Source organism: Balaenoptera ricei, chromosome 16 (genome assembly GCF_028023285.1).
Source record: "Balaenoptera ricei isolate mBalRic1 chromosome 16, mBalRic1.hap2, whole genome shotgun sequence".
NCBI classification, from domain to species: Eukaryota; Metazoa; Chordata; class Mammalia; order Artiodactyla; family Balaenopteridae; genus Balaenoptera; species Balaenoptera ricei.
The window spans coordinates 110308157-110369993 of record NC_082654.1 but is presented as its reverse complement, the minus strand read 5'-3'; the positions used below and the strand labels follow the sequence as shown (position 1 = coordinate 110369993).

The 61837-nt window shown below is 47.4% G+C and overlaps 1 long non-coding RNA gene across 1 annotated transcript; it reads right to left on the bottom strand.

The window, feature by feature from the left end:
- Positions 1–38057: 38057 nt before the first annotated feature.
- Positions 38058–51513, bottom strand: LOC132350985 (uncharacterized). Its single transcript, XR_009498065.1, has 4 exons — positions 51494–51513; positions 44637–44658; positions 38385–38578; positions 38058–38243 (listed from the first exon to the last, which is right to left on the bottom strand). It is a non-coding gene; the product is annotated as an uncharacterized LOC132350985 (long non-coding RNA).
- Positions 51514–61837: the final 10324 nt, after the last annotated feature.

The window sequence follows — 61837 nt, the reverse complement described above, 5'->3', positions numbered from 1 at the left end:
ACTGAGGATCTGGGAAGTTTGGCCCCTTGACCCAGACGACTGAGCCGGAAAGTGGCTAAGACGGGCCCTGAAGCCAGGTCAGCCGGGTCTCAGGGCCTGTGTCCCTCTGGTGCATCATCTCTGTGTCAGGGTCGCCTGCGAGGAAGTCACGTGCGGAGGTACCACCCACATCAGGCGATGAGGGGCCCTAGTGTACCGCACAGCAAACCCAGCGGGGCATTGCCAAGGCCAAGGTCATGGTAGAGCCCCTGCGGCACCGCTGCCATGACCCTGCCAGAGCCCTCTGCCTCGTTGGGACCCCAGAAGGCGCCTCCCACCCGGGCTTCCTGCCCATGTGTGGGCTGTCCCGAGGACACCTCCACACAGCAGTCACAATGACATCTCACCCTGCGACCCAAACCCTCACTGTCCTTCGTAAAGCCTGCTAACGACTGGGGTCTGAGCCTGTTCCGAGCGTACATACACCGAGAGCCCTTCCGGCTCCTACTAGCTTCCCCCATCCTGGCTCTTTCTCATACACACCAGGCTCACTTCTGCCCTGAGGCCTTTGACCAGCCGCCTTCCCTCTGGATTGCTGCTCCCCAGACCTTGCAGAGCCAGCTCCTTCTCCCCCCAGGCTTAAAGGTCACCTCCTCCGAGAGGCCTTCCTTGACTGCCTGGCACCCTCTCCTACCTGTCTGGTTCTCTTCGGGGCAGTAAGCACCGGGCACTCTTCCCTGCCTGACAGGCGTGATTACTGATTTCTTCTCGGTTCTCTGCCCCCTAGACTGGGAGCCCCCTGGCAGCAGGCACTTCCTGCCCTCCGCCGTCTCTCCAAGCTCGGGGCAGTGGGTGCTCATGAAAGAAGGCCTCCCAACTTGAGGAACTACGGCCCGGGCCCTCTGGGCGCAGGGGGAGAGCCGGGTTCCCAGGGAGGTTGTTTTTGGTGGCCTGGAACTGGGACAGCATTGTCTCCACCGTGTCCTGTGAAGTATCTGAGGGCACAGGCCAAGAAGCTGGATTTCCACAGGGAGGCCTGGAAATGAGAAAGCCTGAGCGATCAGGAACCAGAAAGATGTGGGGAGGAGCCAGCCAGGATGGAGGGGAGAGCAGAGCGGGAGGACCACCCCCAGCGTGGCCCTGGGCTTCGGGCGTCACGTCCGAGTCAGGGTCCCTTCCCGTCCCAGCGCCCCTCAACACACATGTACCTTCCGCTGTGTCGCAGGCATACGGAGAACGTTTTTCCGTTGACAGTTTGAAATGATCATCTACAAAGCTAATCTTCTAACTTGTGATTGTTGATTCTAATTCCCAATCTAGTGCTTAAATACTTCTGTGAGTTCTAACGAATCCCACAGATGCATATAGACACAAACAGACCCGTTCTTGCATGTATTCACAGGTGAGGATGCCAGAAAGAACGATGGTGAGATTTTCATTATTTGTCACCAGTCAAGGCCGCTGGTCCGGGTCACTGTACAAGCATGACTCAGCACCAGGGAAACACCACTAGTCTCTCCTAGCTGCTCTGGTTCTTTCTGTTTTTTCTCCTCCTGCTGGTCTTACTGCATTCCCCTTTGATGGTGAAAGAATTGGATCAATGAGGGCGTCAGAGCATTTGTCTGGCTGGGCCTTTGTCACCGCCGGTGTCACAGCTGATGTGGGTCTGATGTGAAATGCTGGAGGGTGACCAGTGCCTCCTTTGTTTCTGGTGATTCCTTTTGTTTCGTCTTCACATTTTTGGATGTTGGGTTTTGAACATCAGGAACAGTGTACAGCGAGGACGGGTCTTCCCTCGACAGAGATCTTGGCTCTGAGAGTGTTTTGGAAATGGTGAAGCACACGCATTGTAAGGAGTTTTACGGGTGGTGGTCATTCCTCCTGGCAGTTGCCTGGTCCTGCTCGGCCCATTTCTTCTCCGAGTTGCAAAGACCCCAGGCATGGCTGACTACTATCTGCGCCAGGGCCTGCATGTCTCCAGGAGAGGCAGGTCTGCAGCTTCCCCTGCCCTTGCTGGGAAGAAGCCCCTGAGCGCCCGAAGCTGGCACAGGGCTCTCGGGGGCCTGTGGCTTGATGAGCCTGTACCTAAGGAAGGCTGCCCCGGAGGAAGCAGACATGCCTCAGTTTATCCTGAGCGACCAGTCCTCAGCTCAGAAGCCCACGCTCTCTGGTCTGCAGGAGGCCCCAGCTCCCAGCGCTGGATGGGATTCCCTACCTCTAAGGTACATCCAGCTAACCCACAAGTTTCCACACGTGGCCTGAAGTGTGTATGGCTTAAAACATAGCTGTAGCGTGTTCCCTGAGAGTCGGGCCCACTGTTTCTGGCTTCAAGTGTGTCCTGAAGACCCCTCCTCTGTCCTGGGGACAGGCAGGGCACGGTTGTCGTGGACTGTTGTGCAGGGTGTGAAATAAACGTCTCTGGGGGTGCCGTGGACCAGGACCATGGCCCTGCCCTACTGTACGTGGGAGATCTGGGCAGGAATCACCACCAGACACTGTTCTCCTTAATCGCAGGTCATACCTACACATCAGAATTCTCCCAAAGAATCAAGTCTTACTGTCTCCATCACTTTTCTTGAGCCCGACTCAATTGGGACCTCCCTCAGGTCACCTTGCCTTCCACGTGGCTTTGCACAAAGGTGATGTGTAATAGATGCACACAAACTGGGCAAAATCCAGGCAGCCGAAGCCAGCCTGAGACTTCTGCTGGAGCCACTTCGCTTGCCTGATGTAAACTGCGGCTGATTCGACACAGACACAAAGGTGATCTGTGACTTAGGAAACGGCCTGGCCCAGCATGACAAGGTGCAGGGCCGGGAGAGTGTTTCCCAGTCTGTCCACTCTTATCAGCCAAAGGGTGTTTCTAGAACAGGCAGGGGAGGGCATGTCAGGGGTTGAATAGACCGCTTTTATTCTTTTCGCTTGATACTTCCTGCAGTTTTACGTTATCTCACGCAGTTAGAAGGGGATGTAGATAATATACATGTTTGCCTTTTCCTGATTACACACAGTATCGCTTGGCTAAAAATCTACACTGGCCACAAGGATACATTCTCGCTAAAATATTAGAGACTTTTCTCATTATCTTTAAAGACAAAAAACAACTCCCTCGCCCAGCCTTTCCACAGTTATCTCACAGAAAGTGATGTGAGCGTGCCCACTACTGCCATACAAGCCACAGTTCGCAGAATTCAATGCTCCAGATTTGGGCCACAGGTAAACAGCATCTCTGCATGGGTCATTCTCTGGTGTGCTTGCAGGCCTCTTTCTCTCTGGAGTGGTGGATGGCTGGGTGAGCCCATGGGTCGCAGCTGTTCGGTGGGTCCACGTGGCCCTGAGACCACGTGCGTTTTGGGCCATCTGGAAGGCTAAGCTTGATTTTTCTGAGGAGCCGGAACTTGGAGCCCGTTGCAGGGACCTCTCTGAGTCCAGACCGTGCGGCAAAGATCACCTGCCTCTGGGGAGGGGGGGGGGGGTGTCTCATCCCTTCTCTCAATGTTCAATCCATTAAGGAGAGATTTCTGGTGCTTCCAGCCAGGGCTTGTGTCCTGCCAGGTTCTAGGGAGGACCCAGGGGAAAGGTGGAAGGCAGCTTCGGCGCCCAAAGAGCTCACACACTAGGTGGAAAGCAAGGCATATCGCAGCCACACACACATTAGAGAAGCAGCACTTAGATAACCGATCACATGCAATGATGCACTTCTGTAGCCTGGTCCTGTCTCTGCCCATGTCGAACGTAGGGAAACTGAGCCCTTGGTCCAGCAGTGCAGAATTTGAGAGACCAGCCCCGTGACCGGCAGAGTCGGTAAGCACTTTCCCTCCTCAGAACACTGAAGGCATCTTCCATCCCCACTATTTGTTGGACCGTGCCATGGGTTGCCACGGGCAATTGGCTATTTTTTAAGTTTCTCTGCCACCGCTCTCACTGGATTATGACATCATCAGATGCGTTGGAGATGTCCTCTACCCAAATGGGGAAACTGAGGCAATGGGCGAAGTCTGTGACTCACCCAAGGCCACCAGGTTCCCCTTTCATCCAGGGGCTGGAGAAGCCAGCCCTGAGCTAAAGGAAGAGTAGTCAGACTCTGGTGCCATAGCAGGGGCCCCAACACCTCGGGGAGGAGACTGAGGAACCCCTTCAGCTGGGCCTCTAGAGCTCCATGGCCCCTCTCTACAGGCAAGTGATGAAGGCATTCCTTTCCCTTCAGATCCTGTCCCAGCTTTATCACAAACAGGCCGATGCAAGTGCCGTGTGTGACCTCAGCACAGATTTATGTGGCAAGAAAGAACATTCCTGGCTTTAACAGACGCCTTCTTGAGTAAATAGAAAAGGACCGGGAAGCAGACTAAGAATCAGTGCCCGGCCTGCAGCCACGGGATAGTTCTGCTGGCCTTCTGGGTTGGCCTTTTTATGGGGGGAGGAGCCAGGGCCCGGAAGGGTTTTGAGTGTCCCGGTGGTGTCACTTGGACCCACCTCAGAGGTGGCCCCAGGGCCTGCAGAGGACGCTGGAGACTTGGGTTATAGGCCCACCACTGCCCCTCGTTAGCTCCATGGCCCTGGCCAGTCACCCTGAACGGCCAGTCAAATGACAGCAGCTGTCCCTGCGGCCTCTGGGATGGTGGGAGCATCACACACGCAGGTTGCCTCACACACAAGGCTGGGGGGGGGGGCTCTTCCTCTCTCCATCTTCTGGTGGAAGGCCTCACTGCACCAGTAGAACAAGAGAAAAACGATGAACCTGTTGACCAATCCTAGAGGTGTCTGGGTGGCAGGAGTTTAAATATGATGGCCCAGAGACCCACGCACGCGGGTGTCACCGGATCCACCGCGTGACGGCCGGGACCAGGAACGTGCAAGTCTCATGCACGTCCAAACGTTAGTGCAAACCCCCGAGTCTTGAAAAACCTTCAACGCTGGTTTCCCAAATGGCAAGTTTTCTAATCCCTCCTGCTAGAAACAGCCTCACCTGAATCAGTCTTCAAACGCTCCAAACCCATCTGGCTGGAGCTAAGGAAGACAATTATGAAGATGGCCACTATCTTTCCCTCCCCCCACGCACAGCCCATCCTAAAGCCCGGGGGGAGAGCTGTCTGCGGGAGACGGCGGTGAGAGTGCAGTGTGGGTTCGGGGGTACAGGGTGCCGTGCCTCGCCAGGGTCCTCTTTACACCCCTCTCTGCTTCAGGCTTGAGCTCCAGATAATACAGAAAACTCCCGTGCCCGTTAAAGCAGCAGCAGTACTTTGGAGCCGGCATCTTCAGCTGGAGCGTTTTATTCCGGTGACCATCCTAGCATCCTTTGCTTCGTAAGCAAACAGACCCTGGACTCCACAATTCGGAGGCTTATCTGAATTTCTGGTCCTTGACTTTCCCTAACATACAGAGGCTTCTCTCCAGCTAGAAGACTGGTGATGAGTTTCACTTGTCTGTCTACAAGGAGAAATGTTTTAAATGCTTTCTACTAATGGCTGTGAAGTCTGGTGATGACCAAAGGCGAAGGCGGAATCTCTCTGTACAATGATTTGTAGTGCAGGCTTAATGCCTGTACGTAATTATTTTTACCATGCAGGGGAAGCGAGAAATTAAATTGGGCTTCTTTAATGAGGGGGAAAAACTAGCACCAAAACTGAAAGAGCACAGGAGGACTTGAGCAGGTAACCTGTTTGCAAATACTGGCCTTGCTTCAGGCCTCAGTGGCTACTGAAAAGGCATTTACCCCCAGACCCACACGTATACCCGTGCAGATCTGTTTTTGCTTTCTCCTGGTTTCTCAGGAAAGAAAAACCCCTTAGGATCCTCCTTTTCTGTCTGCCTGACAAACCCGATAGGAAACCTACATTCATCTGTAAGTGAGGGTAACGGTTTTTCTGCTGTTTCACGCATGCTATGTCAAACCCATGGATCCTGAAGTATGCGGAGGCCCCGGGGCAAGTGATTTCACCTCTGCAGGGCCTGGTACCCGCCGGCCATATGGAGATGCTGGAGGGGGCGTCCAGGAACCCTCTGCTTCCCCCGAGTAAATAAGTCTGTTCCTCCTTACACTCGCCCTTCTCCACTTTCGGACTGTCCGTGAGAAGGCTGGACCTCTGAAAACCAGGCCCAGGGAGTCAGATTTCTCCTCCGAGGTGGGAAGGGCAGGTTCAGACATCCTAGCCAGAGACTGGCTCTCCCAGCAGCAGCCGGGGAGGTAAGCTGAGTCCCCAGGGTCGGGAGGCCATGGGGTGTCACACACACTGTGACACTAGGCCTCTCTTGTGCCAAAATGGACACGGAGCCGTCTGTCTCAGGGCTGCTTCTCAAAACTCACCAGTGAGGGTTTTCCTTCATTCGAGTCCGCTCAGAGCACAGAGATGTGGCCCGGCCAGGCCCTGCACGGGGTATCAGCTGTACAGCTCTGAGTCACCAGTTAAGGGTAGAGGACAACAAAAAATTCGAGGTTCAGCTCTCGAACCCAAGCGGCCCATTCCTTTCCTGATTCTTAAGCAACTGGCGTTTGTCTTTGGATCCCTTCTGCCCACCAATCAGCTTTCACTGGCTCTGTCCCCGACCTGAAGCCAAAGTGTGTCTCTTACTAGTCTCCAGCTCCCGACCTCCTGGGCTCTGCTGTTCTCTTGAACCCCAAGCCCATGGTGACTGTTTGGACGGGAGCTCCCCCCTCCTCACTCCAGCTCTCCGTGGCCATGTCCTCATCAGGGGTGACAGCCGGCCAGGAGGTCCAGGGCAGCAACGAGGTGCAAGGATTCTGCCCGCCGGGATGGGCGAGGGTAACTGCCCTCTGAGGGGGCTGGAGCTTCTCTGCCTCAGGAACTCCCCTAAAAAGACAATGATTCCTAGCTCCCCCCTCCCAGCGAGGCTTATACTTCCCGAGAAAGGCAGCCCGGGCCTGGTAAAAGCAGGAGGCAAGGAGCAAAGACCGCTGGGATCCTACTGCGACTCCTCCCTGCATGACCTTGGGCTGTTTCCTCCCTGACACCTCCGTTTCCATCCTTGGACAGAGGAGGTGATCAGGCATATTCCCGAAAGGCCAACGCCCCTTTCAGAGGGCCCGTGTGGTCCATCGGAAGGAAACGGTCAGCCGTTTTACAGCGAGGCCGCCGCAGGCCGGTGAGAACAGCGCCTGCCGTGGCCTTGCCTTCTCCCAACTAAAGGGGCCAGGAAACGGCTGAGTCAGCCCCTGCTGCAGCAGCTTCTAGAACCAGAAGAGGCCCTTCCCAGCATCCTGCTGCACATGGGGGTGGGGAGGTCAGACTGTGCAGCGAGGGCAGCTGGCAACCAAGACCCCACTTCTATGTGAACTGCCAGCTCCCTGCCTGGAGACCTGCCGATGGTCACAATGTGTCACCTCCCAGGAGATGTTCCACTTTCCGAGCAGGTGAGAAATGAACCTGGTTAAAAATAGCAGACTGGACCCTTCACAGAGTCCCCTTGTAAAGCAAAACTACGGGTGCTCCTCCAAGCGGCAAAAAGGACGGCCCCTGGCCCTCGGGTTCCCTCCAGGATTCTGGGGCCCAGGGTCCCACTGCACCAAAACCCCCAGTGCCCTGCTATGCGACATCCCGGCACAGCCTGGCCCGAGGGTCACCAGCAGAGTCCTTCGGCCGTGGCCACGGGCCATCTCTTGCTCACTGGGTTCACCTTGGTGACCAGGGGCCACTGTGACCGTCCACACCCTCTCCCCACCTTCCTGGTCCCTTTAGTGCTTGGCGGACCGGGGTTTCTGGAGCTTTCTCAGAACTGTGGACACGTTCCCAGTGGAAATCGTGACATTTTCCGTTTCACATGACGCACTCCACAATGCCTCAGGAAAAGAGAGAGAGAGAGAGAGAGAGAGAAGGCAAGCAAGGTCTGGGAGCCAGCCCCTCTCTGTCAACAGCCGGGCCAGGTCCTCTCTGTTTATCCTGGAGTCACCTCCCCGGGGCTCGACAGCCAGGGCTCCGTGTTTTCTCCTGCAGCCGGGGGCCGGAGACTAGGTTAACTGCCTTTTCTCTCCTCTCATATGGCACATCTGGATCAAGGCGTGCCTCTCTACTTTGTTGTGTTTTTTTTAAAACTTTACTTTCGACTGCCATGGTAACTGCTGCATGTTTGGCAAAGGGAAAGAGGAAAAAAAAAAAAAAAAAAAAGCTCGGGGAGAAGAAAAGGAGCTCTCAGCGCAGGGCTGGCGGCCGTCCAGGGTAATCATGCTGCAGAGCTGAAATGAGGCCTCTGGCGGACAGCCAAGTTACAAAGAACAAAGCTGTCAGTTCTAATGTTGGCGGCAAAGCCTGTTTGGCACCCTTATATGGTTTCCCAGAACTCCCTGCCCTGGCGGCCGTCCATTCCCTTCAGGGCAGCAAACAGGATTAGCCCAGCTCTGAGTTGTTTTTCTTTCCTCTCCTCCAACTGTTCCAATGACATCATCCCCGCTGCATTCATTTGCCAGCAGGGTGGTTTTTCTCTCTCTCTCTCTCTCTCCCCCTCCTTCCCTCCCTCCCTCTCTCCCTCCATCTCTCTCTCACATACACCCCTCCACTCCCACTTCCTTCCTGTAGCCCCCCTTCACCGCCCCCCGCCCCAGCTTGCTTGAAACGCAATGTTTGAGGCCATGCTTCTTGTCCGGCATCTCTGTGAAATGCACAAACGCCCCGGTGCTTGTCCATTTCGCTGAATCAAGCCAGACGTCGTATTTTATTTTTATAACTGAATTCCTGTGAGATAAAAATCTCATTTTCCTTAGCAGGCTGTAATCAGCACTCGCAGGGCTGTGGTTTCCAACTGCCCCATCTCGGTGCTTCCTTACGAAGCTCCGCTGAGAAATGAACTTGGCGGCCATTCAGGTTTAAAGGGCCTGCGGCCGGTCATACGTGGCTGGTTCTCACACACGCACACGCGTGCACACACACACACAATGTGCACACAAAGACCATTGCACGCGCGCGCACACACACACACACACACCCACGGCTACACAGACAAAGGGCATGGAGATACCCACCCCGACACAGACGGACACACAATCAGCACCCAGGGTCATTCTTTCCCTTTGGAGAATGAGAATAGGTGAATAAGTAGAAGCCAAAAGCTGCTTCCGAAAAGGCTGGTTTCAACACAGCAGGCAGGCAAGCGTTATGCAACTAATGTCTGGGTTCATGAAAGGAATCGAGGTTCGCTGACTGCACAAATGTTCCCCCGCCCGGGCTCCCACAGCCCCACCTCACTGTGATTCATGAACTAGTTTTCAGATTCATGAATCACTCGGGAGCCAGCAAGAGAAAATGAGTAGTATTGATCTCATTTCAATTGAAATGGGCTCATTATGGCCGTGCAGGGTGTGGATAGCTTTCCCCGCCAGACTCGAGCCAACCTCCAGGGCTTCAGGGAGGCGCCCCAGACGCGAGCCAACCTCCAGGGCTTCAGGGAGGCGCCCCTACCTGCGGGCAGGGCGGGGATGCTCGGGGACAGGCAGGTTTCTGCAGAGGGTTCCCCCTCTTCTGGTTATTAAATGGGCAGGATAAGATCTACTGGTAGAGGAACTGTGGCTGGACTCCTCTGTCCCTCTTGGGCAGGTCTGTGCCCTTTGTTGGGTGTTCCTCAACTTTTTCTTTTTCTTTCACTTTTAATGAAATCTTTTAAGAGGCATCTCAGTGCAGATTCTTTTCTGGATTTCTGGTGACTTCTCAAGGACTACCTAAAATAGAAATTCACCGTTACTAGGTGAATTCAAGTTCAAATCCAACTCGGATGTCTTGGGGTTTCCTTCTTTGTTTGTTTTAAGTCGAACATGTAGCTTTTACCTTTTTCAGCCCCTTGCACTTTCTTCAGCAAAGAAGGCCTGGGGAATAGGGGCCCTCTAGATTCGGGGCAATCTCATTTATGTAAGGAAAGACTATCCTCCCACTGGATGATTGTTATCACATGGATAGGGGGCTCTGGGATTTCTGAAAGCCATTCTTGTCCTTCCCAAATGAAGTGAGGGTTCTCTCACGGACTGTCCAGGAGGTGAGCACTGAGCCAGGGTCTGGTGGCATCACAGACAGGGACCTTCAGTCCCCGGGTAGGTTTATCGAGTGCTGTCCACCAAGGAACCACGCCTCTCCTGGGTCCCCTTGAGTTCCAACTCAACCATCACCCCCCTTGACCACATCCCCCAGCCCAGCGCAGTGCATCAGACTCATCTTCATGGCTGGGGAATCTTTCCCTTCCTCTCTAGAACGCTGCAGTTTGGACTGTCATGTGGAAGCAGATCGTGATCGGTAATTGACTTTGATTTGCAGCTTTGAAATGGGATTTTGTGTGTTTCTGCCCCCAGGTCTCCCCCAACCACCCTTACCCTCCCAGCCCTGGGAGATTTCAAACAACCGATTGGACATATGCTTTCCAGAAACCTCTCAAAAGCTGGCAGCCATCCACAGAACAGGATTCAATCCTAATCTGCATAATTTTGGATCCAACAGTTTGGAAACGAGATTCTCACCCATTGACTTCAGACTCACAGTCACACCATTAGGTGCATTTAACTTGGCAGGGATTCCACACTGTGATCTTGCCGCCTTTTATTCCTGCAGTGCCCAGAGAAACTGGGAGCAGCCGCAAGAAGGGCAAAGAAGATGCGTCTGTGTGAATTTCAATAAGCAATTGGTTCAGAGGCGAGAAGAGCTGCTTTGCGCTCCGTGAGGTCCATGTGAAGGTGCCTTTCAGCTCTGAACTTGTATTCTTGGGCTGAACCTTGCAGCCAACTGGAGTCCCAGGGCCTCACGGGTTAAAATCACTCCCACGAATGTGCCGGAAGGCCTCAGAGCATACGGGGATAGTGGGTTGGCTCATGTTTCGCATTAACTCGTTGGCTTTTTTTTTTTTCCATTGCAGCCTCACATTCTCTGATAAACCTGAGTTGCTAGGAAAGCTTTATGTAACACCCACTGGCCTCGGCTTCTCAGAGCAGCAAGTGTTCTGTTTCCAGAGTTCCCCATAAACCTGGCAGCACATCAAAACCTCTGTTTCATAACAGACCAGAAATAGGATTTTCTAATAACATTCCAAGGACTGGACTGATCGTGCAGGGGTCTGGACTTTTATGAATTGTTAATGGTTAACTAAACAGAGACCCCCAGGACGCCCAATCTGCTATCGCTGGGGTCGAGGAGGGAAGGGAAGCCGGAAGAGTGTGGGTTCTACACCCATGATCTGTTGGTTAGTGACCTGTGGCCCCTTTCAGAGAATTTGCTAAATAATCTCAAACATATTGAGGATCTTACTCAGGTTTTAAAAAAAGAAAAGGAAAAAAAACCAAACAAGCAAACGACCTTCCTTCATTCATGGAGAATGTGGTTTCCTTTTATTTTGTTGCCAGACGCGCTGACAGTTACAGGTTTAACCCCTAGCTTTCCTTGGGGAGAGGTCAGCTCTCTTCAGGGGACACACCTAGTGTAAGGGATCCCGTTATCTTCGTGCAAGAGACAAACCACACATTTAAACCTCAACCCTGTGAATCGTGGGCTGATGATAGAGTGATCGCAGAGGGAAGCAAGGGGGCTGGGAGGTGGCCTCGCCCGCCTTCCTCACGCCCATGTGTTACCTCCCCAGCAGGCTACCCCCGCCTAGTCCGGTCCTGGTTTAGATTATGACAGGGATGGGAGTTCCCTCCAAAAGGCCATTTGCAGCCTATTTAGATGTCCCTCGGGGTTCCAGCTACTATCCCTTTGTTCCATTTCATCATCTGTGCCTTCCTTCTGGTTCCGTCTGGACCGTCCTTATCCTGCCCTCCGAGTACTGCTAGCACTTGGACATCACTTCAAAACCAAAGAAGCCCTAGGTACGGTGGGACTGTTGAGGGCAGGGCTCAGGGTCAGCCAGACTCACGTTTGGTGAGAACCTGGGGTGATTCATGGCACAGCTTATCGCCTCCAGCGATAAGGAGCTGCCGTAAGAAGGCGCCGCTCTGTGGGTTCCCCGCAGACCCTCCTGCATCCCCGCCATCTCCCTCTCTTCCTCCCCGGGTCGGCCCCCTGTACTCACCTGACCGCTCCAGAGGAACCTGCACTGCGCTGCCCCTTCCTCCTGAGCCCTACACTCCGCCCTCCTGTGTTTTAAGCTTAACTGCCATCTTTCTCTCCCGGACCTCCTCAAACAATCCCTGCATTGTTCGCCCCCTCTGCCTCCTCATTTGGGAACATTGGCCCCCAGATGTACGAACTCTGGGCTTGCCAGGACAATCCTCACTTGGTTATAGCCTCCTCTACCGTTGACATAATTTCTCCAGCCTCTCTGGTGTTTGCAACTCTTTCCCATTTAGTTTCATCAGAGTTTAATTGACCTGCTATTTACCCTTTCTTCTGGATCATTAGTAAAAATAATCAAAAAAAGCCTCCTCTCCCATCGCGGCTGTCCCTGTGCCAAGCAGGGCCCTAGGAAAGACCCCAAACATCCCCTGAGCCCACCCGCCCCCCCCCAGCCCTCATCCCGAAATGGTTCCACGGAAACCACAGTCAAAAGGGGCTTCCCTCCCAGGCTGAGATTTCGTATCCCTGAGATCCATTTAGTGTCTGGACACCTGGTTGCTATGGAGATGGTTGTCATAAAGACACACCGATCTGTGGAGAGATATAACACCGAGCCCGTGGTACACGATCCGTCACGTTAGCTCAGAGAAATGGCAAGCTGCTTATCACCTCTCTTTGCTGACCCAGGGCCTTCGCCTTTCAAACTCATCCTGGGCGACCTTCTCAGAACCAGGCCGACGCAAATCCATTTCAGTTACTATTTCGTAAGGGATGATCAAGGGCTTCATCAGATGCCAGATGCCCCGTCTTCCCGTCCCAAGCTGAATCAGCCCAGAAGAAGAGGACATTCTTCTCTGGCACGGTTTGTTCTTTGCTGTCATTGACCCATCGGCACAGCCGAGCAGGCAGAGTGAAAACACTGCCCCTGACGGTGCTCCAGGATCAGGTGGCGGGGGAAGGGTAACAGGTGTGAGCAGGGAGCCCTTGGATTCACGGCCGCGTCTGGAGGGGCAGAAACTGGAGGGGCCCCTAAAGACCAATCCAGGACAGAGTGGAGGTCCGGGTCTGTCGCCTGCCAGCGCAGCAGGACGGGGTAATTCAGCAAGAGACACCTATAAGGTGTGTAGGGGCGACCGCTAGCCGCCTTCCCCTCCACGTCACCTGAATTCTCAAAGCCTGCGCTCAGCGATCACTGGCTAAAGGTTCATTTCTCCCTTGGTCTGGTCTGTGTGCAGGAACCGCTAAGGCATCTCCCTCCGTTCTCTTGACGGGGCTGCTCTCGCAGCGTGAAGGGGCAGGCACGATTCACAAAGTAACTGGAGTCCTTCTGAAATGTGTTTGGGGTAGGGGGGCGAGAGAACGATTTGGTGTTGATATTTTTAGCTCTGCCATCCCGGAGGAGGGAAACGCCTGGAAAAAACCCAGCTCTGGCGGTGGCCACATTGTGAATGCAGACCAGGCCTGCTTCCATGCTGGTTCCCAGCAGTGAGGCTGCTTTAACACCTGAGACCCAAGTTACCTTCTGTGCTCTTTCTGCTTTCGGGAGATGTCTGAATTCTAGAAAATGGGTCATTACTGAGTCCTTGACTTGGTCTTGGATCTTCAGCAATCCCCTTGATTGCCCAATGCCTGAGTTTCCTTTTTTGCTGGGGGATGTATTTCTGTTTCTATTTAATACCAGACAGCACTTTAAACTCCTTTTGCTCGACTCAGTTCTCTCGTACTGCCACTGAGAAAGGAGGTAAAGATGAGACCCAGACTAATACGTACGACTCTGAGCGTAGTGAATGCATTTATCATGCACGATATTAGTACGAGATGCAGTGTAATGTCAAGACACCTGTTCTTAGTACCCCCTGTATACTGGATGGCATTAGAAATAATTGCCACTAGGAAACAATCTTCCGGTTACCAAAGCGGAAGGGGTGGCGGAGGGAATAAATTAGGAGTATGGGATTAACAGATACACACGACTATATATAAAACAGATAAACAACAAGGACCTACTGTATAGCATGGGGAACTATATTCAATATCTTGTAATAACCTATAATGGAAAAGAGTCTGAAAAAGAATATATATATATATATATATATATATATATATATATCTCCACTAAATACCCTAGGATGTGTGTTACTGCAACCTCTCCTTTGCATATCTCTAAATTCTAAACCTCTCATTTGCATATCTCTAAATTCAATTTCTCTCAATTCTCCCTTAACTCCTCCTTTTCAATAGTTTACTGACAACATCTTCATTATTTCCCAATGGTCCTTACCCCTTATCTTTATTTTCCTTGTTTAAGATACTTTTTAAAGAGCCATTTAAAAGCTCAGAGAATGTAGAGCCGTCTAGCTTTCGCCTCTCTCCTCATTCATGAAATGGGCCTACTTTTTCTTTTTCCACACTCCTCCCCCTGAACAAAGGAAAAAAAAAAAAAAGGAAAAAAGCAAACTGTTTAAAAAAGCACACCCTATTCCCCTTAGTTCCTTTGGCTGTCATTAAATCGTTCTGCCTTTTTCTTTCTTTCTTTCTTTCCTTTTCTTCTTTCTTTCTTTCTTTCTTTCTCCCGCCCTCATGTTTTTCCTGAAAACTTTAACCTAATCCTGGTGTCCTTTCTCATTTTCTTCCCCCTGTGTCTCCATTTCTTGAACAAGTTCAAGAGGGAGTTGCTCTTTTGATTTCTTTCCCCCCTGGCCCAGCTGAAAGGACATGGAGCACTTCTTTTTTTTTTTTGCTATTTTTTATCCTGTTTTCATGGGGCCTGCAGTCTTGGCCCTGCAATTATGGCGTCTTTCATGTTATCTTTCTCCCAAGGCGACAGCTCACATCCTGGCAAAGGACACAATACAGTGTGTGTCTTTACTTAGCTTTTATACCTTTTGTTTCAGAATGCAGGATTTCCTTATGGTTTGTTTGGGCTTTTCAAAAAGCTTATTTACTGATCCAGAGAGGTGCCAGACTCACACCCTGAAGAATACAGGCAAAGTTTATATGTGCCTGAAAATACACCATCATATCCAGGCCCATTTGATATTTGGAGCCAACTTAGAGGCTGATTTGATTGCTGTCTTCTGACCTGTTGTTTGCCAAGAAAGTGGCTGTTAAAACAGGCCAAAACCTCAGCTCACATGAGCCTCTTGTGTAGAGAGAACAGGGCTAGAAATTCAGACCAGGGTAATGGCTGGACTGGGAAGAATGATGATCACATTTTAAATTATGACCTTGTTTACATGCTGGTAGGTGATTCTAATCATTTGTTTGTTTAAATTAAGCTCCCTTGCCTTCAGGAAAAGTCGGAATTTAAAAAATTTATCCAACTATATTTAAACCTCACATTGGTATATTTTATCCCAAGGCCCTATCTTTATACAATATTTTCAATACATTACAATATTTTCAAAAACGAACACTTAAGTCGAGACATGAGGGCTTTGGGGGGGGAGAGAATATGTAATCTTCCTGCTAGAACCGCAAAGAGGACCCTATGGCATGAGCATATTGCAGGTTTGCTCAATGCTCTCTCGTCGATGTAGGTCGCCATGTTTGTTTTCCTGGAGGCCACTGTGATGTCATTGCCCAAGGAGCACTGTGTATTCATGCAGAATACACACACACGTGCACTGACAACAATGGGCAGGACTGTTTTCCTGCATTCATCATGGAGCCACGGGACAGGCCCTTGGGAAGATGAAACAGTAGTGAGGTCTCCGTGGTATGGACCCAGGCTTTGTTTCAAGAGCAGCTTGGATCTTGGTGACTCAAGAGGATATAAAAAGCTAGATCCAATTAACTTTTCCAAGAAGCCTGACTCTGTGCTCTAGATCCATACTCGATTCTTACTCCTGTATATTCAGACAGTGTCTCTGGAGGTTTCTCGTAAAACTTCTCCTTCAAATATCACACCCTGGACTCCCCTGGTGGCGCAATCGTTAAGAATCTGCCTGCAAATGCAGGGGACATGGGTTCGAGCCCCGGTCCGGGAAGATCCCACGTGCCGCGGAGCAACTAAGCCCGTGTGCCACAGCTACTGATCCTGCGTGCCACAACTACTGAAGCCTGCGTGCCTACAGCCTGTGCTCCGCAACAAGAGAAGCCACCGCAATGTGAAGCCCGCTCACCGCAATGAAGAGTAGCCCCCGCTCGCCGCAACTAGAGAAAGCCCGTGAACAGCAACAAAGACCCAACGCAACCAAAAATAAATAAACTAATAAATTAATTTTTAAAAAATATATATATATATTTGATTTTTTTCCTGGGTGCCCAAAGGACAACGCTCCTCTACTAAAGCATTATCCCTTCTGTTATATTATAACTGTCTGTGGACAAACTAAATGGTAGTAAGCTCCTTGGGAGCAAGGATTGTGTAGTTTTCCTTCCGATCATGACTTATGTTAAACGCTGCTCTGTCCAGAATTTATGATTTTGCATTTTGACGTGTCTGGCCATATGTCTCTCTGGAACCACAGATGGAAAGCTCTTTGGGCGCGTGGACTTTGTCTTGTTTATATCCCCAGGGCTGAACAGATTGTCTGTAACACTGAAGGTGTCCTAACACCCGTGGCATGGTGGAAGTTGTCCGACCTGCAGACAGGAGTGCCGAATGTCCACACAGCCTTCTCAACACTTTCTCTTATACACACCTTCCTTGCTGTCTCCACTATTCCCTTCTTACTTCTTTAAAAAAAAATTTTTTTTTTCGCCGTGCCGAGCAGCTTGTGGGATCTTAGCTCCCCAACAAGGGATCGAACCCGGGGCCTTGGCAGTGAAAGCGCCGAGTCCTAACCACTGGACCGCCAGGGCATTCCCCTTACCTCTATTTAGTCTGCTGAAATCTGGCTTCCCCCTTGCCTGACACTTCTTCATTGTAACTGTTCTTACTCCAAATACTTGGACCTCCTAAATGCCTGTATTCCAAAGGGCATTTTTCAGGACACACCTTATTCTGTCCTCCTGGAATATTTGACACTGGTGATGCCCCCTTACCTTGAAACTCCCTCCTCACCTTGGCATCCGTGGTGAGACATTCTTCTGCTTTTCTTCCTTTCGCAGACCCTGTGTGTCCAGTTGATATTAGTGCCCCAGCCTCCTGGGCCCCTCCTCATCTTCAGCTGCACGTGCGCCCTCAGCAACCCTAAGCCAACCATGCTGCCCACAGCCATCTCTATTTAAATCACCCCCCAGAGATTCATCTCCAGCAGAGACCACTTCACGGTACTTTGGATACTCACTGCCCAAAACATACGCGACCTCTCCTCATGGATAACCTACAGCCCCTTTTGACTCAGTATATCACCTTCCCCCCCAAATCTGTCCCCACCCTCAACTCCTTCTCATCCTTATATCCTGAGAGTGTCTGTAGCAGTTTTGCTCATCCCTTTGCCTCCCGTTCATCTTCCCATTGCCACTGGGCACATCTTTTCTAAAATATACGATCTAAGAGATGCGATCATGTCGTCCCATCCAAGTCTCCAGGTGCACACAGGCTGAGCCCAGCACCAGACACACAAGGCCCTCCGAGCTCGGGCGCTGGGTTCCAGCTTTCCTAAACTAATTACAGTTCCCCCAGGCCTCCAGCCTTCACACATGCTAGCCCCTCCTGGACCACCTGATAGTCTCCACTGATTCTTGAAGACTCATGTCAGCTGCCCCTCCATCCATGAAGCCTTTCCCGACCTTCTCCAGCAGACCTGATAACTCCTTCTTTTCTGCTTCCCATCACCTTCGGACATTGCTCCCTTGCAGTGCTTTCTTATATTGTTTTGCAACCCTTTGGTTTCCTGTCCTTCTCAACTAGGCAATGAACCCCTCAAAGGGACAGTCCTCTTCAGTTCCCATGAGTCACCTTCTGTCACTCATCTCTCCTTAACGATCAGGAGTATTCTGAGGCACGTGGCCAAAGGAAAGAGGAGCATCCAGAGCCCTGGAACCCTGTTTCTCTGGATGTTCTTCACTGTTACCTGGTCCATTGGAGTGAGAAAGCGAATTCAGCTGAAGTCATCATCAGGTCCCTTGCTGTTGGTTTTGGAGTTGCTTGAAAAGAAAAATGTAGCCTTCTACGGAAAATGCTTTAAAAATATCCTCCCAATTATTAGGCTGGAATCTCCTTTATCCTTCCTTCATGCTGAGTTGGAGGCAAGAGATGAGGAACCCAGAGAATAAGCTCCTCCCAATGCCTTCTTATTCACACCTACAGAGACCCAAGTCCGAATCTTTAAAGGCCGGCCCATCAGCTCACCCAAGGCCCCGTCCCTCCCTGTGCTCTTGCCGTGGTGCTCAGCCGCCAAGGTGGCCACGTTCCTTGTCTGAGGATTCCCAGAACCCTATCCGTATTTCTCGTTTTATTCCGATCGCCATGTAAGAGCAGGTGTGGCTGTCTCCATTGTACGCATGTGGAACCTGGAAATGACCAGCCTACAGCAGGACAAAGGCGGTGTCCAGGAAGCGAGGGAAATGGAGATCCCACAGGGAGCAGGTCATCTGCAAAGCATGAGTTTTGTGTCATACGGTAGGGCTGCCCCAGGCGACGGTGCTGCTTATTGACCAGATACAATGAAGAAGTCTGTAGCGTGTGCTGGGCTTTGCCTGTTCCTGGGCACTGGCACCACGTGGCTTAACTTTCCAGAAGGGCTGCTCCAGCTCCATTTAATAACAAGTGTTTAGGTCGGACAAAGAATCCAGTGTAAGCCTGGGAAGACACCACTGCTGCCTTATGCTAAGACACGACCCACCCTGTTTTTGGTATGATCAAAGAAATGGATAATACGTTCTCCCTGGTTTTCAAAGATTCCCAGTGCATTTTTCTAATCCAGCAGCTGTTTCCATTATAAATATTTTCTTCTTGATTCATCATTTTCAAATGTAGCCTTGTGGGTTTAAGGGCCGATAAGAAAGAAATCGGGTTAGGGGAGGGTGAGGAAGACTTCTCCAGATGAGCAGCTCTGCTGGACGTCTTGAATTAAAATGATCTTTGTGAACTAAATGGTACCTGAGTTTTAGTCAAGTGAAAAGCTGGGCAGTTGGCCGTGATTGTAAACCATCGGTGTTCTACGCTTTAAATGCACTGAAACAGATTTTTTTCCAATAACCTAGGGAACATATGCAAATTGAAGTTATGTTATTTAGTCTGAAGAAGTGAGGGCTGACTGAATAAATGGTCTACAAGCATATATAAAGCATCCTGTTGGGGTTACATATCATGATTTACCACTAAATGGTACACACAATTAAAATGGACTTAAGGTGTGCAGGAACTATGTAAACTAGGTAATAAAAGAGCGACAATCCTAAAATAGCTAATGCTTAGTGGATTTTTAGAGATTTATTTTGGAGGTAGGAGAAAATATGAGGGAAACATAAAGACATTGAAAGCTTCCTCGTGCTTGTCCATTTGTAGTGTAGGGTCTGTACTACAGAGCAAATGTTCCCAGACTGTGGTCTTGGGAAATTTTTTGTTATTTGCTTCTTTTAAGTTGCTGCCTTGCCCTGCACCTGGCTGCAGAGTCTGATGTGGGTTCTTGATCTGCTCAGAAGGCCCACAATCTAATTTCCTGGTCTGCACCCTGAAGAAACCAGTAGAAATTAAGCAGTGATGGATTATCCCACCACGTAACACCTTTCCTAGAGAAGATGATGCTGGCCGAGGCCCTGAGGTATTAAACACAGTGAGTGATGGTGAACCGCAGTGAGGTGCCTGTGAGATTCCGTGTTGTCCTAGTGACCTAGTTCATGCCCTCGATATGCACGTGAAAGTGGCAGCACCCTTCTGAAGGGCCAGACGATTTGGCCTTTATTTTTGTGCCACTATGTAAGTTGTTCTCAACTCTGGAATCACTTGGGGAGCTTGGAAATAATACCTATGCCCGGGCACCCCGTCCCTGACCAATGAAATCAACTTCTCTGGGGAGGAGAGCTGGCCATGGTGCTTCTTTAAAAGCTCCCCGGATGATCTTAACGTGCAGCCTGGGTTGAGAACCGCTGGATCAGTGGCCATGATTCTGGCAGAAGAATAGTTCTGTGCCAAGGTTTGGGCAATTTTTTCATAACATTAAGAAGCCCTACTCTGTGCAGGTTCTATGCCTGGGCTCTGGCGATGCATCAGTGCATAAAGCACAGGCACCTTTGCACTCTGATGAGGGGTTCAGACAGATAAAGGATATTTCCATACCAGCTGGACGTGCTCTGAGCCACGTGTGGGGAGCCCGGGGACTCTGCAATCTGGGAGAGCAGTGACAAGTTTCCTGCAAAGGTGGGAGCCTGAGTGGTTTGTATTATGAGTGGGGCTCGGGCAAACAGAGAGTAGGGGGAGATGGGACATTTCAGCAGGAAGGACAATGTGCAGATGTGAAGCAGTGTGAGTTGTCAGGGGACTTGGAATGTCAGCTGGTTTCTGGGTCTCCTCTGCCCTTTCCTGAGAGCCTTGACCTGAGCTGAGCACCATCTGGTGCATAATAAATATCAGTGGAATGAATGAGTGAATGAACACATGAGCATCACCTTCTCAGGGGCGTGGAGGATGCCGGGAGATGGGTCTGGAAGAGCGGCAGGAACCCCGTCATGGATGGAATTCTGCACCATGTTAATTAGACTTTACGCATAAGCCAGTCATTCTCAGTGGGTTCAGGAATGAGGAACCATACTGAGTGAGGGGGAAAAACTCCTCTCAGACATTCCCAGAGTCGTATTAGTACTTTTAGTACCATTGATTGAGAAAATGCATATGGACTAAAACATTAATACAAATTTTGTGATTTTTTTAAATGAATTTTATTTGTGATCATAACAGAAACACACAAGTATATTTCTCCTTGACATTGAAAGGTAAGAAACGTTTACCTTTCTTTATTTTTCCAAAGGAAATCATGACCGTTGGAGCTCTTTCTAGCAAAGGTAGAGGGGAAAGCCCTTCTAAGTCAATAGTCTGGCTTAGAACTTGTGAAGAACTCCAGGTATGGTGTGGTCTGGCCTGCTCTGGTCCCATCTCCTGGGGGTCCACAGAAATGTCTGTCCCTCATGGCGATCTTCTACCCTCTCTGCAAATCTTGCCACAGAACCTCAAGATCAGGGTTTTGAGGGTCCAGCCTCCCCCAGAATTCACATCACCATGGCCCATCCTAGGTCCTCAAAGTTCTAAGACGCACGTATCTGTTACCTTTGGACTTGCAAATCCCTGGCCCTTTTCCCAGTCTGTCTGCTTCCCCTGCCCCATTCTACATCCCCTCCCCACCTCCACCAAAACCAAACAGCACAGACCATTTTCTCTGCATTTTTCTTTCCCATTGGAACTCAATGGCTAATTTGGAAACCTGGGTGGTTCAGAGCCTAGCAGTGTATCTACCTTTACTCAGGCTAGAAGAGTTCAGTCTTTCATTGCCCAGAGGTGGATTCCAGACTTTTACTAATAAGATTTGCTAACTTACTGAATGCCCTGGTCCCTTTTTTAAGACATTGTATCCTCCTCTCCACCCAGTGAGGTAGATACTGTTATTTTCTCAGTCTTACAGAAAGGAGCAGAGAGATTAGGGAAGGTATGTGGTAAAATCAGTAGAATTTGATGCTTCAGTCTATGGAGAGCCATTAACAGAGCTGGGGCTGCAGGGGAAGAGCTTTACGCCTTATCAGTAACTTTATGGTCTTAAACCTTCCATATTTGTTCTTTCAATTCATATTTCTCTCATACTACATTTCCTACAACAACTTATAAATCATTCATCAGTAATTAACCGAACTACTAACTAATCGATTAAATCGGACCCAGCCAAAGAGATAAAACTTTGACACTGACTGTGAAAAATGGTTCATCTCAGCTACATTCTTTTCCAAGTCCTTCACCATGACCATGATTCATTAGACTCAGGCTTTAAATCAGCCTTGGGAATGCAAGGAGAACAATCTATGAAGCCGGACGTGTGCTTCATGCAGGCCCAGTGTACTGGGTGTGCTATGGCCTGGCTCCAGGGACCTGCTTCTGAGATGGTTCTGTGGTCACTGGGTTTCCAGGTAAACATAGCGTCTCTCTCATCCTTCGTTAAGTGCTGCTCTTACCCCACAGCTGAGCCGAGGCCGTGGTGTGACCCGAATACAACCAAAGTTGCTTTTAAAATGAAAGCCTTTGCAATAAAATAAAATAAAATAAAACAAGAAACAAAATAAAATAAATATAAAATAAAAACAAAACAAAATAAAATAAAAGCCTTTAATTGTTCATCTGAAAAGTATTTCTATGATTCCATTAATCAGTCACTCAGGAGATCATTATTTTCCTTCTCAGTGCAAAACACTGTGCTATAGGTGACCTTAAAAGAAAATAGAAGGGGTGTGGTAGGCATCTTTGAGCAAAAAAAAAAGAAGCATAATGTGTGACAAATATGAGTGCACCCATAGGAACACTCATGAATGTGATACTGGACCTGAGAGCCATCCTGGGGCACTTTGGAGGTGAGGTTGCCACAGGTACAAGCTGAGCGGTCCCTGCCCTCAGGGAGGGCATATTTTACCCGGATTGTCCCAGGTCTCAGTGTCTTCACAGTTATAGCAGTAACTGCAGCCTCCCTGCCCTCTCTGACCTGCTGCAGGCCCCAGGGCATCCCATCAAGTGATCCCCACACATTGCCCCTCCCCTGTGACCCCGGGAGGCTCTGGCAGGGGTTTCATATGTGTTCATGCACTCAGCTTGGCCTCTGAGGAAGTCCCATGATGCTGGGAGCTGGCCCCCGGCCCCCCTTCACACAACCAGGCATAAAAAGCATCACGATTAAGCTCTGCAAAACCTGGAGAACAGCCTCATGCATTTAGCACAAAATCTCCAAGATCTGAAGATGTTGAAATGAGTGCCTCCTGATTGAAAAGAGCAAAAGCCCCGAAGAGAAGGTCTTCCTGGGAACTGAAAACCCCCTGCCCTCTTGCACACCCTCACAGGGCTTCCTCTTCAAGGTTTCAACAGTTCAGTCTTGCTCCAAGGCCCAGTAGGGGCTTGGGTGAAATATAATGCTGTCACACTGGCAGGGAAGGGGTGCTGTCTGTGTCCCGGGACCCAGAAGCCATGGGACCAGTAATGGCATCATGCTGCCCCAAAATGGTGCAAAACACTGTGCTATAAGTGACCTTAAAAGAAAATAGAAGGGGAATGGTACGCATCACATACGTCCATTCCATTGACCAGCGCACAGGAAGCACTTACACATTGTGTACGGCAGGGTCACTAGCCCACTTCTGGGGTCCACATCATATGGTGAGTCCTCCATTCTGTTCCAGCCTTGCTGAGGCCCTTCTCCTTAGTGGGGCTGGTCAGCCCTAGACGCAGGAGTGGAACGAAGGATGTCGGCCCTTAGTAGCATCTTCTTCCCTTCTCTCCTTCACACTTGACTCTTTGTGTGCTCCCTCCCTCAGGACCACAGTATTCTCTTGCAACTCAGACTCTTCATGGCCCCCCGACACCCAACTGTGTGTCCAGACCCTCACCAGACCAACCCTTTTGCATTACCCCATCACAACACAGCAGTCTGCTCACTGCCGAGAAAGAAGCTTGATCACCGACTCCGCTTCTGATTCCTTTCTCCGCAATATAATCAGCGAAGGTCCAACACAACTGAAAGTGCCATCCTGCCCAGGGTGTCTTGAGCAGTAACAGAGAATTACTAAAGTGACTCTGCCCACATCTGGACCCCTGGCATCGATTTTCTGTTTGTCTTTTCACCTCTAGGGTCTGGCACACAATTCAAACTCCAGCATAAGAAGCTTGTCATATTTGGGGCTATTTTCATATGGGTTATTTCTGTCTCCATCTAGATTTTAAATTCTAAATCCATCATGTCCTAGCACAGGGCTAAAACATTGGTTCACTCCCAGGAATGACTCCCTAATGTCCATGAAGTCAAGAAGGGAAACAGGCTCATAAAATACTTGGAAGTTTGAGTGGGGAGGACCTTAAAGGATCTAGTTCAGCTGCCTCATCCTATAGCTGAGAAATCTGAGTTCAGAGAAGCATGAACACATGAGACAGTGAATCACTTATTCATCTGAGAACAAATATTTATTCAATGTCTAATCTGGTTGCTGCGATAGGAATATAAAAATGAATCAGTCATGGACCTTGTTCTCTAGGAACTTTGGGTTTGATGTGTGAAGGAGATAAGATATGAGTGAACATCAATAACTATACTACGTGATAGGAAGCTGTAAGCACCATTAAGGTGTTAAATGGAGTATAACCAAGTGTTAAAAATGAATAGGGTTGATCCAGCAATTCCACTCCTGGGCATATAGCTGGAAAAAAATTATCATTCAAAAAGATACATGCACCCCTACGTTCATAGCAGCACGATTTACAATAGCCAAGACATGGAAGCAACCTAAATGTCCATTGAGAGATGAATGGATAAACATGATGTGGTTCATATATACAATGGAATACTACTCAGCCATAAAAAAGAATGAAATAATGCCATTTGCAGCAACATAGATGGACTTAGAGATTATCATACTAAGTGAAGTAAACCAGACAGAGAAAGATGAATACCATACGATATCACTAATATGTGGAATCTAAAATATGACACAAGTGAACCTACCTACAAAACAGAAACAGACTCATAGACATAGAGAACAAACTTGTGGTTGCCAAGGTGGGGGGGTGGGGAGGGATGGATAGGGAGTTTGGGATTAGCAGATGCAAACAGTTATATATAGAATGGATAAACAACAAGGTCCTACTGTATAGCACAGAGAACTATATTCAATATCCTGTGATAAACCATAATGAAAAAGAATATAAAAAAAAGAATGTATACGTATGTATAACTGAATCACTTTAATGTACAGCAGAAACTAACACAACATTGTAAATCAACTATTCATCAATAATAATTAAAAAAAGAATAGGGTGCACATTAAATGCTGTGAGTGACTGAGAAGGGAAGACCTGAGGCCGGGTGGCAATACAGAGGAAATTTCCTAGTAGATCTGTGTCAGACATCTGGTCAAAGCTAAAGGATGAAGCCAAATAATGCTCTGCTCTTTGCTTGGTTGGTAAAGGCTCATAGACTTGATTCAGCCCCATGTTTACAAAGAGTGTACTGTGTGCCCTGTCATGACTAATATAGAGACAGGGAAGGAAGCTGAAAGAGAAAATGTACCAAATTGCCACCTCGGAACCATCCAGCTAGCCTTCATTGCAGCACTATTTACAATAGCCAGGACATGGAACCAACCTAAATGTCCATCGACAGATGAATGGGTAAAGAAGATGCGGATGGACCTAGAGTCTGTCATACAGAGTGAAGTAAGTCAGAAAGAGAAAAACAAATACCATATGCTAACACATATATATGGAATCTAAAAAAAAAAAAAAAACAAATGGTACTGATGAACCTAGTTGCAGGGCAGGAATAAAGAGGTAGACATAGAGAATGGACTTGATGACATGGGGTGGGAGGTCAAAGTTGGGGCGAAGTGAGAGTAGCACTGACATATATACACTACCGAATGTAAAATAGTTGGCTGGTGGGAAGCAGCTGCATAGCACAGGGAGATCGGCTCGGTGCTTTGCGACCACCTAGAGGGGTGGGGTAGGGAGGGTGGGAGGGAGGCTCAAGAGGGAGGGGATATGGGGACATGTGTATGCGCATGGGTGATTCGCTTTGTTGTGCAACAGAAACTAACAGAGTATTGTGAAGCAATTATACTCCAATAAAGATCTATTAAAAAATAATAATTTTAAAAAGATAGCCACTTAAAAGAGAGGAAAGGAAGCTTTGTTTCTTTTAATATTGTCTCTTTCTACCTAGTAATTCTTATTTTTCAACTGTAAGTTGAGTTTTTCTCCTTGCCTTATTCCTATTAAATTCATGCTTGAGAAGTATGCAGGTCAATACAAATAACCTTTAAAGGCACAGCCCTGGTCTCAAGAGATGAAAAGTGCCTGTACTCAGTGCTTTGTAAAGACTTGCCTGGATAATCTGAGAGAAGGCCATCAGTGATGAGCAGGGCCAGGTTCATTCGCGACTCACTCAATTCTTGTCCTTGGTGCTGTTGGGACGGCAAAAAGTAGTCAAAGCCACAGTCCTTACCTTTAAAGAGATGACTATCTAAGGGAGAGAAAATGTCCAAGCTTGAAACTCACAGAGAAAATTGACTCCTATATGCAAGACAGTATGGTTTGTATCATACACACACACGCACACACACACACACACACACACACACAGAGTCTTGGGATCAGGGGTGTGTTTTGTTGCCCCACAGCTTCACCCAGCTTCTCATCCAACCTGAAAGCTTTTCCTCTGCCTCAGAAGATGAAGGGTTGTGGCTCTTTAAAGCCCGCCCTGCCCCCTCCCCTGTCCCTCCCCTGAGACCTCCGGCTCTCTGCCATCACTTCTCTATTTTGGACTTTCAATCCTGTCTCCTCCTTGGCTCCTTTTCTATGTCCTTCAAACATGCTAATGACTCCCTGCTCTAAAAATCCTTCTCAAATGACTACTCCGTGTCACACCTTCCCTTCATCAATTTCACTTTTTAAGAAGGCTACCCTCACCGCCTCCACTGTCCCATTTTCCACCTCTTCCTCTACCTCTACAGTTCAGCTTCTGCCATGACCACCCTACTGAATGGCTCTCTCATACTCATGGCTGCTCTTGGGATGTAGACGATCCCCAAGTTTTGGTCTTGGGACTTGCTATTCACTTTCTGTGGATGATTCTTTCTACTCCCTGGCTGATGATTCCCACATGTGGTTTCCAGTCCTGATCCACATCCTGTGATACAGAGACCATATTTCCAATGACCCACTAAGCAACCAGTCTATCTTGCCATCCCAAGAAAACCTTGAAACTCAACATGCCGCAAATGGACTCATCTCCTTCCTCCTCTCAGCCTGCTCCTCCCCTAATCTGAGTGATAGTTTATGAAATCATCAGGCATCTAGGCATCTACCAGGCAGCCTACAAGCTAGAACCTCAGGATTATATTAGATGCCTCCTTCTCCTTCATGTCTCATATTCAACTGCTTCCTAATCATCTCTTAAATCTGTTCCCTCTTGTCATTTTACCCCTGGTCCTTTCAGTCCAGCAGACCCATCCACATACTTTGTCCTGGCTGCCCCCAAAAGCTGTGGACAATTACCATTTTAGGCAAGAACCCCAGATCTGTCCTTATTGTTCTCTACTCTCTGCTTCCCGATTTCTGCTTTGTGCCCCCAAACTTGATTTTCCATTTCTGTGGCCACTCTGGCTTCATTGGTTTTAGATGTCCATGTGATTTTCCACAGTGGTTCTCCACCTGGCTTCCACTTCTGGTTTCAGGTATAAAGTCACACCCTTAGTCTCTCGGAGAAACATCCTGGTCCATTCCTACTCCTGTGAGCCCTACTGGTCAAGCCAACCTCAAGGCTCCCACCTCTGTGCTTCCATAGTAATGTTATTCTTTATGTGCCTGTTCCTTTCACTGGACTTAAAGTTCCTTGAGGACAAGTACTGGCTATTATTTACTTGCCTTTGAATTTCATTACAGGCACAGGATAGGATTATTAAAATGGAAAGAGTGTGGTGTATACAGGAAACATTTAAGAATGATTCAAGGCAATACATGTCCTGTAGAAATACAGAGAGAGGGAGGGGCTGCTGTGGACTGAGTCAGTACAGGAAGCTGGATTCCAAGCTGAATACAGACATTGTAATTATATGCCCTGAAAACAGGAAAGTGCTGGTTACTCTGATGAAGTCTATCTTTTAACTCCTCCTAGTGCCCTGAATTCTCCACTTACTCTGTTACCTTTTCTTAACCCAGCTGGGATGACTACTGCCTGTAACACCAAGGAGAGCTGCCCAGGATGTCAGGAGAGGCACGGTGCAGCCAACAAGAAGCCATTGGCCAACAGCCTCCCTGCTGTGTTAGGGCCAGGAGTTTGGGAGGCCCTCTTCTCTGTTTACTTGGACCAAAGGGACCTTGGAGCTTCTCTTGGCCCCAGAGTAGCTCCGGAATCAGAAGTGTTCATCATTCCTACGAAGACACATCCAGGGAGTGTTTGATCATGAGTCCTCCCTAGAGCCAACTCTCCAGCCAAATGTGAACAGCCCTTGTATAATCCTGGCTAACGCTCAAGGCCTTAGGTTTTTCCAAAGAAGTATCCTGGGCCTCCTCATTGGTTTCTCCATTTATTGTTTCCTGTCAAGCTATCATGTGATTGGAATACTGCTGTCCTTAAGGCTGTGTCCCTTTGGTACCATGAGCTCAAGTTATTCTCCCTGTCCTCCTGGCCTCACCTGTAGCCAACCCCCTCGGCTGAGAGACCCCTGGACAGCACGGCAGCACCAGCCTGGATTGTGGTTTTTCCTAAGATGCTCCTCTAAGCTGTTCATCATAGCTGGTCTGTGAAGGGGACTGCTTGGATCTGGCTCATACTGAAGGGAACACCAGTCCATAAGAAGGAGTTGGATCACGCCATCTTCGCAGTTGACTTTTGGCAGCCAGGCCCTTCTTATTCTCCCCTCTCTGGTCCCTTCTTCCTTTTGGCCACTCACTCTTGCCTCACTGCTCTCCCAGCTGCTGAAGGCCCCAGATGTTCCAGAGGAGCTGCTAGATGTCGGCCAACCACACCATGAGCGGGCTTACAAAATGGTGTCCGAGGGCAAGCAAGTCTTGACCCCTGACCCTCTTCTGCATGGGTTTGTCCCTTCGAAGACACGTGTGTCCCCCGGATTTCACTGACTTCTTAAGCTTGCTGCTCAATGGTCTTATTCGTGGTCCTCGTGTAAGTCATCCCAAAACCCCTCTTCCGGTTTCCTGGGTTCCTGGAAAGCCTGGGTGAACTCTGTGAAAAAGTAGTTTGGTCATTTCGTAGCATATGAATACACATGTTCAGAACCCAAAATCCAAGTCGTAATAGGTTGGTTTCCAAACCTAAAAGAAGACCCTTCAAAAAGAAAGAAAGAAAACCATGGAACAAATACATAAATAAAAGAAAACAACCTAAGGTTCTCAAAAGCTTCTGTGTATCTCTTGAGGCACATCCATGTAAATGCCTTCTCCTCTTGCCCGATCCAACCTTGTCTCCAGACACAGATAGATGATAGACGGAGAGAGAGATCCAAGGAAAAAAGTGTCCAATATCACTCTCTTTAGAGCGGCTCATCATCTAATGGAGAAGAGCCTAGCTTTTCCACACACGTAGAACTCACTAAGCAAAGGCCTGGAATTTGTACCATCTCTGTGGATATAATCACCTTGTGTCAATCATGGGGTACATCAATCCCCTGGCAAATGTTTCCAGGTATAATGTAATTAATGCAGCACTGGGCTTGCTGATTTTTTTTTTTTTTTTGGCCACACCGCGCAGCTTGCGGGATCTTAGTTCCCCGACGAGGGATGGAACCTGGGTCGCCAGCAGCAGAGGCGTGGAGTCCTAACCACTGGACCGCCAGGGAATTCCCATCTGATACATTTTTTAAACCAATCCAGGCTGGGTCACCTTGAAGAACGCTTGTTCCTTTTCAGCAGTCGGGCCATAGGGCCCATCCTGATTCATCCTCTCCAGGTCCCGGGCTTTGAGCTGCCTGCCTAGTCTGGAGGGGGCCAGAGGATCATTCTTCCTTCCGATTCTGTGCTGCTCAGCCCACCCTTCACTCCCTCTTCCTTCCATGCTGCCTTCTAGCTGCGTCAGCGAGGGGTTCCCCTGAGAAACAGCCTTAGGTCGTTTGTACATAACTGGGCCTGCCCATCTTGACAAAGCACTTTCTACAAACCACATGAGGGAGGCAAAAATAACAATAATAAATAAGGCCTCCGAGGCCTCCATTAACCTCTGCCGATGCCGCCTGCGTGTCAGCTCTTACACGTTTATAGTGTCACCTAGAATCCCTGACGGGGCCACGCCAGCTTTCCCACATTCCCTCCCACACAGCAGCGCTGATGGGCGTTCCTCCCTGACAGCCCATCTGTCCTGTTCCGCGTGGCCGGGTCTGTTTCTCTCAGAAGTGCTCGGAGCCGAGCTGACCTTATTCTCATGACCGTGGCCTTGAGAGTTTCCAAATCCTATGCTTCCCTCTGGTCTTTGCTGCAAACCACGGAGTTGGCTGTTTGACGATGCGCCGCTTTGCAAGCTTGCCTTTGGGTCAGAAATCAGGGCTCTGATTTCTAAAGTCTCTGGGTTGGGTCTGTCTTGGGAAACCTCCACCCGCCAGGGCCCCAGGGCTCAGCCTTCCCAAGGAGTGTCTGCAGAGCTGAATGGGCCTCTCTCTCTTCCAACCTGCCCTTGTTCTTGCTGAGCTCAACTCTCACGGCTTATTGTGACATTGTCTTATCACTATGGCCTTGCCCTGAACAGCCAGGGTGATAAATGCACACCAGAAACTCACCTATAAATGGTGGCAAAGTCTTCCTCTCCACGAGGACTGTCATCTTAGTGAGCTGAGCACGGGCCAAGCCAGCTTAGACCTTGTTTGCAGTCTCTGGTCCGAACCACCACTCCATTCCGGAGTGGAATTTCATTATGCAGCTTCTGGACCTGATCGAGATCTCAAGTCTATCTTGAAGCGTAAATGGGGCAGGAGCTCCCTCTGCCCCCTCTAAACACCACTCGCTTCTCACACGGTTCCTCAGCCTCTGGGGTCCGGGGTCCCCAAAGCATTTCTTCTCTCATTTTATTAAGCTTGCATCAGCCAGTGTTTGGTCACCTAGCACGAGCCTGACCCGGGCCAGGTGCCGAGGCTCCCACCATGGTTAAGCTCACCGGCCCTGGGGGCCTACGTACCTGATAGGAAGCCGTGGGCTGTGGACAAAGTGCTGGGGGTCCCTGCGGAGGAGCTGGGAGACGTTTGATGTGGGTTTTAAAGCAGGACGAGGAGTTTAACACTGAGGGGGCAGCAGCGGTCCAGCCAGAAGGAAGTGCAGGAGCTCCCGAGGGGGCCCCGGGGGCTCTGGCGTGGGCAGGGTGTGGCATGGAGGTCCCTGTGTCCAGCTCGTGTATGACAGGCCTGGCCTGCGGTGAGGACGTCTGAGGCCACCGGTAGGTCCCCATGTGCTTGTCAAGGAAGTCAGACATTGTCCTACAGATGACAGAGTCACTGAAGGTGTTTAAGCAGAGTTGGGCCAGAAGTGTGGAGTGAAGAGTCCAAGCCTGGGGCAGGGAGACAAGTCATGATGGTCCTGGTCAGAGACGGTGGGGAGGCTGGCTTTGAGGCCGTGGGTAAGAAGGTGACATTTCTGGGATAGAATCAGCCAAATCTAGTCATCTGCTGAGTAGAGAGAGAGAAAATGAGGGAAGCATTGAGACTCACCCCGAGGTTTTGAACTTGAGAGGCTGGATCCAAGAGCGGAGGCAGGGTGAGGGCAGAGCGGGGGATGATGGGGTCGGAACGAGACTATAACGTCCTTGGCAATGTGGTGTCCGTGGCAAGAAGGCAGGGGGCAGAGGAGCCCTTCCTGAGGTCTGAGGGTGAGGAGAAGCAGGGACATGCTGGCAATGCCAGAGGTCTTTTCCAAAGTGGGGGAAAAAGCATATTTGTGAGGAGAGGGGAAGATGCAGTAGAGAACGGGCCGCCCTTCACTGGGTGGGTGCCATGAGCAGGCCTACCCCTTGCACTGAACACACATAGCGTGTTTCCAGCCTCATGAGTAGGGGTAATTATGCCCATTCTCCAGATGAAGAAACTGAGCCCAACTGTTGGTCCAGCCACTATGGAAAACAGGATGGAGGTTCCTCAGAAAACTAAAAATAGAATTACCGTACGATCCATCAGTCCCACTCCTGGCCGTATACCCGGACAAAACTATAATTCAAAAAGATACATGCACCCCTATATTCATAGCAGCACTATTCACAATAGCCAAGTCATGGAAACAACCTAAATGTCCATCGACAGATGAATGGATAAAGATGTGGTACCTATATACAACGGAATTCTACTCAGCCATAAAAAAGAATGAAATAATGCCATTTGCAGCAACATGGATGCAACTAGAGATTATCATACTAAGTGAAGTAAGTTAGAAGGAGAAAGACAAATACCATATGATATCACTTATATGTGGAATCTAAAATATGGCACAAATGAATCTATCTATGAAACAGAAACAGACTCACAGACATAGAGAACAGACTTGTGGTTGCCAAGGGGGAGGGGGGGAAGGAGAGGGATAGACTGGGAGTTTGGGGTTAGTAGATGCAAACTATTTAGAATGGGTAAATAACAAGGTCCTACTACTGTATAGCACAGGGAACTATATTCAGTATCCAGTGATAAACCATAATGGAAAAGAATATTAAAAAAAGAATGTATATATGTGTATAACTGAGTCACTTTGCTGTACAGCAGAACTTAACACAACATTGTACATTGTACATTGTACATCAACTATACTTCAATTAAAAAAAATTTAAAAAGAAAAGAAACTGAGCCCAACTGAGGGATTCTACCGGGGATGGGGGCTCACTGAGCAGCTGAAGCAGAGGAGGGAGTGGTGGGGAAGGGAAAAAACTGAGATCAGAGGGGAGCTAATAGAATGGGGTGGGGCAGGCATTTGAGGAGCTGAGGAAGGTCGGAAGTTTAGGCTTGGGATCTGGAACAGTTCTGATTGTTCCAGATCCCAAGACCAGGCACAAGGACTGGGGGTTCGATGGTTCGTTCACAGGAGCACGATGGTTACCCGGGAAGAACCAGCTGCAAAAAGCCCTCTGGGGATGGTGGCCAAGGTGACAGTGAGGCAGGTGTCTTCCTCTTCTTTCCTGCTCTTCCCTTCTCCTCACATATTCAGAGGTGTGTGTGTTCCCAACCCACTGTGTTTGGGAGTCAGTCTTGCTTTCTGCCTGCCTGTCTTTTTGAAGCATCTATGAACCACAAATAGACACAGCCCACATTTCACCTCAAAGATTTACTCTTTGTTTGCTCCCAGTTCCCAAGTTGAACTCTAAGCTGCTGTTGAATTTATCTGAGGTAACGAGGGATGGGGACAGCCTTGCATAATTGGAATCTGAAGAGAAGACAAAAGCTCATTTTAGCCAAAATTCCTGCATCCTTTCCCACCAAGTCTTTATGCCCATGTTGCCAGCAAATAGCCAATTGACGAGTCTGAGTTTGACTAGTTCTTTACGCAGCATCTCTGACCTTGCATGGTGACTGGGCGTTCCAGTTGGTCCAATGCACCACTTGTCAGGTCCTTCAAGATGTGGACATTTTGTGCTTGGGGTGGCCATCCTAACAGATCACAGTAAATCAAAGCTTTGCATCTACTGCTCACATATCTTTCTGCTGACGTTGGAAAACATACCCTCAATCAACAACGAACTAGTGAAATTACTGAATGGATAAACAGTTTAATGAATGAATGAATTTCTAAGCCATGTAAATGACATTTCTGGACAGTTCATCCAATGTGAGCGGCAACTATTATACAGACTTCTGTGAAGAAGCATGATCTTATTACTCTCAAGTTTTCTTCTATTTACTACTATCTGATCATCAAAGACCCAAACGTATTCTAATACGTGAGATGTTTTGGAAGATTAACCGGAACCAAGGTGAAATTTACCAGGGATTATATATAAAGTTATACATCTCAGTTTTTATTTTTAAAAAATAAATACCCTCCCAAGTACAGAATTATAGAATGGGAATAATAACATGTAAAATCACAGAGTGAAAGCAGACTACCGGACAATCATGCAATTTATCCATAAGGAAAATTAAGCCCAGTGAGATTCCAAGACTTGCTTAAAGTCTTGGCAAAGAGTGTTTGTTCAGAACCAAAATCCATTCGAAGAATCTTGAATTCAAATGAATTTAACCTTACAAACAGAGAAACCTCATAGAAACTAGTTGGAAGAGGTTCAGTGGGAACTTGTGGAAACTGACAAGTCATTGGTTAATTTCTCGGACTCTGTTTCCATGGGGCCCTTAGGGACTCCTCTCTGCTTCCGGAAGCCTCCTTCATGCCCTCTGCAGCCTGGTTTCCCTTCTTGCCCATAGCCATCCCAAAAGGCAGAGTCACTTCCACGTCTCCAGGACCTTCCAAAGGCTCCTCACGGGGCTAACTGACCTGGATGGGGTCTCCTAGGTCCAGGGGGAGAGGGTGGGGCTATCCCTTGTGGAGCTGGCAGAGGCTGATTCCCTAAGAAGAGGGTAAGGTTGGGAGGGCAAGACTAGCCACTGTAGTGCCCCCAGGATGGAACACAAAGGTCAGAGCCTAGCTAGCTGACTCTGGGCCAGCACTCCGTCGATGACTGGAAAGGTTGGGTGGACCCAAACACAACTGTAGGTGAAAGTGGCAGTGCACTGAAGGTGAAGGCAATCATAAGCAAGAAAGGAGGTGCTAGCCTCGCTCTATTCTCCCCTGCTCAAGTACCATCCAAAGGTGCACGGCTGACACATTTTTAAGAATAATCCAGAGACAATTTAGAGCACAGCCAGACAAAAAAGTGACATTGATGGTGAAGAGATTCAAAATTACGTTACAGAAGACATGATCGGAGGACTTGGCATATTTAACCTGGAGAAAGAGACTTAAAGGAGATGTCATTCTTTTGTCTGCATATTTGAAGGGTTGGCTTCATTCTTTAAGGGATTCTATGTTTGCATATGTCTGCAGAGGTTCAGAACAAGTACCAATGGGGAAAAACTAAAAGGAGGTAGACTTGGGTTTAAAATTAAGGTCAGCATTCTTTCCACTAGAGTTATCTAGAAATAGACTGCCCTGTCATGTTTCAGAAGTGATGGGATGATCACTTGTAAGGAAAGCTGTAGAGCTGATATATGAATTAAGAGATTTCTAAACTCTATTCCAGTTCTGGAATTCTATGACCCTGCTGCAGGTTCTTCTGGTTGGCTGGGTTGAGTGCTGTCACAGGAGCGAAGGCCACTGTGTGTGGTCAGTTGGGTCAGAGGTACAAGCAGATGCCACATGCCTCACTGTTGGGAATCAGCAAGTTGCCCTGATCTCATGTTGGATTCCTTCTGTCCTGGACCTTCTCAGGTCTGGTTTGAGACAAGCCTCCTTTGGCTAAGATACTGTGGATCATTCAAGACTCCCTACCATCTGCAGGAGTGGCCAGCGGGGCTGCAGTTTGACCGTTGAATGCCCAAGATATGAAACTGGCATCAAGAAGGTGCCTGAGACATAGCTCGTTTGGTTGCAAAGACCAGCAGCCCGTTCAAAGTAGCTCCGATTTTACAAAGAATAAGGGAAATGTGTTGAGGGATGCCTTTTAAGGATATAAAGAGGTTTTCTAGAAACTCAGGAAAAGCTGAACAGCACGAGCAAGGAAGGGCAGGACTTAAAGATGGTGGGGTGATCTTTCCCCTGTGACTCTTCACTCAAAATCCTTCAGAGGCCTCTGATTGCTGACCAGCTGATAAATTGTCTGGTTGAATCTCCTCTCCATCACCAGACTAATAATGTGGAGTCTGCAGGGCCTGATTATCCAGGGGCTGTACTTAGAGTAAGGTAAGCTAGAAGGAGAAATTGGGCTTGGGAAAATGAACCAAATCATCCAACACAGAGATGACCAACGGTCCTAGGTAAGCACTAAAATGTGCACTCAACCAGTCCATGTGAATTTGGGGTTGTTTATACCTTTACAGTTTTAACTCCTTTCTTCTTCCTCCACTGTGCCTTTCTCTGCATTTCTACAAACTTATATTTTTCCCCCTTGAGTCAACAATCCCCCCAAAACTAGATTGGTACGCCTGGTAAGCCAGGTGCCTGTTCCAAAGAGCTTAGGCAAGGAGATTGAATATCCAGCTTTGATTACTCATCCTAAAGAGCTCACTCATTAGTATGTGTAACAAATAATTACTGAGTGCTTAATTGTGAGCATAGCTGTCGACTAAAAACAAAGAGGTATAATCTATGGTTTATACCCTCAGGCAGCTTGCAGTCTATCTGGGAAACCAAGACATACACCCTTAAGCAAATAAATACAATTTAAGGTAATTCCTATTATCTCAGCGCTATGTGGATTTTAACCAGTCTTGTGCTAAAAGGAACCAGGTCCAGCTCATTCAGCGTGGTGCTAAGCAGAATCCAGCGTCTCCGTAAAGCCCTGAGAATCCCTGTTTCTCTGAAGCACTTAACTGCAGAAACTTTGACGTCCTCTGCAACTGATTATGCTGAGTCCAATTAATCAACATGCAGAATAAAGACGGAGCTCCAAGGATAAACAACAAGGTCCTACCGTACAGCACAGGGAGCTATATTCAATATCCTGTGATAAACCATAATGGAAAAGAATATGAAAATAAATGTATATATATGTATAACTGAATCACTGCTGTACAGCAGAAATTAACACGTTGTAAATCAATGATACTTCAATAAAGTTTTTAAAAATTATTTTAAATTTTTAATCATTGTTTAACCATTGAAATTCTAACATCAGAAAGATAAATATATTTCACTTCTGGAATGCTTGTACCAAAGGAAATAGCTCTACTTGAATGTACTGTTTATTTTTTTCACAAAGAATGTGTAATTTTCAGTGAATTATTACTTAGAATCAACTATAGCTATTAAGACTAATTACTTGTGGCAGCCAGAAATAGAGAACCCAATCTTTCATAGTATTAGAAATGTTCTCTCCTTGTTGAAAAGTTTTCCTGTTGGATTATTATTTTTATCACAGATGAAGATGTAAATTAGTAGCCAAAAAACCCCACAATCTGCAGTACTTTACGAGAGATCAAGTTTGGGAAACTAACATTAAAATCCCACAGAGTTCCATTTCTTTAAATTACGAAGGATATGTATTTATAGAAAGAAGCATCACACACGTTTTATTGAAAATAAAGATCTTTTCGTGGGAAAAGCTAACTATGTTGTTTCTGAAAGAAGTGTTTAAAGATAAAGGCCTCTGCCCATCCCCAGAATAAAGTCCCCTGCTTTCTTCTCTGAATCTTCTAAATAATAAAAAAATATCAAAATCTTCCCTTGAGTTTTTTTTAAAAAAAGGAAAGATAAATGTAATGTTGCAAAATCTTGATTGAATCTGTTGAATTTGGGCGATAGGTATATGGGGGGACACAGTAGAGTGTGTGTGAAATTTTGAGAGAGAGTGAGAGAGAGAGAGAGAAGTCCTCTTGCCGAGTAAGATTGGCACCTTCCCATCCTCCAACTCCTTTCTTTTTTTTTTTTTAACATCTTTATTGGAGTATAATTGCTTTACAATGGTGTGTCAGCTTCTGCTCTACAACAAAGCGAATCAGTTATACATATACATATGTTCCCATATCTCTTCCCTCTTGCATCTATGGCCATACCACCCTGAACGCGCCCAATCTCGACTCCTTTCTTTATCCAGGCGGTTGTCAACAGTAGCTGTGCTTACCATTTTGCTATTCACATCCATCTTCATTTTTTAAACGTTTCTTAACCCTTCATTAGTTGGTGTATTTCTTAACACTGAATCTTTATTTTATTTATTTATTTCGCCACACCACGCAGCATGCGGGATCTTAGTTCCCCTACCAGGGAACTGAACCCACACCCCCTGCAGTGGAAGTGTGGAGTATTAACCACTGGACCGCCAAGGAAGTCCCTTATCTTCACTTTTTTACCCCAGGGATTTCTCTTACTTTCTTGGAATTCAAATGATGAATTTAAAAGGATGTTACAGGTTTTCAGCATTTCTAGGTACTTTGTAGTAGGAGAGATTTCAGGTAGTTCAATGCCTAACCCTATTTTTGGAAATGGAGGTTTTCGGCTGGGCTTTGGACATAGTTTTAATTGATTTTTAATATACAGGGAGGCAGTCTGTAAAGTGACTATCTCCTTATCAAATATTAGCTTACAGATACATGTTATTGGTGCCCAAACAGTGTAAGTGAATAACAATAACTCCTATCCTCCATCTAAGAAAAAAAAATAATTCAAAGTATGTTTCCTACTTTAATAATCTTTGTATAAACAGGCTAACAGAGTGGGGTTTTGTTTTTATTTTGGCATTACAAAATATTTTGCTCCAATTTTACTTCAAGAGCAGTGAGTGTACAGCACTTAGCTAAGTCAAGAGGACAAGAGCATCTTAAAGTATATAGAGTCTAAGAGGTTACAGTGCGTTATCTCATTTAACTCTCACAAACCAAACAACATGGCATCCGGTACTGCCATCCTGCATGCACAAATGGAGAGAATGATTCCCAGGAAGGTGAAGGAACGTAGCAAGCCTTACACACTAAATGCCAGGGCCAGGATTTGAGCCTCTGCGGTTACACCACCCCATAGCATTTGTCCTCCAAAAGGCGAGGCTGTCTTCTCATAATGGTTATTAGCGTATTCATTTCCCAGGCGTAAAGCAGCTGAGCCTTAAAAGAAAAAAAAGAAGGTAACAATAGCTTCAAAAATCCAAAGAAGGGAGTGGAGAGAGTGGACATTGTGTTTTAGACCAAAAAAAAAAGTGGTAGTTGGTGGTGGAAAGATTAAATATGAAAGAAAAAAAAAATCACCTTCTCCAGGTTTAGGGAGGCGGTCTGTATCCGTATCTCCTCCTGTGCTCTTAGGAAAACGCACCGCACACGTATTCTTCAGACAAACATGAGCGCTCCCAGTGGGAGCTCCTCTGTGGCTGGCGGGCTGTCCTGGTTCTACACCGTCATTTTCATCCAAACAGTTAAATCTGGAGCCGGGTAGATATTAGTGGCTGGGTCAAAAAGACAGTTTTGCTATGAACTATTTATACTTAATTGACCTCTGTGTGTGTCTGTGTAGTTTTGCCAAGCATTTTAATAGTTTTCATTGAGTATTCTTTATTCTTTTTTTGGGAAAAAAGCTATTCAGGGTGGGAATGGGAGTAAGACAGGGCATGAAATGCTGTGTCCCCTGAAGACTTTGGGCACTCTTCCCAAAGCGGAGGCAGAAGGGAGCACTGACCTCTGACTTGCAAATAATTTGAGATATTTTTCTTGTAGTTCACCACTGTTATTCTTTGGCTTTTAGACTCTCTGATTTAAATTCCAGCTCAGTCCTGATAGAGTAGAACAATCAAGTATAATTTTTTTATTTGCAACTTAATCTAATAGCACATTTATTTGAATAATTCTTACCCAATACTTCAAAAAGTCTTTACTTTTATCATTAGCAAGTAAAATACAGGCTATGGTCCAAAAATAGAAAGTACAAAAAATATAAAGAAACAAAACCACTTACATTCTATGATACCGAAAAAAAAAGTTTATTAATTTTAAGGTGTCTCACCTCTGCTCAAAACCCTCAAATGAATTTTCATTCAGAGTAAAAAGCCAAAGTTGGTTGATTTCTTTAATAGACTTAATTAATTAATAGACTTCATTTCTTTGTCCATGGTCACATAGCTGGCAAGTGGCAGAGTCAGACTTCAAATGGCAGTCCTGAGCCTATGCCTTTGATTATCCAGCTTTACTGCTTCTCAAATATATATTTGATAGATAATTTCTTTTGTAGTTTATACTCAAGTCACTCTAGACAATCACATAATTTGCAATACTTTTTCCTTTTTTGATATTTTTACTTAATTTTATTTATTATTTTCTCAGTATGCCTTATAATGGAAATTTCTAGGAAAATGTTTAATAGTAAGGATAGTAATAAACATCCTTATTGGTTTTTTTTAACAGTATCATCTTTGTTATTTTATTCTTAACTATGATGTTAGGTATATGTTTATTATTTGCTTTTGCTGGGAATGAATGTTGAATTTTACCAAATGCTTTTTTAGTATCTGTTGAGATTATTTTTTTTCTCAAACCATTTTGTGTGGTAGATTGTATTATTAGTTTCTTCATATTAAACCATCCCTGCATTCCTGGAATAAAATCTCCTTGGTATGATATATTATTCTTCTAATATATTGCTGGATTTGATTTGTTAAAACAATTTAAGGTTTTTTATCTGTATTTATAAATGAGATTGGTGTGTAGCTGCCTTTTTTGTTCTGGGTTCCCAAGGTTTGGTAACAAGATTACACAAAGTTATAAATTGATTTGGAAAGCTTTATATATTTTGTTGTGTTCTGCAATGATTTATTTAGTATGAGAATTAATTTTTTTGTAAGTTTGAAAAAAGTTACCCATAAACTATACACCCATTTGAGCCTTCTGACTTTCTTGAACGTAGCTCTTCAGCAACTTGTGTAATATCTACTATTGCTATTGATTCATTAGGGCATTTTTTTATTAATTTAATTTATGTTGTCCGGGAAAATTCAACTACATGCTGCCTATAAGAGGCATACTAACTCGTAACAATTAGAAGACTGGCCCAATTCACCAGATCAACGCAAAGTAAAAAGAAAATATATATCCCCAAATCAATACCAATCAAATTAAAATTCAAGGCTGGAAGAATTCATGGGCCACAGAACATAATATTCTGTTGATGAAGGACATCATCTTCTGGAATGAAATGGGTAACAGACATACATTTTAAGTCCTAAGTAACAATAGCCATGACTTATATAAAACAAAACTTGTTCAAAGTATAAGTATGAATTGACAGAAAAAAGTGATAGGAAACTTTAAGGCCTCTAACTCATTTCTTAACAGATTACGTGGCAAAACATAAATGGGATAAGGAGGTTGAATACTTTTCTCATGTCTTCAGGTGAAGAGTAGACTGGTTGAGATGTCCTGTCTCCTGTTCTGTCTCCCGAGGGTCCAGCGAGCATTCACCTAACGCAGCTCACATCTACCAACCTGGGCCCCTCTGCCTGCTTCCCTAACTTGTTGACGCCTTCCCTAACTTGTTGACGCCATGGCGTACGTGAGAACTTTATCCGCAGCACTGCTATCAGGTGGCTTCCTTCTTGTCCCCATCCAGAGTCCTTCATCACCATCAGTCTCCCCTCTTCCCTAAGCAATTTCCAGCCATTTCTCTGGAAACAAAAATCTCTCAATGTTATGGGGAGAGAGCTAGGAAGATACAGTTGGGAGGGTAGTTTGCAGGCTTCCTCAAAGAAGAAAACCCACTCAAAGGGGGCCAGAGACCCCTTTTTCCGACTGGTACAGTTTGGGGGTGACTGAACCAGAAGGAGACAAAGTCAACCATCGTCCTACCTTTTCTGGAAGCCACTTGACTCAGTGTCAGGAAATGAGAGAGGGGAGGCTCTTCTCCTTTTTAAATCAATTCTATCTCATTTTGAATGGAAATCCCTCCTAATTTCCCCGACACGAGATGAAGAAGGCGGCTGAAACCTGCAAGATAACGTCCCCTCCGGCAAAGCTAATCAGGGCTTGGGAAGAGCAGTAAAGGACCGGAAAGGTTGTCAAGGACCTTCTCCCTTGCTGCCATCAAGGCTCCTTACCGGGTTCCCAAAAGCTTCGGCAGCGGCCAAGGCTGCCACTCCTGGGAGAGCTCAGCTCACACATTACGCCAAGGAAAAACCTCTACTCCCTTCCCAGACGAGCAGTTCCAGGTGGAGGGAGAAGGGGGAGAACAGAAAGGGAGAGGGCCTGTAAGTACAAAAATTAACACGGGATGGTGTCATCCTTCCAGATGACTATTTCAAGGCTGCTGTCCAAACTTCAGGAAAAAAAGGAGGAGCAATTTCAATCCAGTAGAAGATCTTTCTCTGGTTCTCTTGTTTACGGCAAGTAGGTGTGTTACATAAGGGCCTGGCTCAATACTAGCCTCCTTTAGGAATCGGCTTTCTGGATCCTTTAATTAAAGTACCGATATTACGATGAAAGACTCAGCAGATACGTGTGCTGTGCCGAGCACTGCTGGTGGTCGGCCGAGAACTAGTGAAGGCACAGGAGCGTCTGCCCCCAGCTCGCACAGGAGTCTGGCTCTACATCTGCTTGGGAACTTGAGGGCAGTGTCAGGTGAACTGGAAAGCCTGAGTGGGAGCTCCAGGCTGAGCTCCTGGGGACTGAACCCCATGCCCTTGACATGTGCCTGTATTTGGGTGCCTGTGAAACTACCCTGGTTGCCCAAGCAACACAGGGGAGCTCCCCGGGGTCAATGATGCATCGCACCTGCCAAGATGGACGTGCCACTTCCTCAGCCCACCTGTTCTCAGCCTCCAGGTGGGTCGGCTTTCCCAGGACTTACTCTGTGCACTTTTACTTCCCTGACTCCGCTGGGTACAGGTGTCCATCCTCAGCGCTCCTGTAACCTGGATGATATCTGTGATTCTGGAACTAACGGCACTAAGATATCTTTTGAAAGAGACATACGTATCTATATTTCTATCTTCTTATAGCGTGTGCTTATATCCCCAAGCACAAATGTGAACCTATCTCCTTTCTGAAGGCTGCCTGGTGGTGGAGTATCCACCGCACCTGTATTCACAGACCACCCCACTTGTGTGGGTATCGTTCTTATAAAGGCCAGGCTCCAACAGTCTGTGGGTACTGGGAGTCCCCTTAACAGTAATGGCCCGGATTTCACAGGCTCTGATGGCTCCCCCAACACAGCGAGCACAGGATCTAAGTCCCCTGCCCCACTCTCCAAGAATCCGTGTCTCACAGGTGCCAACAGCCCTGCCCTTGTTCCGCTGGCTCCCCCCCCAACTCCACTGACGGCCACGGTCTGCACCCCAAACAGAGAACACCTGGGTCCTCTGCAAGCGCCCAGACACCCACAGAATGGAGGTAACAGCCCTCTCCTCCATCCTGCGTGACTCTGTCTCTCCCCCGAAGCAGAATGTTCCCGTCCCCTTCTCACCAAGCATTCCCCCAAGCCTGAATCAGCTCCTACAGCTCGGCCTGCGGACCTTCTGGCCTGAAACTGAACACAGATTTACAAAGCTAGGATGGAGACAATTTCGGAGACATACCACCGCGGCCTCCTCACGTCAGCTTCTCCCCCGGCTACCTGTGCCTTCATCATCCTTCGGACGAAACCCCAGGCAGATTGAGACTGCATGAAGCCACGCATGAGTTCACCAGTCAAGAGGGGATCCTAGCTCATCATGTCCAGATTAGGACCCAGGTAGTCCGAAAAATCCCTGGAGGGTAGGACCAAAACAAGCAGACCCTAAGTTAAGTGAAGGAGGAGAAATATTCCTTTGGTGCATCTTCTTTCCTTGCATTTTGGGGCAGCTCCCTCAGGGACTGTCATTAGGTTATCTCTTTAGTTCTGGAAATATGTGCATGTCAATGAATCCAGAATATTGGATTGATATTCCGTGTAGAAATGATCAGCAAAGAGGTGTACATTCTGTTCTTCTAGCGATCTATAGAGTCAGGTCAGATCTTATTAAATTTATCAGCCAGATGATAGAGATAAAGGGTCCTTGATAATATGCGTCATGAAAATTCTAAAAAAAAATATGAAAGAGTTTTGCGAGCTATGACTGGTCCATGAACTTGGCAAGGGAAGGGGACCCTATCCAGACAAGTCCCTGGGTTACGTGAAAAGAGAGTGGCCTCTGGACTCTTATCCTGGCACTTCCCTTCCCTTCTGAGGGGTCTTGAGCAATTCACTTCACTCCCCTGGGTTTCCATTTTCTCATCTATAAACTGAAAAATCTTGATGGATTATTGCAAAAAATTGAAGAAGATTGAATAGGCACTCCATAATGGTAGCTCTTGGAGCCATTATTTGGTCTGGGAATATTTTTTGGAGAGGAACTATAGGAGTCATATGCTTATCACCATCTCCACGTCTGTCTTTGAGAGAAGACTTTCTCTCTCTTTCTTTCACGTACATATGTACGCACACACGTGTGCACGCATGCACGAACACAAACACGCACATTTGGGTAAGACCGTGGACTCTAGACCCAGACTGCCAGGGTTTGAGACCTGGTCCCGCACACTCTCTCTCTCATGACCTTGGTCACTTTACCTAACTTCTGAATGTCCCTTTTCCTCATCTGTTAAATGGGGACTATTGTATTTGATATGATAAGTAAATGAGTGAATATATTTAAACCATGAGAACAATGCCTAACACATAAAACAGTGTACATGGGTTTATTATTATTACCATTATTATTACTATCTTTTATTCATTATTCCCCTGGCTGGGGGAGAGGGGGAGAACTCTAATTGTGTGAAATCTGAATTTCAGTTTTCACCTTCACCACCGACCTCTGTTCTGTAACCTTGTACACACCTCTTTCTTCTATTTACCCGTCTGCTTTTCATTCCAGAACAGCAGGCACAAGTGGGTCTGCTGGACACCTGTAACCTAATTACCTCTCAGGTCACACAAGGCTCACCTCTGCTAGCCGCTCAGCAAACATTTTCCCAAAGAGATTATCCTCAAGCAGCTCAGAAACAGTCTCTCTGCCTCAGGTGGTCCCACAGAAGGAGAGGACCCCTCTATACAAGAGACCTGTCTATCAGAGTCAGCAAAGGAAGGGGGCGAGTGAACTTTCATGTTGCTGACACCCAGCCACGTGGGCAGAGTGTCCCCACGTGAGGAGAGCTGGGTCTGCTTGACCAAGGAAGACGAGCTACGACCCACAGCAAGGGGGGGGGGGTCAGACTGACCTCCCGCCTACCCAGTCCATCAGCAATCCATGAGCAACCGCACCAGCGATGCTGGTCCCATCTCATGTCCACTTAGCAGGGCTCTTGGCAGGACACACACACCAAGAGACACAGCCACCCAGGCCCCCTGGAAGGGTGGACCATTGTAATGGCAGCTGGGTGGCGTGGACAGCGGTGACAGGTGATGTGGGGCTGAGCCCCATGGGCAGACAGGATGGAGTACCCTGGGGCAAAAGACAGTGGGGATGACAGGAAATGCTGGTGGGTTGGACCTCCTCTCACCTTCATCTCTTCCCTGGGAGACCTGCCAAAGAAAGCAGAAAGAGAAATGCGTTTCCTTTGAGTTCTCTAAAGCAAGCATTCTCCAGAAAAGAGAATTGATGAGACTGGTTAAAGTGGATTAACTATCTGATGTCCATCCACAGAGGTGTCTATTAATAGAAAGCTGAATCCATGGGACCGATTAATATTTATGAACAGTTGAACTAGGCAGAGGGGAAAAGGCTTTTATATTGGACAAGAAAGGGAAAGGTTGCATACTATAGATACTATAGAGTGGATTTGTTTGAATAAAGTTTCTGTTCTGATCACTGGGCAATCTTATAGAACAGGAATGTAGGATAGAGAAATCAAATCTGTATCTAGAAGTTATCAACTTTCTGCACCAGAATTGTTGGTGCCTATTTTTGTGGACCACTCCATCTTAAAAATAAGTCTAATTTTGTGCAACCAGTTGTGGTAGAAAAGGAACTCCGAAGGGTAAGCAAGTTTCCTACCAAAAAATCCAAGTTATTAGAACTACAGTTAAGACCTGGAAAGAGTTACTGATTTTACTCCTTTCAATGAAAGGAAATTTACAAGCAGGAGAGGAATTACAGACGGGGCAAGTTCTGAGACAGGAACTCTAATTACAGCAGGACGAGAAGAGTCTGCTTCGGGAAATTTCTGAAAGGTTAAATAGGAAAGCTGAGGGTCAAAATCATACTGTGATGAGAATAAATAGAGAAAATGGGTTTGCAAAGAACTAAGCTGGGTAATCACGAAAGAAAAGACAAGGACAAAGAAGAAAACCTGAAGACCCAAGTAAACAACAGAAACTCAGCCCTTATAAGATGCTGAAGTAGTACACAAAACACTCAGAAGGTGTGGAATGATAAGTCAGAAGCCCAAACTCAATTACCATTATCATGCAAAGGAACAACAGAATGCTTAGCAAAAATAAATGACTTCGAGGAAACAGACTCACAGACACAGAGGACAGACCTGTGGTTGCAGGGCCCGGGGGGGGGGGGGGGGGGGGCGCTGGGGAGGGATGGACTGGGAGTTTGGGATTAGCAGATGCAAACGATTATATATAGGATGCATAAACAACAAGGTCCTACTGTAGAGCACAGGGAACTATATTCAATATCCTGCGATAAACCATAATGGAAATGAATATTAAAAAAGAAAGTATATATATCTATATATAGATATATGTATCTCTGAATCACTTTGCTGTACAGCAGGAATTAACACAACATTGTCAATCAACTATACTTCAATAAAATGAATTAAAAAAATAAATAAATATATGACTTCGCATGTGACTAATACTACTTTTCTCAGGTAGCTTGTTCTGCAGAGCAAAGGTTGATAATCACCCCCATCTCAAGGGTTTTCAGCCCATTTAAGTGAGCCCTACAAGTAGGAGACACAGCCATGATTATTGACCATTGTTATCTTTCAAGGAGAAGCAAACTGACGTTAAGCATTAGAGTTTGTTAGCACTCTCCAATGCAGATGACAAAATGCTGGGAGGAATTCTCTTGAGGACATTGAGTAATGCTTGCAAATGTGTGCAGGTAAGTGTTGCCTATCTGATCACTCTGGACCCGGAAATGCTTCTTAGCAGATCGTGGCATGATTCTTTTTCCAAGTTGAAAACACGAATATTACTGTTACCAGCTCAGAGCAGGGAGACAGTGGGCACCGCAGGCGAGACAGGTACGGCAACTCTTACAGGAAGAAATAGAAACCATCTAGCAACACACATTTACTGAAGAGTGTTAGGCGTCAGGAGCAATGGTATCACGACGGCTGATAAAGCCTTTCAGAAGTATGTCTTCCGTGAATTCACACATTTCCAAGAGGCGGATATTATTAGCCGTCTTCATTCATGGGCAAAAATGAGATTCAGAGAGGTTAATTGAACTGGAGATCTCCTGATTTCTAGTTTTAGATTCTTCCTGTGTACTTTCTGGGTTTAAATTATGGCTGCATCACTTCTGAGCCGAGTTAGTTGAAGAAGTTATTTAGCCTCTGTACTGTCAGATGTGACTGGAAATACTAATCCCGACCGCATAAGGTGGTTGTAGGATTCAATGAGAGAACGTGTATAGAAATGCCAGACATGGTGCCTGGCACATATTAGGTGCTCAGCAAAGGTTGGTGTCTCTCCCTTCCCTTTACTGATGCACACCGGTGGATGGAACTGGCTGTCCAGCCTGGATGGTGCAACACGGCAGAAACAGCATAGAGCGATGCCCCAGGGAGACGCAAGATGGCCCACCGACCAGGGACCAGGGTCCGGCATGAGTCCCCAGGCTTGGGGGGTGGGGGGCTGTGTAGGTCTGGGAGGTACAGGGACTGGAGCAGAGCCTCCAAGGAGGAAAGCGATTTGCGTGGGTGGAGAGATGGGCGAGGGTCGAGCAGGCAGAGAACAAAAGCACCAAGGCAGGAAGATGGCGATGTGTGTGAAGGACACGGAGCTGCTGACCAGTTGGCTGAACAGTGAGCTAAGGCTGGGGAGGAGAGGCGGCTGAGGCTCCCGTGTGGGCATCTTCCACGCTCGAGGATTTCAACTCAATCCTACGAGAGAAGGGGAACTAGTAAAGGTCTGTCAACTTGGAGTCGTCTATAAAGATTAATCCGGTGCCAGTGTGTGGAATGGACTGTCAGGGAAAAGGTGAAAAAAAACAAGGAATTTTTCTATTTTATACACACACACAGCCCTTTTTATTACAAAATATTTATAATCTACTTAATCCCCTTCTAAATGGCTTGGGCATTCATTTGCCTCTTGCAATCAATTACAGAGGTTTCAAACAGCTGTGTTTTTGCTTTTGTGACATATTATGGTCATATCTAAAAGTCATCTGATGTTAAATCAAGAATAAAACTTTCAATTATATCATTGCTCCTATGGTAAAATAGAATCTACTTTAAGGCAATTCACTTTGTCATAAACTTTCCAGGAATATAACTTGATAAAAAGCAGAGACTCGCTGCATATGACAATAATTAACTCTATACTCAACAAGTATAAAAGAATAACCGTAGGGATAGGTAATTTAGAAGGAAAAAAAAAAACAGACTTAAACGTGTCAAGAAATCATACTGAAGTTTGATAGCCATGATCTATTGAGATATGGGATTATGTTATCTGAGAAAAAACAAAATCCAGTAAATACCCAAATTATGAAATGAATTGTATTTTCAAAATACAGCCTGGAAGTCCAAGATCAAGGTGTCAGCAGGTTCGATTTCTCCCAGGGCCTCTCTCCTTGGCTTGCAGACGGCCGCCTTCTGTATCCTCATGTGGCCTATCTTCCAGTGCATGGGCATCTCTGGTCTCTCTCTGTCCCTCTTCTTTTAAGGACAAACCTATCGGATTAGAGCCCGCTTCCTTATGACCTTATTTAACATTAATCGTCTCCTGAAAGGCCCCATCTCCACACACAGTCACATTCTGAGGTTCTGGGGGTTAGGACGATGGCTGCAGCATGGTCGTCCACCCAGCTGGAGATACAACAGGGGAGCAGGAAGGATCTGTTAATGATATGTACGTGCTGGGCCTTGCCCACAGCCCAAGCTCAGGGTCAAGGGCACTCAGGAGCCAGAAGCCCAGCACCCGGCTCCTGCAAGTGTAAATAAGCATTCCTCTGAACCCTCGTGGCTGCCTTGGAGGTATTTTGGGAAAGGGAATTGAGTATTCCCTCTGCCCCAGCTCCCTGTTGCCAAAAAAGCATGTGATGGAAAAACCCACCTGGGCTGCGGACAGCGTGAGGGTGAGCGAGCTCTCGCGGACTGCGAGCTGATTTACACTGTGGTTGGTTCCTGCAGTGACGGAGTTTCTCCTCGGCGACTGGTATGATCCGGAGGTTGGCGTCGTTAGGGAGAGGTTTCCGTGATGACTTCAGAAAATAGAAAATGACTGTACACAAGATGGTATTTGGCTGTTTTTAATTCTATTCAGCTCATGATATCCTGGTCAAATGAAAACCTTGACGTTTGGGGCAGGAAGCACGTGGCAGGTGGGAGCAGGTACACTCCAGGCAGGGCTGCAACACCGAGTGAAAGTCCCTCAGGGTGGCCCAGGAGGGAGGCACACGGGAGGGATCTTCAGAAATCAACCATGGTGACTTCCTCTTCCCGACACAGTTCTCTCCTCCGTAAACACCCTCCTTTGCTAGTTGATAAAGAGACAGGAACAGAGGCTCGGGGCGCGGGGAGTGGACTCCACGGGAACAGACACCAGTGGCTGCAGCAGACTTCTGGGTAGAGCAAAGTGCACTGTCCCTGCTCTGGGGCCCTGGGTCGTGATGTCAGAGGGACCCAAGGCCTTGACGTCTCTGAGGCCAGGCCGTCCTGCTCAGGCAAAGCTCCAAGCGGTTCTCCAGATGGTTCAGGAAAAGGCAAGGAGCTTTCCCGAGTTGTTCCATACCTGGCCTGAAAAAGCAGTCCTCCGCAACTTGAACTGCAGAGAATTTAGAGTCTTGGTCCCTAATCTACGTTCAAGTTGAAAGAGCTTTGAGCATCACATGTATCCCACTGGAATCCTACCCTCTATTTGAAAAACAGTGAAGTGAAAAATGCGTAACAGAGAAATCGTAGAACCGTGCCGTGGCTGAGAGGATGGGTTTGGGTCACTTGACCTGGGTCTAAATCCAGGCTCTGACACACACCTGTGACCTTGGACGAGTGAAGGAACCTGTCTGTGAGTGATGAAAGCGGCTACCTCCTGGTGATGTCGTGAGAAACACACACACAAGGTCCTGGAACAGTGACAGGCACGTGGGACAAAGAGAGCTTGTGATCGCGATGACTGAACAAAGGTTCTTTTGGAAATCTCACTGGGTTAGGGGAGAGGGTGTGGGAGGAGAGAGAGAGAGAGAGGCTGTGTACACCTACGTAGGAATGGTACCAAGCGAGGGACAGGCAAACCGGTTCTTAAGAAACATTGCTGTAAACACTATGTAATATTAAACATCCCTTTCCAAGTGTGGGCCCATGGCGTAGTTGACAGACAACACGTTGTTTTCCTCTCTAAATAGAATATGTTCTACTTCCCTCTCTCTGAGACTCTATGGTCTTGAAAAATCCAGGAAACACCTTTTCAGGCCCTGCCTGGTCTCACCTTCCCCTTTTCTCCATCCTGACAACTGTCCGTGGTTTAGAGCAATCAACCACCAGCCCCAGCTCCCCCGGGTCAGTCTTGCCATCAGCAGAAATCTTTCCTCTGCCCAGCAGGGGCCTCAAAACTTCTTGGAGTTCGGGCTTTCGAGAAGTCCTCTGGTGTGTGTCTTACAAAGATACTTGCAGATTTGAAAGAGATGTCCCTTCCTGACTCGGGAAAGGGAGGCTTGAAATGAAGGTCGGCAGGAAGGAGGGAGCTAGAAAGTATAAGGAAGAGAAAAGAAGGAAGGAAAAGAGGACGGGAGGGAAAGACAGAGAGAGAGGAAGAAAAGAAGAGAAGCTACATTTTCAAAGTTTGCTGCTAAGGAAGAAAAAAAAAAAAAGCAGGGAAGTGAGACTTTTCATGAAATAGATGTAAAAATACGTGGTGGTGTGATGAATTGGGCGATTGGGATTGACATGTATACACTGATGTGTATAACATTGATGACTAATAAGATCCTGCTGTATTTTAAAAAAAAAAGAACATTCACAAGAACCAGGATAAATTGAATATGCAGAAAAAGAGACAACTAGAATGTTCCATGCAGCAGGACAGCACATTGTAAACCTGGTATGATTACCACAATGTTAAAACCAAATAAAAACCAAGGCAGGAAAAAATGACTTCAGAAATATTTCCAAAGTGTCAGCAGCGGTGGTCTTTGGGAGGTTGGGGGAAATTTCATTCTTCTTTTTATAAAACACAAAGAATGACTAGATAGATTTCAAAGAGATAACTGGCTGCATTGATTGCCTTCCACCTGGTTATATTTCTACCACTGCACTGATCACTTACCGAAAGTATGTTTCTTATCTCTCACGTCCCCCAAACTAGAAAGTCTCTAAGAGCAAACACCATGTCTTATTCATGGTTGAACGCCCAGGATCTACCATAGTCCCTGGAACAGGGTAAGTTGTCCATCAATACTGCCTCATTGAAGCTGACCCTCCTTACGAAACCTTCTCGTGGTTCCCCTCTGAATCTAGTCCAACCCCCTAGCCTGACTCTCCAGGACACCCAAAGGCTGGTTGGAACGTGCCTTGGCCGCGTTATCTCCCCCTGCGCCCCGCCCGGCCCCAGGGCCGCTGTGCTGAGAACTCCCCGCCCCCAAGTGTCCCTCCTTTTCTGGCCATGCCCAAAGCACCCTCCCATCTTCCGGTGTCCTAATTTAATCCTGCAAGTACCAGCTCCCACCCCAGCTGCTCTTGAAGCCTGCCCACCACCATACTCAGTGAGGGCCACACTCCTTCGATGTTTCTGGAACTTCTGTGCACGTGTCTTACTTCCCTAATTCAACTTAAATACCAGCCCCAAGCTGTGGTTCGCAGGCCCTGAGACCACCTGCAACACCCACCCACCAGTGTCTCGTACGTAGACCCTCGCAGTGAGGGCCGCTGATGGAGGAATGCTGGCTGGGATGAGGGGACGGTGCTGGGTGTCCCCGTTTGCGGTACTGAGAAACGGGTCCATTTCTCACACAGGCTGCTTTGAGGGAGGCCCCTGAACCTAAAAGGGAGAGGTTAGGTCCCCTCAGCCCTTTCCCGGCTGCCCTGCCCCTGCGTCCTTATTTCCTGCCACAGGACACAGATGGGGGATGACCAGAGGCCCTGCCACACCTCGAAGAAGGACAAGGACAGGCCCTGGTAAACAAAGGACCCCACGCGCTTCAGCCAGCATTCCGGTCCTCAGAACTACTCACCACAGCCTCGGGAAACTCCAGCGTCTGCTGAATCTGTAAGCCAACTGTTAACGTCCACCAGAAAGCATTAGGAACAAAAAGATCGGGTTTGTTTTCCTTTTAATTATAAACTTCCAATGACTCCACCGTGAATAGCATCCAAGACATTCTAGACCTTACAATGTTTTTATCCAAATCTGCCTCTCATTAATCAGACACCATCCAAAGCCAGCCTGTACCTCTTGCTCATGTAGAAAGCAGTGGAAAATCCCTCACTAAATGCGTAAATAAATTCATCCACTTGAGATGGCTGTACATTTCATCTTACGTGTTCTTCGGATTTACTAATCAGTGAGATCGTGGGCATCCAAGAGTGACTTTACCCCATCCTGTTTGGATAGGATGACTGGTGCCCCAGGGCCGTGGCTTGAGCCAGCACCAAAGAATGCAGAGCACCTGGCAGGAGAACAAACCCCCTCCGGCCTCAAGGGCACGTGGCGACATCACTGACTCACCTCTTCTCGGTGTCTCTCCTCCCTCTGCGGAGGTGATGTCAACAGTGGCCCTTCCCGGCCTGGAAGACGGAACTTGCCATGTAGAGGAGAGTTGGCCGAGGACAGGTAAATGGGACTTTTTTGGAGTGAATTGAGGGAAGCTGGGCTTGCAGCTGGGCTCAGAGGAGCAGGAAGCAGGGTGGGCATATGGGGTGAGCTCCCCAGGGCCTCTGAGCTGCTTGGAAGGCAGTGGGTTCTCAGTTCTAGAACCTGGGCCTGCAGTCGTCCCCACTGTATGCAGATCAGGGCCAGTTCCTCACCCTCCGCCTTCGAGTGTTACAAAACTGGGGCATGGCCTCCGCTTAACTAGAGAGAGGCCTGGGCTGTGGCTCATTCTAACTCATCTGAGAAGCTGCAGCTCTTCTGCTTGGGCCCGGACCACCTGTCTCCCAGGTGCTGAGCCTTCCCTGTGTCTATCGGGACAGACTCAAAGCCAAGGGACCTAAGAGAGCAAACTTGAGATTTTAAAACTGGACGGTGGTGAGGATGAACCTCCGCAGGCCTGCCTCTTCCCCCCGCTCCCACTGGCCTCTCTCACCCCCAACAGGCAGCTTTTATCTTCCTGAAGTGTCCAAGCTGTTTGTCACCCCCCCCCCCCCCGAGAGTACCTTGTCCACGGAGCTTCTGGACTGGGGGCTGAGTGGCAGGAAATTAAAGGGACGAAAAGGACCGGATTCCTAATCTTACTTCCCTGAGCAGAGACATGGAATCTCTGTGTGTATGTGAATGGGACACGCATACTCAGTTATTTACCATTAAAATTGCTAAGAGCAAAGTCACTGCGGGAGGAATTGCACTCGCTGGGGTTTCTTTCATCAGAGACACCTAATCTGGAGGCAGCCCTCTGTGCCCTGACCCTCAGCCCACTCTCTTCTCCCCATCCCCCAAGATCTGTTTTGTGGCTCCTGGAGAAGGAAGAAATGTTTGCAACTTAATCTACCTGGTACCCTTCCAGAATTCTGCAGCTGTCCACTTGGAACGGGAAGGAAGCCCCGCTGAATGCCATGAAGCCCTCCTGTGCCACCCGGATACTCCTGTGAGGGCGGCCACCATGAAGGTGTTGTCACCCATTTGTCAAGGGCCAACAGCGTGCAGGGCAGAACGGACAGACTGGATGTATTGCCCACCCCATGGGCTGACAGTCAAAACGCCTTAGGCGTCCCTGGGGACATTTCCAATTCAGTTGACATTTTAAAGGAAAATAAATACTCCCAGACAACCATCTCCTGTTCTTCTCCTCCTTTCTCTCTCTTTGATAATGGAACCAACCCTTGAAGATGTCGGTAGGGCTGCTTGGGGACAAAGGCCACAGACCCCACATCTACACCGCAGGGCTGGGCTCGTCTTTGAAACTGTGTCAACTGGAGATCCCGTTGTAGCCAGACCTCTCTTCGCTTCCAGGCAAGGCCCGTAACGGTCTCTGGCTTTCTCCTGGATCCCGGGTCGTTCTAGGTCGATCCGACCCAGGCTGAAGACAGGTTGAGTCTTTCCCTCAACAGCCTTGGGGAAACCTGCCCTTTTCCACTGGGAAACGGGAGCTACAGAGACCTGCCTACCCCTGGGATCTTACCCGGTGCCTGGCATCCCTCAGGTTGGCCTGGGCTCCTCCCAGCCTGGTCTAACCCTGAGTGAGCTGGCACTGGCTGACCAGCCTAGCCTCAGCCAGCATCCTTGTTGGGCTTGGCCTCTGTCAAGGAGGCAGGAGCCTGAGGAACGAGAAGGTTAGGCAACAGCTTTCTAAGGGCAAATTCCTGTCCAGCGCCTGGTATCTGGGTTCTGAGCTAAGCATGGGCGGCTCTGTTTCTGCTGATTCCTGGTGATGATTGCACGCTGCTTACTGGTTCTCTAGGCCATGGGGTCCCCAACCCCTGGGCCGTGGACCAGTACCGGTCCATGGCCTGTTAGGAACCGGGCACAGTAGGAGGCGAGCGAGCAAAGCTTCATCTGCCGCTTCCCATCGCTCCCCATCCCTCGCATTACTGCCTGAGCCATCCCCCCCGCCCCCCTGCCACCCCCAACCCCGTCCGTGGAAAAACTGTCTTCCACGAAACCCGTCCCTGGTGCCGAAAAGGTTGGGGACCGCTGCTCTAGGCTTACCTGGGTATTCCTTCCCAGAAGAAGGATGTCGGTCAAGGGGCCTGAGAGCTGCTGGCCCAGATTAGGTATCATACGCAAACACTCCCATTCTCAGAAGATACTAAAGCCCTTCAGAGCCAAACCGGAGTTCTGTTAGCCTTTCCTCTGGGCCCAGCTTAGTTGTCTCGGCCAAGTGTTGTTTAGACACCTCCAATAAGCAAGTGCTTGACATCAGGGTAGCCTAAGTGTCAGAGGGGCAGGGCACGGGGTAAGGTTTGAGGCCGGGACTTCTCATGGGCAGACAAGAGCCTTCTCTGTCACCCTGACAGCTTTGCTCAGCTTCACCCCGCTCCCCCATTTCTCAGCTCACCCCGAGAGTTGTGCCTGATGATTTTTACACGTGGGTTAGAAATGTATGAAAGACAGTCTGAACCTCTTGCCCTCTTCTCTCAGCAAAGCTGATAGCAGAGGACGAAGCAAGCTGCTGTTATTCTAGCTGCGTGAGCTAAGGAAAGCCTGCGCCGGTCCCAGTTTTTACCTGGGATTCTAGAACCTGCCAGGGACAAACCCAGCACAATCAGTAGCACCCCCTTTGGCTCTCATGAGTGACAGCGGGACAATGGGTCCTCCTGTGTACAGAGGACATTAGGTTCCTTCCAGCCGTGTCGTTTCAGGATGTGCAGAGAGCCTGTCGAGGCTGCAGACGTGGGGGATGAGGAAGGGAAGTGGCTTGTCTGCGCTCCCTCGGTGACTCAGTAGCAGGACGACTTAAGAGGATCCAGGAGCTTTGACTAACTGGCTACTCACCCCTGACCCCGCCCTGCTGACGGGAGGAGAAAGGACAGGAACCGGTTGGTCAACAGCGCTCGGTGGGATGCCGAGATGTGAATAAACTGTGGGAAGGAGACTGGCGACAGAAAATAACTGGAAGACACAAGGAATCCCTAAAAGTATGTTGGTTGAGGAGACAGTGCCCTCGTGCCCACACATGTCAAGTGGCTTTAGAAGATTTACAAAGGGGCGGGCCCGTTTGGAGCTGGGTACCCAAAGTGGATGGTGATGATGGGGTATGAGCGCCCACGGGGACGACGGGAGGGGGAAGGAGTGACGGCAGGAGAATCCGGGTGACCTGGGGAGACACGGGGCCCTCCTGGCGCTGTGCGCACCGAAGGTCCCTGGACCACCTCCTGCCCTAGTCCGGGGTGACTTAGCGAGGTGGTGCTGAGCTAGCTTCTGGAAGAGGAAGTCTGACCAGGAGGAAGGCGGGACACAGGCTGGCTGGGGCCCAGCGTGAATGAGGGGGGCGTGAAGACAAGCCCGCCTGGGGCAGAGGGGCTGGGGTTGTGGGGGGAGGACTGACAGACATGGAAGAAAAAGAAACAAAGAATGTCTGCCCGGTATCCTCATTGTTTTGGTTTTACGGGAAACATGGTGAAACTCTTTCTTACAAGTGGCGATTATAGAGGATGGGGGTGGGAGAGAAACCACAGTGTTTTTTGTTTTTTTTTTAGGATCGAAAAACTGTTCTCCCCAAACTAAACAAAGTTAGATTGAGAAATGCAACATGGTACCTCGGGGACCCGGTGCTGCCCTGATGCTCCCCACAGGCGCCGGCCTCAGACTCTCCGGGCCGCCTGGGGAGGAGAGGGGACACTTGGACTTTTCAAGATCCAAACAGTTATGGCTCTCTTTTGGCAAAATAGTCTCTGTCGCCTCCTGTAATGACACTTGAGTCCTTTGGAGTAGCACCTTTTGCGGCCTCAGCAGCACAGGGGAGTGGGTGCCCCTCCTCCCCGCCCCTGACCTGCCCCTGTCACACCCCTCCTAAGAGCCGGTGACAGCGGTGCGGTCCCCCTGCATTTACTGCGGCTGCTGAGTGACCTACAAGGTGATCTCCCTGGGATGACAGAGCTGTAGCATCATGAAAGAAACATAGGGATCCCCAAAGGACAAGACTAAGCTCTGCGTTCAAAACGGGTCAGGAGGAAAAGTGGGTGCTGGGGGCCTGGGATGAGCTCTTCAGTGATTTGATTCAATGAAGCCATTCATTTCAAAGCTGCCCTTTATTTTTTTAAAAAAAAACAGAAAGGTGGGAGTCACTGAACCTTCTTCAGCAAACTGCAGTGATTTTTAAGTGAATAAAAAAAGTCAGCAGCCCTACCCACATGCTCGTCTGTCAGAAACGATGCATCTATGGTGGGAAATAGCCTGCAGCCTGGAAAACAACTCACTGCAGCAGCTCAACTGCTCGTTGTGGGCTCATACTTTTATTGACGTGAAACTCTTGCTGTCAACCGTCTGATTTTTGTTAACTCCTGGATCTAAATCTGGTCAGGTCCTGCTCCTGCAAACCCCTTTAATTAGCATGATGTCTCGGATTATTTTTCAATTGAAGTGGCCTGGCTTCTGTGTCTTATCTGTGTAGCTAGAGGTCTTAGGGGTGAGATTTTATCTGGGGTTCTGCCCTGGCCCCTCTCCCCCAGGACCCTGCAGGGGGCTGAGCATGGAAGCCTCCCGTGGAAATCTGGGTCCAGAGTGTGGGACAGGGGGTCCTGAGGACTGGGGGGCTCCTGCTCCCCACTCTGGGACCTGGGAGTTGCCGTAGGGTGGGCGAGATCCCAGGTCCCGCTGCTGCTGGCCTTGCAGAGCTGGGACAGTTCCCGTCCTCAGCGGGAGGGCTTCGCCGTCTCACACAAGGGTCAGGGGCTGCCTACGGGGCTTGAACCTTTCAAGTGTGGGAAGGAGGTGTCCAGGCTTGGATCCTGGCTTCGGCAGTCCGTGCTCGTGACGCTAGTCTCTGCTGGGTGAGGACTGCATCCCAGCACGAGTGTAACTTTTTCCACGGAGCCTAGGTCTCACCGGAGGATCTCCTCCCACCCCGCCCCACCAAGCCAAACGGAGAAGTGACATAGGGCAACGTGCCTCGCAGCTTCTTAAAGACCGGGGCCAAGCCCACGTAAAGTCCTCCAGTTGTTCACCTTCACGGAGGCAAGTGGTTTATTTCAAATTCCATTTTGTTCATTGGTAGCTTTTCCTGAACAGTCTCCCAAGGAGGCTCTGCAAAAGCGACTTACAGAGTGGCTGACCAGTGCGCTGGTCCCCAGAAAGGATCACGTGTGCAAGAACTGCCAAACAGAACAGACTGTTCTCAGCGAGGCAAGGGGCGCGGGGCTGAGGACCAGGAGTCGGGAGGCGTGTAGCTGCTACTAGCGAGAAGTTGCATGAAGGGACTTCTCAACTGTCTCTCTTTTCCCAAGGCTAAACGGTAGCTTCTACCCTGAATCTCGGTCACGGTCATCATCTGTCAGAGTGGCCAGCATTAGACACTCAGTGAGTGTGGATCAGGTTAAGAATTGCCTGAAAGTGAAAAGAGGAATTATTTAACAAATGGTGTTGAAACCATTGGCTAGCCATTTGGAAAAATAAATTAAACTTGAGCTGATTCTTACCTTACTCGTTACTCCCAGGAAATTCCCTATGGATAAAAACCTTAAAGATAAAATTTGAAACCACAGATTTAAAAAAATCATGGGTGTGTTTATTGATCATCTCTGTATGGGGAAGTCCTTTGTAGTGAGGAAGCCATAGATTGAAAAGTCATAAATTTCATACCATAAAAGAATACATACTTTTGTGTGGCAAAGGTACCTTTAAAAAAATGACAAAATGGAAAATATTTGCAAAGTATATGAGAAACATAATTTCTTTAAATTACAAAGAGCTAGTACAAATAAAGAAAAAGCAGAAAAATGCAATAAAAAATTGGCAAAGAATATGAATGGACGGTTTATAGAAAAAGTAATACAAACATCTGATAAGCACTTTCACCAGAAACTAAAAGACACAGCTCCAAGGGATAAGAGGATGCCATTTTTCACCTAATTGTCAAAGACTGTAAAGTTTTATAATAATTAGTGCCTGTGAAGAAGATCTGTGGACAAACAGGCATTTGCAAATATTGATGTGAGAACTGTCAACTGGTGGTCATTTTGCCAATATTAAGATTCTTCCAAGAGCAATTTAGCACTATCAATCATAATATTTAATGTCCATAATCTTTGATCCAGGAACTTCACTGCCTGAATTTAGCCTTACAACTACATTGGCAAAATTATGCCTAGACATATAGGACAAGAATGTCCGTGACAGCATTGTTTGGAAGAGCAGAAAAGCTGGAATCTGACTAAATGTCATTGAGACCGGCTAGAAAATGGAACTCTAAGAAGCAGTTTTTTAAAACGTTAAAAGTTGGTTGGTAGATCTTGATATAGAGGCCCTCTGATTTTTTAATAAGCAGGGAAAGAAGGCAAGGCTCTGGGTAACGTACTTAGGGATATCTAAGTTTTTGAATTGTGCACCTTACTAGCTAAAACTTTTGAACACAATGTCCAATGTATTTGTTGATTGATTTATACGTATATGAACAGATACAAAAATAGCATAAAAGGAGTGAATTAAAGCCAAGAAATATAAGCTCTAATATTTTTTCTGCCACCCTGAATTGTTTCAGGGACCCCCTTAGGTGTGTGCACTTGGAATGGAGTGAGTATATCATGTGGCAATTTTTTTTTTTTTTTTTCATGTGGCAATTTAAAAATATATCTTCTAATTCTTTGACCCTCCTTCCATTGGGAGGTGTGGTGTATGCCTCGTTCCCTTCAAACAGGACAGGCTTTTGTGATTGTTTTGGCCACCAGGGTACGGCAGAAATGACAGTATGTGATTCTGAGTCTAGATGATGGAACACTGGTGAGCAGTTAGTTTTTAGTTTTCTGGGATGCAAAACCAAAAGAAGGGAAAGGAATGGCCAGCCCTGATGTTGATACTTGTGTAGTGCTTTAGACTTTGTTTAGACGACACTTCCGCTGCTATGAATAGTAGTTGCAGAAATGGTGAACACAGCTAAGACAGACATGCGCTATTTGGAGAATTAGAAGTAGAACTAGGAGAGGACAGATAATATTTGCTCTTGTATGAGGAGTAAAATTATAGTGTTCCATGTGATTAATCATTGCAGAGACTCATATCATTGCCAGTATCCATTTATGCCATTTGCTAGGAAAAACTGGGACCTGATGCCTTCCTTCCCCAGCCCGCCCTCCCTCCCTCCCTCCCTTCCTTCCTTTTCTTAATATTTTTAACCACCTGCTGCATGCCAGACACTGTAAGATTAATATCTCACATTTATATGTACACCCACCTATTATTTCCACATATCTCTGATTTTTCACTGTAACCAGGGATTTACTTCTAGTTATAAAAGATGGTTTACCTTAGATTTCTTGCCATAAAGCTCTTTCCCTTTATATGACTTCATATGTTCTACACTTGGCTTAAAAGTCACATTTTATTAAGTCTTTCTAAAGACCTGCCCAAAATGCAGTTAACTAACAAGATGACTACTTCACTCCTCAATCTGGGGTCCATTGAGATGATAGATGGACAGATGGATGGATGAAAGGATGATGGGTGGATGGGTGAATAGATGATGGATGGATGGAGGGATGGGTGGGTGAATAGGTGAATAGATGGACGGATAGAGAGATAGATAGATGAATAGTTCCTCACACTCTCACACTTGGAAGAGGAAGGGAAGAAGTCAGGGTAAAATAGTGGTTTCAGCACTATGTTTCATTGTCCTAGTATCCACTTCAAATTGGAGAGAACTGTCAAACCAATCATCCAGAAAAAAAACAAGAGCTGTCTCAACTTTGTCATTCAAATAAATGTCCATTTTGACTATTGTCTCTTTTTAAAGAACATGGAGCTCATGACATTTTGCATCATGGCTAGCATACCATGGCCATTTAGTAGATGTTATAGGCTAAATTGCGCACCACCCCACCGCCAAATTTATATATCGAAGTCTTAACCCTCAGTACCTCAGAATATGACTGTATTTGAAGATGAAGTTTCAAAAGAGGTAATTAAGTTAAAATGAGTTCATTTGGGTGGGCCCTAAACCAATATGACTAGTGTCTTCATAAGAAGAGGAAATTAGGACACAGACCCATACAGACGGAAGACCATGTAAAGACACAGGGAGGAGACGGCCGTCTACAAGCCAAGGAGAGAAGCTTCAGAAGGAACCAACCCTGCCGACACCTTGATCTTAAACTTCTGGTCTCTAGAATCGTAAGTAAATTTCTGCTGTTTAAGCTGCTTAGTCTGTGGTACTTTTTAATAGGAGCCCTAACAAGCTAATACAGTAGATATTTTTTAAAATCAACTTTGGTTAGTCTGTCTAGACACAAGGACAGTGTCAGCAATAAATACTTACATTCACGTGGGCAGGCAGCATGGTGTGGTGTTTCTACACTTGCCTGGTCTGGGCCTGGGTTCAACTTGCTCCATCACTTACTAGCAAAGTGGCCTTGGACAAATGACCTAATCTCTTTGTGCCTCCGTTTACATAAATGTAAACTAGGGTAATAGGACATATCTCACTAAGTTGTTATGAGAATGAAATGAATTCGTGTTTTAAAGCACTTAGAATAGCGCTTAACACATTGTGATTGATAAACAAATATGAAATAAAGAGGTTGGAAAGTATGATGGAATCTGGTTTATAAAATTCTTCTAAATTCTAACACATTTTTTAAAGCCCCTTTTTTTAAAAAAAAAAAAAAAGTTTGTTTTATTTTATTATTTATCAATTTATTTTCGGCAGCACCCTGTGGCCTGTGGGATCTTAGTTCCCCAACCAGAGATCCAACCTGCACCCCCTGCATTGGAAGCGCAGAGTCTTAAGTCCCTCTAACACATTTTAAAAATTCTAGCAATAGAGGCTTCTTGATACAGAGAGGAAATAGCTGTTAACAGCATTCCAAGTTTTCAGCTATATGTTGAGTTTGGGTTTATGTTAGGATGAATGTCTACCATCAATGAACATGCTCTGAAGATGACAATGGTAACTCCCAGGCACCTTGACAGCTGTGATCGTGAACCATTTCCGGTGAGTATTTTAACACTTGCTAAATATTTGAAAATTTCTGGCTTTCCCACCAACATTCATTGCAACGGGAACTATGAAACAGGGAGTCCAACATTTCTGCTGAAAAGGTTCACAGGTGCTATTTGCACATGACTTACTGCAAAACTGGAGTAAACACTACTTCATTTCTATTGGTAAACCTTTAACTCAAGATAAACTTACTGACTGCAAAGCGTATCACATGATTGTTCTGTGCGTGATAGTTAATATAAACGGTCAGGGTAGCTGAGGCCTCCCAGGGTCCAGGACCAGTGTGTGGATCTTTCTGGAAGGCCAGTCAGCCACAATGTGCTCTGGGTCCCAAATTGCACTGGAGGAAACAGGCCAAAGTGGTAAATCAGGAGCACAGCACAGTTGAATGTGACGGTGTTTGGTGACTAACTGCTCCCAACCCAATGACTTTTAATACTCATTACAGTTTCTGCCAGGAAATCCTGAAGGACTGACAATTATCTAGATTACATTTTTTTTTTTTTTTTTAGATTACATTTTTGACCAATAGAATCTGAAACAGAAACGGCCAGTCATGGAAACGCATCTTATAAACCAACTGGGAAAAGAAGAAAGTGTCTCCAATCGGGAGAGAGCACCTGAGACAGATTTCTAAGGATGTCACTTCTCTGTGATCAAACACTGCCTTTGATACCTTGAGAACAGTTTTATGAGCATAAAAATCACTGAAGGAGACTTGAAATATTTTTCTCTCATGTCAGTTCAATCCACAGAGCTAGTAAAATTTTC